This window comes from Microcebus murinus, unplaced genomic scaffold (assembly GCF_040939455.1).
Source record: "Microcebus murinus isolate Inina unplaced genomic scaffold, M.murinus_Inina_mat1.0 scaf010_hap2_Mmur4.0, whole genome shotgun sequence".
NCBI classification, from domain to species: Eukaryota; Metazoa; Chordata; class Mammalia; order Primates; family Cheirogaleidae; genus Microcebus; species Microcebus murinus.
This window is the reverse complement of record NW_027438956.1, coordinates 1-63,716: the sequence shown is the minus strand read 5'-3', so window position 1 is coordinate 63,716 and position 63,716 is coordinate 1. Positions and strand designations below refer to the sequence as shown.

Sequence of the window (63,716 nt, the reverse complement as noted above, 5' to 3'; positions counted from 1 at the left end):
CCCAGCCACCTCCGCCCAGCCCAGCCCCTTCCTGGGGGCTGCTTCTGCCCCTCCTTTGAGCAGGCACCCATTTCCCAGTGCTGTAGGAACCGTTCGTTTTTATTGTGTTGCTAGGCTGAGAGTCACCTAACACACACCTATTCAAATGGAACAGCTCGGTGGCACTTAGCGCATTCAACCACCAGCTCTCTAGTTTTAAAATGCTCTTATCATCTCAGAAAAACACTTCCTATCCAGCTAACAATTTCTTAAAAGTCTGCATCTTATTTATTTTTACTAGGTCACCCATGCACATGGTTCACAATTGAAAGATACAGAAAGTAGGAGGGTGGAAACACCCCCTTCTGAGCTCAGCTCCAAGCCACCTGGTTCCACTTCCAGGAGCAGGGTTACCCTGGGGACATTTCCAGGCTCTTGTTCTGTGGTCCAGGCCGGAGTGCAGTGGTGTGATCACAGCTCATTGCAGCCTCGGGCTCCCGGGCTCAGGCGATCCTCCTGCCCAAGCCTCCCGAGTAGCTGAGACTACAGGCGCCATCACACCTGGCTCATTTTTTAATTTTAATTTTATTTATTTTACTTTTTTTTGAGACAAAGTCTCACTCTGTTGCCTGGGCTAGAATGCCGTGGCGTCAGCCTAGCTCACAGCAACCTCAAACTCCTGAGCTCAAGCGATCCTCCTGCCTCAGCCTCCTGAGTAGCTGGGACTACAGGCACGCGCCACCATGCCCGGCTAATTTCTTTTATATATTTTTAGTTGGCCAATTAATTTCTTTCTATTTATAGTAGAGACAGGGTCTCACTCTTGCTCAGGATGGTTTCGAACTCCTGACCTCAAGCGATCCTCCCGCCTCGGCCTCCCAGAGTGCTAGAATTACAGGCCATCGCGCCGGGCCAGCTCTGCAGTTTTGATACCAAGGTTGTGCCAGTGCTGACCTTGGGCACCGTCCAGGGTGGAGCTTCCTTAGCCGAATTCTACACCAACTGTCACACCGGTCCCCCACTAGCCCGTGCGGTGGGTTTTATGATAAACTCCAGTTCACAGGCAGAGAAACTGAGCTTCAGAGAAACAACGTGACCCAAAGAGCCAGATGGGACTTGTACCGGGTCAGCCTTCGACCACGGACGTCAGGGAGCCTACGACCCCCGTCCAGGAGTGGGGAGAGTCCTGGAGACCCTGTGCCTCACCTCCAATGCAGGGTGTGTCCTGGGTTCTAATTCTCGGTGCCAGCGAGTCAGGGCGGCGGCCCTGGGCCTGAGAAGACCTGGGTGCAGGACCTGAGGGTGCTGGTGCCGTCTGGGCAGGTGTAGCTCTCCGGCTCCGCTGGAACGCCCCAGCCTCGCCCTGCCACCTGGGGGCATGGTCGAGCAGAGCAAGTGCTGAAAGGGACCCAAAGGCAACCGGTTCTGTGTGTTCTGGGCGAGCTGGGCTCCTTGAACACAATATTTGTGGGTTAGGCCCGAAGGGATTTCAGCAGTGAATAGACCCTTTCTCCCCACATTTGTGGAAAAGAAGGAAAGAGGGCGGCTCACCTGGGCCCAGGGCTGGATTGTGCCTGGCTGTGCTGCAGGATCAGTGGCAAAACGGGCCCCAGGACACCGCGAAGACAGTGGGTGCCTGGTAGGGCGCCAATCCCCAGACCGGCAGTGCCTTGGGTGCCCTGGGGCGGCCCGTGGGGCTCCCCTTGCTGACCTCCTTGCTCCGTGTCCTGGGCGGTTTCTGTAGGAGCAGGAATGTTCATGACACTCACTGAAAACCCGTGCCTGCCCCCTTCTTAGCAGGGCAGCCAGGGTGTAGCCTGTGCCGTCCAGGGACCTGAAGTGTGCGGCTTGAACTTGGTGTCAGTGACGAGTACTGAACTCTGTACTTTAAAAATGGACCTGAGCCCGGGTGGGTTGGCTCACGCCTGTAATCCTAGCACTCCAGGAGGCTGAGATAGAAGGATTGCTCAAGGTCAGGAGTTCAAAACCAGCCTGAGCAAGAGCGAGACCCTGTCTCTACTAAAAATAGAAAGAAATTAATTGGCCAACTAAAAAATATATATATAGAAAAAATGACCCGGGCATGGTGGCGCATGCCTGTAGTCCCAGCTACTCGGGAGGCTGAGGCAGGAGGATTGCTTGAGCCCAGGAGTTTGAGGTTGCTGTGAGCTAGGCTGATGCCATGGCACTCTAGCCCGGGCAACAGAGAGAGACTCTGTCTAACAACAACAACAACAAAAAAATGGACCTGAAATACTGGGCGCCATCTCCCACGGACGGCCCTTGCTGCCACTCCTCCCCTTCCCCTTCTCGGGATGAAATGTGCATCACAGCGGGGCCCCCTGACCCTGTGCAGCCCCTTCTGGAAACATCACGTGTCACCCCTGGACTCTGGCCCAGGCAGGCCCGACACCCCTGCCCTGCCCTGCCCTGCCCGAGCCACCCATTCCCACCTCCAGCCCACAGCCGAGCCACCACCTCCCCAGGGTGGCCTTCTCTGACGCCCCAGGGGAGGCGCCCCGATTCCTCGCTCATCCCTCCCTCCTTCCTCCAGGCAGCGTCCTGCAACTCGTGCTGACAGGCACGTGGTCTGCTTTTTGTCTCCCCTGTTCATGGCCTTTCTCAGTGCTGGGGACGGGGACAGGCGTGCCCAGCTGCCAGAGAAGTATTTGTTCAGTGGAGAAAAACATTCATCAGAAGGAGCGAAAAGAATGACACACGGCCAGACCCGTTACCCCCACGGGCAGCGGAAGGGGGAGAAAACACAGAGGTTTTTGTAAAACTCAGTCTATCTTTGCAGGTCATTGTAGAAAAACCCTTTTAACACATTTTTAAGAATGGTGTTTGTTTATAAACATATTTGTTAAAATTTGCAAAAGGAGGCCGGGCATGGTGGCTCACGCCTGTAATCCCAGCACTCTGGGAGGCCGAGGCGGGCGGATTGCTCGAGTTCAGGAGTTCGAAACCAGCCTGAGCAAGAGCGAGACCTCCGTCTCTACTAAAAATAGAAAGAAATTAATTGGCCAAGTAAAAAATATATATATATAGAAAAAATTAGCCCGGCATGGTGGTGCATGCCTGTAGTCCCAGCTACTCGGGAGGCTGAGGCAGGAGGATCGCTTGAGCCCAGGAGTCTGAGGTTGCTGTGAGCTAGGCTGACGCCACGGCAACAGAGTGAGACTCTGTCTCAAAAAAAAAAATTTTTTTTGCAAAAGTAAACGCAGTAACAATGAGCACACCTGCCGCCCAGACCTGCTCTCTAACCCTATTGTCTGTGACGGGAGCCAGGGTGCCTGGGAGGCATGGCTGGTTCTAGAGCTGGGTCAGCGTCTGGCACGGGAACAAACTAAAGTGTTTTTCCTGCTCTGACACCCTTGACAGTCAACACCCAGCACAGGACACTTCGTCTCTGGTCACGGATGTGTGTGGGGATTGCCCTGAGACCAGGCGATTCTGCAGCAGACAGGTGGGTCCCCCGGCTCCACTTGGTTCCGACACACTCTGGAGATGGCGTCAGAGCCCACAAGGCTGACCCCATTTCACATGCCAGTGGCGAGCACAGTCGTCCTCAGTATCTACATGGGGTTCCAGGCCCCCCAGGATGCCAACAGCCATGATGCTCAAGTCTGGGTATAAAACGGCATAACGGCATTGATTTGCATGTAACTGTGCACATTCTCCCTGTACTTGATTGATTGATTCCTTTTTTTTTTTTTTTTTTGAGACAGAGTCTCGCTTTGTTCCCCAGGCTAGAGTGAGTGCTGTGGCGTCAGCCTAGCTCACAGCAACCTCAGACTCTTGGGCTCAAGCAATCCTCCTGCCTCAGCCTCCTGAGTAGCTGGGACTACAGGCATGCGCCACCATGCCCGGCTAAGTTTTTCTATATACTTTTAGTTGGCCAATTAATTTATTTCTATTTTTTTTTTTTTTTTTTTGAGACAGAGTCTCACTTTGTTGCCCAGGCTAGAGTGAATGCCGTGGTGTCAGCCTGGCTCACAGCAACCTCAATCTCCGGGGCTCAGCGATCCTACTGCCTCAGCCTCCCGAGTAGCTGGGACTACAGGCATGCGCCACCATGCCCGGCTAATTTTTTTTTTGTATATATATTTTTAGTTGCTCAATTAATTTATTTCTATTTTTAGTAGAGATGGGGTCTCACTCTTGATCCGGCTGGTTTCAAACTCCTGACCTTGAGCAATCCTCCCGCCTCAGCCTCCCAAAGTGCTAGGATTACAGGCGTGAGCCAGCATGCCCAGCCGCGATTGATTGATTCTTATTTTTTTTGAGACAGACTTTTGCTTTGTCACCCAGGCTGGAGTGCCGTGGTGTCTTCATAGCTCCCTGCAACCTCAAACTCCTGGGCTCAAGCGACCCTCCAGCCTCAGCCTCCCGAGTACCTGGAACTACAGAGAGCCCAGCTCATTTTTTCTGCTTTTTTTTTTTTTTTTTTAGTAGAGACAGGGTCTCACTCTTGCTCAGGCTGGTTTTGTACCGCTGGCCTCTAGTGATCCGGCGTGCTGGGGTTGCCAACCCACCAGGCCTTTCCCATAGACTTTAAATTATCTCTAGATTAGTTACAATACTTAATACAATGTAAATGTTATGTAACTAATTGTTACACCGTTTCCTAAATTTGTATGTTTTCATTTTTTCTTGTTACTTTTGGGTTCTTTTTTCAAATATTTGCTATTCGTGTTTGGTTGATTCCCCGGACGTGGAGTCCGGAGGTGGGGAGGACCAACTGCCCCAGGCCGACCCCCACTTCTGACCATCCAGCTGTGAGCTAAGGTTCCGGTGACCCCTCCTTGGGTTTGACTAACTTGCTGGGGTGGCTTGTAGAACTCAGGGGCGGGGTGCACGTCACCCACGTTCACTCAAAGGGGATCAGCAGGGTTCAGATGACAGCCAGGCAGCTGAGATGTCAGGGCAGGGTTTGGGGTGCCTCCCAGCCCGAGGCACGCCCCAGCCCTGACTGGCTAGTCCCTGTTGGGTTTTTGTGGGGTTTTTTTGAGACAGGGTCTTATTGGACTAGAGGTGTGTGCCACCACACCCAGCTAATATTTTTTGTTTGTTTTCGAGTCAGAGTCTCACTCTGTTGCCCAGGCTAGAGTGAGTGTCGTGGCATCAGCCTAGCTCACAGCAACCTCAGACTCGTGGGCTCAAGCGATCCTCCTGCCTCAGCCTCCCGAGTAGCTGGGACTACAGGCATGCGCCACCATGCCCGGCTAATTTTTTTCTATGTTATTTTTAGGTGGCCAATTAATTTGTTCCTATTTATAGTAGAGATGGGAGTGTCACTCTTGCTCAGGCTGGTTTTGAACTCCTGACCTTAAGCGATCCTCCCTCTTCGGCCTCCCAGAGTGCTAGGATTACAGGCATGAGCCACCGCGCCCGGCACAGTCCTACTGTTGAAACTTTAGGTGATTTCCAGCTAAATTCCCTGAAAACTGTTCTGCTATTTCCATCCTGCGAGAAGCTGCCCGTTGTGAGAATTTTCGGCAGCCGAGGACAGAAGGTGCCACGGCAGCTGAGCAGCCAGGGAGCTGGTGTCTGGAATTTGGAACTCGTCCTGTCTGGGGGGTGCTGGGTCCCCAGGGGGCCTTGCCAGCTGGTTTCACGGTGAGGCAGACGCCCGGCTGGCTTCCGTTCCCAGGGCGCCAACCAGAGCCTGCGGGGTGCAGGGTGAGGACTGGCACACGGCGGGGGCCAGACTCTGCGTGCATCACGGGCGGGCACAGCCGGGGCAAAGCGGAGGAAGCGGATCTTGCTGTGATCTGTGCCTCGGCCCTCCAAGGGCTCTTTCCAGAGAAGGAGCAGATAATCGCTCAGGAGGGCGACAGTAAGACCTGGGCCTGGGTCTCCCTGGGGGACCCACGGCCACACCTCATCTTCTGCCTCTGCGATGCTTCCTTTTCTCATCATCACTGGTGAAAATGTGGTGGCTGCCACCCAGCCCCGGGCAGGCAGGAGCTGGGGGGACAGATGATCAGAGGAGGCCCGGGCTTTACCCAGGGCCTGGGGGTGTTTGGGCCCAGCCGTCCCAGCAGGGGGTGGGCACTGAGTCCCCGAGTCTGGGCTTGCCGGGCAGGACAAGCCAGGCACTGCTGCAGGCTTTGGTCGGTGGCCAATGCCCAGTGGGAGCCGGTGGCTCAGGCCAAGCAGCTTCAACGTCCTCAGGTGGAGAACAACGCAGAGACCTCTGGGCGTGGGCGCCTCCCTTCCCAGAGAGGAGAGAGGCTGACACCGAGTGTGGCATCAGACTGGAGCCCCCAGCACAGTGCCCACTGCCCCGCCCAGGCTCAGCCCCACGGTGGCCACGGCTCTTGACTGGGCAGGCCAGGCCGATGGCGCCCTTGCTCTGTGGCGCTCTGTGGACTTGCCGTGGGGCTGGCCAAGGCCAGTCCCCGTCCCTGGGAGCCGCCGGACAGTCCCAGGCGCTGTTCCTGGAACATTGCCGGATGTGGGGTCCCAGGGCTGCCCAGCAGGGGTCCGGGGTTGTCGTGACCTCTAAAGGTGGCCTCCCACCAGGGCCCTCCTCCCCCCTGCACACCCGTGCACCAGCCCTGCGCCCCTGAGGACAGCTCTAAGTGCCGGCAGTGCTGAGGCCGGGCCTTCCTGAACGCCCCGAGTTTCAGGCACCACTGGCTGCGCCCCCGTGGGTGGGGGCAAGTGGAGAGGAGGGAAGCAGAGGTCAAGGGCACCACGAGAGGTCAAGGACACCATGAGAGGTCAAGGACACCACGAGAGTGCATTTGAAACGTAGCTGGGTTCTAGGTTTTGACTTGCTTAGCTGTGAACTTCGGCTGAAGCACCCGAAGCACCGTACATCTCTGCGTGACACAAACTCAACTGATTGCTTCGATTTCCTTCCAGGCCTCTGTGGTCAGGAGGCAGCAGGAGCCAGAACCGGTTTTCTTCCCTCCCCTCGGCTCTTTTCCGGGTCAGGAGCACCTGCCCTGGGGGCAGGAAGTGCAGACTCTTTCCTGAGGGTGCAGAACCTGCCTCCTGTGTTCCAGCAGGAGCCGTCTGGCTACCAGGAGCAGAAAGTGCGGACACCATGAAGGTGGACCTTGCCTATCTTCCCCCACCCCCACCCCGACGGTGCCCAGACATCGCTTCTGAGGACTGAAGACCTGAAGACCAATGTAAACGCTTTATTCCAGTATCACGTGAACTGCTTTGGAAACATCGTAAAGGACCATCTTAGAGCAGATGGCCAGTGTGATTCCACCTGCAAGGGGCGTGTGTTCATGGAAAAGTTGGCTACAGGAAGCATCAAGGGACGCTGAGCCCCCTGGGAAGAGTGTTGGGGAGCTCATGAACCCCAAACAGGACACCACCCCAGTAGAGGTTGCGCTGTTAACGCCCAAACCCTGTCTGGTTTTCGTGCCAGAAGCATGGAGCTTGGAGTCCAATCATGCAGAGTCAGCCAGCACACGCTGAAAGACAGTCAAGCCACCAGCCTGGACTCTTCGAAGAGTCAGTACCACGAAATATAAAAAAAGTTGGAGAAGGCTCCAGACTAAAGTGCTCTGAGACACCATGACGGCCCCAGGAAATGCGTGACGCCCGGTGAGATGGAGACTGAAAAAATTTAAAGCAATATAACGCATATTTTGGTGACAGGTGGGGAAAATCAAATACCGACCGAGTATTAAGAGATCATCATGGCTGGGCGCGGTGGCTCACACCTGTAATCCTAGCGCCCCGGGAGGCTGAGGCGGGAGGATTGCTTGAGCTCAGGAGTTCGAGACCAGTCTGAGCAAGAGTGAGACCTTGTCTCTTCAAAAATAGAAAGAAACTCAGCTGGGCCTCATGGAGCTCACCTTTAGTCCTAGCTACTCGGGAGGCTGAGGAGGGAGGATCGCCTGAGCCCAGGAGTTTGAGGTTGCTGTGAGCTAGGCTGACGACATGGAACTGTAACCCGGGGTGACAGAGCCAGACTCTGTCTTAAAAAAAAAGAAAGAGAGAGATCATCGCACAGAGATTCTCCAGGGGGGGCCTTGGTCTTAGGAGATGCCTGTGGAAGTATCTAAGGTTGAAATGTCAAATTAGCAGACTTAATTAACTAATTAGTTAGTGGGGTGGTCGGGGAGAGAGCTCAGACACAGCAAGATAGTCACGAGTCTTGGATCCAGGTAAGGGGAACAGGAGGGTTCGTTGTGCTATTCTGCAACTCTTCTCAAGATTTGAAATTTTTCTAACTAAAAATTTCATATACCACAAAATGTTAACAGGGCTTGAATCCAGGTGACAGAATTACAGGCAATTTTTCTTTCTCTTTCCCTGTATTGATTGGGCCTGAACATGTATTAATTTTAGTCACATATAAATTTTTTCTTTTTCAAAAAAATTCCATATTTTAGCTGAAAAATGGAAGAGTTGAGTTTTTTCTAGGTGTTTGCATGCCTTGGAGAGACAAGTGAAGAGCTCCATAATGATCCCCCCAAACAATAACCAAACCCCAAACAGCCCCCAGTGGGGCTGGGGGCTCAGCCAATGAGGGTCTCCGGGCTCCCCTCCCCCACGCGCCCCAGGGATCAGAGCTGTGTGAGCCCCAGGGACCCTGTCCACAGGGTCCTGAAAACCCCCAGCTCTGGAACAAGCTGCCTGCAGAAAGGGTGGAATAAATGTTGGAGGAAACCCTCGCAGGTCCCCAAGCCCTGGGCTGCAGCCACCCACCTCCTTGTGCCCCCTTCCCCAGGGTGGCTGGCCCTGGAGGCTGCTCCAGCTGGGGTGACCCGGTCCCGGTGGGGACCCCATGCTCTCCACTCTCCTTCCTCCCCTCCCCCAGGGGCTGAGGAGCCCAACAGCCGGCCGACCGGACTGACAGGCAGGCGCAGGTGCTGCGGGAGGCGGGGCTAGCAGCCCGGGGCTTAAAGGCCCCGGCAGGGGCTCCGTGTGGGACTGGGGGTCAGATGCCTCTCCTGGATGGGCACAGGCGCGTGGGCTGCTATTCCTGGGCTCCGATAGTGGCTGTCTATTTATAGCGCCCGGGGTGGGGGGGTGCCTCCCCACACAGGCAGCAGAGGAGCCGCACTGCCGCACTGTCACCCTCCACTCGGCTGCGGCTGGCCGCCGGCACCTGCCACCCCGCCGGGGACAGAGGGGCCCGGTGCCGGCCAGGCCAGATGGGCAGCACCATGGAGCCCCCCGGGGCAGCATACCTACACCTGGGCGCCGTGACGTCCCCCGTGGGCACCGCCCGCGTGCTGCAGCTGGCCTTCGGCTGCACCACCTTCAGCCTGGTGGCGCACAGGGGCGGCTTCTCGGGCGTCCAGGGCACCTTCTGCATGGCCGCCTGGGGCTTCTGCTTCGCCCTGTCCTCGCTGGTGGTGGCCTGCGAGTTCACGCGGCTCCACGGCTGCCTGCGGCTCTCCTGGGGCAACTTCACGGCGGCCTTCGCCATGCTGGCCACCCTGCTGTGCGCCACGGCCGCGGTCGTGTACCCCCTGTACTTCACGCGGTGGCAGTGCCCGCCTGAGCCCGCCGGCTGTGCCGCCAGGGACTTCCGCCTGGCCGCCAGCGTCTTTGCGGGGCTCCTCTTCCTGGCCTACGCGACGGAGGTGGCCCTGACGCGGGCCCGGCCCGGCCAGGTGGCCAGCTACATGGCCACGGTGTCGGGGCTGCTCAAGATTGTCCAGGCCTTCGTGGCCTGCATCATCTTCGGGGCGCTGGTTCACGACAGCCGCTACGGGCGCTACGCGGCCACCCAGTGGTGCGTGGCCGTCTACAGCCTGTGCTTCCTGGCCACGGTGGCCGTGGTGGCCCTGAGCGTGATGGGCCACACGGGGGGCCTGGGCTTCCCCTTTGACCGCCTGGTGGTGGTGTACACCTTCCTGGCCGTGCTGCTGTACCTCAGCGCCGCCGTGATCTGGCCCGTCTTCTGCTTCGACCCCAAGTACGGCGAGCCCAGCCGGCCTCCCGACTGCCCGAGAGGCAGGTGCCCCTGGGACAGCCAGCTGGTGGTGGCCGTCTTCACCTACGTGAACCTGCTGCTCTACGTCGCCGACCTGGCCTACTCCCAGAGGATCCGCTTTGTGCCCACCCTGTAGCCTGGCGGTGGCAGCCCGCCCACCCGCGCTCTCTGCTGGGGCACCAGGTACTGTGAGGCTGAGCCGGGTGAACCGAGACCCCAGGGAAGAAGCAGGAGGGCAGCTGGGGGCACAGGACAGACATGGTGCCATGAAGGGACACGCTGGCTGCCCCACTTGTGGCAGAGGCAGGGCAGATGGGCGGAGCCTCCCCTCTCACCATCTCCCAGCCCTCCCTGGGCTCAGCAGCGCTAGTTGCTGGACCACGTGGGAAATCTCAAAGCTAGTGTTTGTCACCACCCATTTTGCCCCCAGTTGGAAACCCTGAGGCTAGAAGGGTTTAAGAGGCTCTGGGCACATCTGCCTGTACCTGGGGACACCATGCAGGCTGGGAAATACAAGTTGAAAAAGGAATGACCTCCAGACTTGCAACGAAGGGCTGGAAACGGACCCAGGAGAGCACCAGAGCCAAGTCACCTGAGGGAGGGGCGTCAAGGGGCAGCTCCGGAACCCGGGGAGGAGAGCCCAGCCTGGAGGCTGTCAGCCGGCACAGCAGCTGTGAAATCTGGACCGGTCTCACCCTCTCTGCGGAGCCTCCCAGTGGCCACAGCGTTGTTGGAAGCAGAGTAAGGACTGTGCCGTGTGACTCAGGGCTGCCTCCCGGGGGGTCTGCTGGCTGTAGGTGGCACAGGTAGCCTGGAAGGCCCCGAAGAGGCCAGCAGCACCGCTAGGACCATGGCGTGCCGAGGAGGAGCTGGTTCCAGCCCAGTCACAGAGCCCCCATCTGGACACCCACCCTCGGCTGTGACACAGCAGCTTCCGCTGTGGCCTGCTGGGCCACACTGGCCCAGGCAAGGGCCGGGCCAGGGGCAGCCTCTGGGTCAAAGCTGGGGCCCTGCACACCTCCGCTCAAGTGTCCAGCTGCCCGGCCACCAGGGCCATCATGCCCCTTGCTCTAGCCAGCTCCTCCTGCACAAGAGCCCGGACTGGACCAGCCCGGAGCTGCCCACCAGCCGCCCCCAAGCCCAGGGTGAGGGCAGCAGCACGGCTGGCCCTGGGGTCCTAGAGGAGGGAATAAATGTCAGCGTGGACTTGCACCCTGGCTCTGGCTGAGAAGTCTTTACTGAGGGGCTGTGGCCACTTGTACCTCCTGGCCATCCTTCCCAGGGAGGGCCAGCTGGTTTCCTCGCCCTTGGGTGGGTGGGGCCAGGGTGGGCAGAGAGGAGAGGAGGTCCGGTTCATCCTCCTCCTCCCAGGCACCCTCAGCACTCACCCCTATCTGGGCGTCTCCAGGGGTCCCAAGCGTGGGCGTGGGCAGAGGGGTTGCTGCACCTCCTATCCAGCGGACCCTATGCATGGGCTCTGCGGGGTCCCAACCAGGCCCTGTGCCGGAGCCATGCATGTGAGACAAGTGGCCTCCACCTGCTCACTGGGAGGTCACACTCTGGGCAGCCAACAAACAGGGTCTGGCCCGATGTCCTTTCCATTGAGGCGGGATGTTTTGGACTCAATGCTAGATCTTTGGTGGGGGCAGGGAGTTGCTGGGTCTGCAGGTGTCCTGTGGGCCCTGCTGGCTGAGGGATGGGGGTCAGGGACCACTTAGCCAAGTGACAAAGGAACATATGGGCCATGTGCTCCCCAACTCCCAGGGAGGCCTGGACACCAGCCTTGGGGGGATCCTGCTTTGCCCTGTGCTTCCTCTGCTGGCCCCAAATCTGTCACCCCCTCCTGCACTTCCTTCCTGTCCAGTGGCTTCTGCCCCTGGGACCCCACCCAACCTGAATCTCAAAGGTCCTGAAGAGAGAGGAACAGAGAGGGGAGGGTGCCCAGGGTGACACCCAGGTCTCGAAAGAAGCCCACCCCGGAGCCGGTGCTGTGGGGGTTTGCTCCCAGGGCCAGGGGACTGTCCATTCTGGATAAGCACGTACACAGCTCCTCCCTCAGAGGTGGGGACTGAACTCGCTGCTGTCCAGGTGGTCACTGTAGAACAGTGTCCCAGTGCCAGTGGTGGTCACCAGGTGGATCATCACCTGCCTCCAGGGCAGAAACGTGCCTGTCACTCTGAAATCCTGTGCTGCACCATCAGCCAAGACTCTACACAACAGGCCGGGCGCGGTGGCTCACGCCTGTAACCCTAGCACTCTGGGAGGCCGAGGTGGGCGGATTGCTCAAGGTCAGGAGTTCAAAACCAGCCTGAGCAAGAGCGAGACCCCATCTCTACTATAAATAGAAAGAAATTAATCGGACAGCTAAAAATATATATAGAAAAAATTAGCCGGGCATGGTGGCACATGCCTGTAGTCCCAGCCACTCGGGAGGCTGAGGCAGAAGGATTGCTCGAGCCCAGGAGATTGAGGTTGCTGTGAGCTAGGCTGACGCCACGGCACTCATTGTAGCCTGGGCAACAAAGTGAAACTGTCTCAAAAAAACAAAACAAACAAACAAAAAAACTCTACACAACAGAACAGGAAGCAGCCCACCTCTGCCCTTGGTGGCAGGTGGGCTGTCAATGACCACTTCTTACTTTGTCCTTAGTCCTGCTCCTGACGGGACCCCAGACCACCTCGAAGCCCACACGCTCTGAGCATGTCCTCGGGGGAAATGACTAGAGCCTCAGACTCCCTGAAACCCAGGGCCAAAATACTCCACAGGGTGTGTAGGGAGAGGTCAGGGATTCCCGCACAGAGGCCCTGCCTCCTCTGTTCACTAGGTGACCACCACCCCCATTTAGAGGAAGTCCAGGTGGCCGCAGTGAGAGGCGCAGCTCTGGAAGGTGCCCTGCACCTGAGACTCCGCAGACTAGAAAGCACCAGGTGGGCAAAAGGGGGTCTGGATGGCAGGGTCTGATCTAGACTATGCTGGCACCTCCCAATTTTGAGATTTTAATAATTTAAGTCTCTGGAGGGCCTTCCTAGGCCCGGACAGGCCTGCGCCAGCCAACCTCCTGGTGCAATAAATTAAAAAATGACAAAATGCAGTATCAAAACAGTGACATATTTTAAATGTTTTCACGGGCAAATTATTTTTCCACCCTGCCCCCTCCCAAAAGAAAAAGAAAAGAAAGAAAACGTCGTGAATGACGCGCCAGTGAAAGGTATTGATTCCCGCGAGCGCCGGCACGCGCGCAGGGACCCCAGCCCGAGCGCACGGCAGGGCCCCGCGTGGGGAGCTCCTCGCAGGGCCCCTCGGGCCCCCCTTCGCTCGGAGCCCTCAGCCCCCACGTGCGGGTCCCGGGGTCGGAGGGCTCGGGCGGAGATGCATGTCCGAGGGGCGCGTGTCTGGAGGGCGCGCGGGGAGACGCGGGTCCGCGGGTCGCGGGGGGCGCGCGGGGTAGTGGGGCTGGTGAGCCCTGGCGTGGGCGGGGGCGCGGATGATGCAACCGGCCCGGGCGCCGGCGCAGCTCCCGATTGGCCAGCGCCCAGCGGCCGCGCCTCCCGATTGGCTGGGGGGGCGGGGGCGGGGCTGGCTGGTGGGGTGCCGCGTGGCCGGCGTGGCGGGCGCGGCGTGGCGGGCGCAGCTGCTGGGTACCTCGCGCAGGTTAGCTGGGCTGGGCTGGGCTGGGGTCGGGGTCTGGGGCTGGCGGGCGGCGGCCGCGGGGCGGAAGGAGATGCGCCTGGGCGCCCCTGGCTCGGGCGGGGCGGGAGTCCGGATGGAGCCCACCGGCTGCCGCCCGCCAGCTCTCCCCGCTTCCCGGGGGCGCCCCGGTTCGGCGCCTGGACCCTGCCCGAGGGGTCTGACCCTCGTCTGCAGGCCTGGGGCCGCTGTGGGCGGGGCTGTTGGGCGGAAAAGGGGTGGCGCCTGGGCGAGAGGCGCGTGGCCCCCGAGGAGTGACAGCCTGGCACTGCCCACCGAACGTGTTCGAACGTGTCCCGCCTGGTCTCGTCCCGCAGCTGTCCCCACAGAGCCGTGCCAGCGCTGAGGGCTGTGGGCAGGGGGCCTCTGGACATCATGAGCGTGGGCTTCATTGGGGCTGGCCAGTTGGCCTTTGCCCTGGCCAGGGGCTTCACAGCAGCAGGTAAGCCCCGGGTCTGGGTGGGCGCTACGTGCGGTGTGGGTCACAAGGCCAGTCCTGCGGGAAGTGGCAGGTGCCATATGTTTGGGGCTGGTTAGGAGGGGACGTGGGATTTTTCTCCACTCCCCTTCTTGGGAATGTGAGGGAGGGAGGCCAGAACGGGCCCTGAGGAAGGAGCTGTGTCCCCCCACAGGTGTCCTGGCCGCCCACAAGATAACGGCCAGCTCCCCAGATATGGACCTGGCCACGGTGTCTGCTCTCAGGGTAGGAGCCGGCTGGAGGACAGGCAGGGAGGCTGAGTCTCTACAGGGCTGCCCAGGGTGGTGGTGGGGTGTGACCCTCCTGGCAGTGGAGGTCCAGGAGTGGGGGTGGGGTGGGGTGCTGCAGCCCCATCCTGGTGAGCAGGGACCTCGCTGGGGTGTCGGGCAGACCCTCCTGGCCCCACCTGTGGCTCCCGTGGGAGGCTCTCTGGGACCTGGGTGGTGGGCGTGTGTACTGCTGGTGGGAGGGGTGTTGGTGTGGAATGGGGTTCCCTGCACAGGGTTAAACTTTGAGCAGGTGTCCTCTGGGGCCACAGCCTGGAGGCCCAACAGCCCACTGGGACTGAGCACAGCTTTGGTTTGCCAGAGTGGGGGCAGCCACCCAGCTGGGCACCACCACCCACACCGGGAGGCCGGGGGTCCGAGGGGGCTGCAGTCCAGGGTGGGCTAAGCCAGGCCTGTGACACAGATGGAGTGCCCCCTTTCTGCAAAAGGGACACAATCCAGAGCAGAGAGGGTAGTTGGGGGAGGGTCAGAGCCTCTGCTGATTTCCATGCAGGGCTCGTGCCTGGAGGGAACCCGGAGGAGGAGGCTGGGGAGGGGGGACAGCCAGCCAGAGGAGCAGGCTCAGCCCACCTTGGTCCCCCCCCAACAGAAGCTGGGGGTGAACCTGACACCCCACAACAAGGAGACGGTGCAGCACAGTGACGTGCTGTTCCTGGCCGTGAAGCCACACATCATTCCCTTCATCCTGGACGAGATTGGCGCCGACATCGAGGACAGGCACATCGTGGTGTCCTGCGCGGCTGGCGTCACCATCAGCTCCATTGAGAAGGTGAGGGCCAGCGTGTGCTGCAGAGTGGGCAGGCGCCTTGGCTCTCCCGAGGCTCAGTTCTCTCTGAAAGGGGTACAGTGCCCTGGCCCACGGCAGAACTCAGCACTTTGCAGGTGGGGGACTGTGTAGACATGCCACACCTGAGGCCAGGGTGGACATAGCTGGTTTCTTTTCTTTTCTTTTTTCTTTTTTTTTTTTTTTTTGAGACAGAGTCTCACTCTGTTTCCTGGGCTAGAGTGCCGTGGTATCAGCCTCGCTCACAGCAAACTCAAACTCCTGGGCTTAAGCGATCCTCCTGCCTCAGCCTCCCGAGTAGCTGGGACTACAGGCATGCGCCATCATGCCCGGCTAATTTTTTTCTATATATTTTTAGTTGGCCAATTAATTTGTTTTTATTTTTAGTAGAGACACGGGGTCTCGCTCTTGCTCAGGCTGGTCTCGAACTCCTGACCTTGAGCAATTCGCCCGCCTCGGCCTCCCAGGACATAGCTGGTTTCTCCTGCAGAAGCTGAGGGTGTTCCAGCCGGCCCCCAAGGTCATCCGCTGCATGACCAACACCCCGGTTGTGGTGCGCGAGGGGGCCACCGTGTACGCCACGGGCACGCACGCCCAGGTGGAGGACGGCCGGCTCCTCGAGCAGCTCCTGGGCAGCGTGGGCTTCTGCACCGAGGTGGAGGAGGACCTGATCGACGCCGTCACGGGGCTCAGCGGCAGCGGCCCTGCCTACGTGAGGACCGTGGGCGGCTGGTGGCAGTGGGCACGTCCCAGGACCTCAGTGTACACCTGTTCCTGCTCCCTTGGGGAGGCTGGTGTGAGGGCTGCAAGGCTGTGGGAACCAGCGGGCGCTTTGCCCTCTTCCTCCCCCTCCTCCCTGCGCCAGGCCCCGAGGGCATTGCCCGGAGGAGAGGCCAGGACGGCGGTTCAGGGCCCTTCTCCCCACAGGCGTTCACGGCTCTGGATGCCCTGGCGGATGGTGGCGTGAAGATGGGGCTTCCAAGGCGCCTGGCGGTCCGCCTCGGGGCTCAGGCCCTACTGGTCAGTTTGTTTCCTGACCCTCCTGTGGAGGCTGCTCCTTGCAGGGCCCCGAGACTGCGCTGGGGGTGGTGGGTGGGTGGGGAGGTGCTGGGTGCCACGGTGGCTGGGGGCAGCGCCCTGCAGAGGTGGGTGGGAGCCCCACAGCTGTCGATCTCTTTCTGGCCGCAGGGGGCTGCCAAGATGTTGCTGGCCTCAGAAGAGCACCCAGGCCAGCTCAAGGACCAGGTCTGCTCTCCCGGCGGGGCCACCATCCACGCCCTGCACGTGCTGGAGAGCGGGGGCTTCCGCTCCTTGCTCATCAACGCGGTGGAGGCCTCCTGCATCCGGACACGGTGGGCCCCCCAGAGCCTGCTCCCGGCCACCAGTCCCGGTGGGGCGGAGCCCTTGGTCTTGCACGCACCCGCCCAGTCATTCACTCAGCAGATCTTTGTTGGGCTCTGGCCCGGCCCTGGTTCCCCAGGTTGCCGCTTGCAGTGCCCTCCTGCCTTCCGTGGTTCTTGGAGGAGGGGATGTTCACAGAGGTGACGGGCAGCCTCCTCTGGGCATCCCCTGTGCCCCCGCAGTTTCATTGTCATTGGGCCAGAATGACTACACTAGCCAGGGAGCTGGACCAGTGTGGTGGGCAGGCATGTTAGGGGCCCTCTGAGGGCCTGGTTGCAACACCTTCCTCCTGGCCTTGCCAGGGATTGAGTGAATGAGACGAGCGGGTACACAGCGACGTCCTGGCACCAGGGGAGCTCAGTGAGAGTTGGAAGAAAATGAAAGGGCAAGAGGGAGAGAGTTTGGTGTCTTGCCTGGGAGGCTGCAGCTGGGAGTTGCTGTCCCCAGGTCAGGGTACAGGGTGGACGGGGCATCTTCCTCATCATGTGGCCACTCTCCAGTCCAGACACCCCTGAGTCCCCCTGCCCGATGGCCACTCGAGATCTCGCCGGGCCTGCCCACCCTGCACCGGCCCTCAGGGGAGACAGGCACGGGCACAGGTCCCACAGTTGGCGAAGAGGGCTCGGGTCTGGGGGCACCGTGGGTAGGTGTGGGGACCCTGAGCCAGCATGATGTCCGGGAGGGCGTGGCAGGCAGAGGGACTGCAGGTGCAAAGGCCCGAGGTGGGAGGACAGCACAGGCACCCCCTGGCCAGCAGGCACTAGGCGCCGTGGGCTTTGCCTCCGCTTCCCTGGTGCACACTTGGGCTCCAGAAGGAGGGACCGGACCAACTCCTCACTGCCTCTCCAGGGAGCTGCAGTCCATGGCTGACCGGGAGAAGGTGTCGCCAGCCGCCATCAAGAAGACTGTCCTGGACAAGGTGAAGCTGGACTCCCCCGCGGAGGCCTCTGCGTCCCCTTCTGGCCACACCATGCTGTTCCCCCGCAGCCTGGCCCCGGCGGGCAAGAAGGACTGATGCGTCTGGGCTGCTCACCATCCTGCCTCCACTCTCTCTGCTCTCCTCACTGAAGGCTCCTGTGCTGGGGCGTCTCCAGCTAGGCCCGCAGAGCGTCCCCACAGTGGCCGGCCACCTGTGGCCCCGATCAGCTCAGGGGTCAGCCGGGGTCTGAGCAGGTGACCTGGCTCGTTTCCCACTGGAAAGCTCCACGTCTCCAAGTGTTGCCCGGCCCAGAACAGAGGACAGAGGTGGATTCTCTGACCTCCGCCTCCCTCTTCCTCTGTCCCCAAACCAAGTCAGGAGCCCCCTCCTCTGGGAGCTCAGGAGGCCCAGAGGGTCTTCGCCCATTCCTACCTCCAGTGTCAGCTGGCTCGGGCCTGGCTCTTCCCCATCCCCTGCTGCCCCTTCCCTGTCCCCACTCTGGGAGTCGCCTGTCCTTCCTGCACGGGGCCCAGAGGGTCCCAGGAACCAGGGACCACAGCTCCTCTTGGCCAGCTGCCAAGCACCTGTGATGCCATTGGACATTTGAGTTAAGGGCTCCTCAGGTAACTGATGAACTTCCTGCAGCCACCAGCGCTCAAGCCACCATCCTCTGTTCCTGGCCCAGCTGGCAGGGTGCTGCCACTCCAGCCCTCCAGGTTATATAAATTTGTTTCCAGCACTCGGTGCCCTGACTTCTTTGTTGCCACTCGTGGAGGGAGGCCTCCACCTGCACTAGAGGGTTGGATACTAGAGGCTGAGCCAGTGACCCACACCCTAGAGCCCGGAGGTCCCAAGGCAGCCGGGCTGGCCAGTGGGACTGAGAGTGTCCCTGCTTCTGGGGTGGGGTACAGCTGGGCCCCAGTCGCTAGGGGCCTGCCTGGAGGGTGGCACTGCAGGCTGGGCTTGGCGTGCTGTGCTGTGGGAGAGGCACTGGCCGCTGCATCCTCCACCCTCCCCGCCTGTCGGGCAGACGTCTCACCATGGGCTTGTGCCAGGCAGGGCCAGGTTCTTGGTGAGGCAGGGACCCTCTAGGGAGGGGTACTAGGGTTCTCCAGAGAGGAGAAACAAGACACACACACAGACATGTGTAAATATGTAGAGACTAGAGTCTAAGGAATTGGTTCACACAGTTAACAGAAGCTGGCAAGTTCAACCCAGAGGGCCAGCAGGCAGGGAGAGCAGATATTCCTCCTGTCTGAGGCCCACAGGCAGAGCAGCAGGTGTTGCAGGTGAAGCTGGAAGGATCTGCCTTCCGTCTAGTCATGCCTTCAAGTGTGGCTCACCTGCATTATGGAGGGCAATCTATACCGATTAAAATGTTAATCTAGGCCGGGCGTGGTGGCTCACGCCTATAATCCTAGCACTCTAGGAGGCCGAGGCCGGCGGATTGCTCGAGGTCAGGAGTTCGAGACCAGCTTGAGCAAGAGCGAGACCCCGTCTCCACTAAAAATAGAAAGAAATTAATTGGCCAACTAAAAATATAGATAGAAAAAATTAGCTGGGCATGGTGGCACATGCCTGTAGTCCCAGCTACTCAGGAGGCTGAGGCAGAAGGATCGCTTGAGCCCAGGAGTTTGAGGTTGCTGTGAGCTAGGCTGACGCCACGGCACTCACTCTAGCCTGGGTAACAAAGTAAGACTGTCTCAAAAAAAAAATAAAAATAAAAAAGTTAATCTAATCTAGTGTCATGCAAAACACTCTCCCAGAAACCCTCAGAATAACGTTTGACCAAATATCTGGGCACCCTGCAGCCCAGTCAAATGGACACACAAGATTAGCACCCTCCCCCTCCCCCGGGAGGCCCACCAGAGGGGAGGAGCTGCTGAGGGCTGGGTTGGCAGCAGGCCCTTTCCAAGGGCTAGGAGTGCTCTCGTTTCTCCAGGCAACCAACAGGTACTGAGTACACAGACAGTGAGATGAGGCCTCTTCCCTCCAGAGGACGCGGGAGCGTGAGGGGAGCCGGGCTGGGTGTCTGCAGTGGGCTCCCCTGCAGGTGGGGGAGGATTGGCAGGGCTCCTGAGAAGAGGTTTCCAGGAGCTGCACCACAGGGTCCCGTTTCCAGAGACCCCATGGGCCCACTGCAGAACTAGGCCTTGGTATGTATGAGAAGGGCACAGGGACACTTGGAGACAAGAATTCAGCCCTTCAAGTCAAAGGGGAGATGGCCAAGTGCAGTGGCTCACACCTGTAATCCTAGCACTGTGGGAGACTTAGATGGGAGGACCTCTTGAGCTCGGGAGTTTGATGAGACCAGCCTGGGCGACAGGGAGACCCTGTCTCTACAAAAAGTAAAAAACTTAGCAGGGTGTGTGGCGCACACCTATAGTCCCAGCTACTCAGAAGGCTGAGTGAGGCAGGAGGCTCGCTTGAGCCCAGGTATTGGAGGTTGCCGAGAGCTATGATGATGCCACTGCATTCCAGCTCAGGTGACAGTGAGACCGAGTCTCTAAAACAAAAAAACCTAAGGGGAGAGAGGAGAAACACAGACGTGAAGAAAACGTCCAGCGCTGCCAATAAGGACACGAGTGAATCCTTGTTGCTGTCGTGGTCACGAGCATCCTGGCAACTCGGCTTGTCCCGAGGGCCGCCACACCCAGACACGGAGGTGAAGCTAGGTGGTGGAGTGGACCCTGCTGTCGGGGTGGAATCCAGCAGCCCAGGTCAGCTGTGGGCATAGCCAGCCACAGCAGGGGCCCCTGCACAAGCCCCATCCAGTGTGGGTAGACGTGGGCACTGGGGAGGGCAGGGAAGTCCTCAGCATCAGCGCTGTGAGCAGCTAGAACCACCCCGTCCCCCAGCACAGTGCCTGGCAGTGCTGGGGGACCCTGGTGCAAAGATGCCCCTGGAAGAGATCGTCCCACAGGCTATGCCACCCCAGGACCAAAGCTGTCCCCTAATTGGTCCCTTCAAGTCAAGGCCAGTTTCACTGTTTGAGCACCTACTCTGTAAGAGGAGGGGCACGGTGCTCCCAGAGATGCTCCTGGCCTGGGGATACTAGGGAAGCCAGCAGGTGAGTCAGGTGTTTAAAGTGGGGCAGAGATACGTCATGGGCCCCGGAGGAAGCAGGGGGGTCGGGGGCCGGGCAGGCCTTGCAGGGAGGCATTTGTGCCAACCCGTGAAGAATGAGTTGGACTTCAGCAGGCAGGCCCGTGAGCCTCCTGCCATGCTTCCTGATTAAGCAAAAGACTGCAGGTGGGGACTGGGGCAGAGCCGGAGTGAGCCCGGAGCCTTTGATGTGAGTGCAGAGGTGGACACCCAGGAGGCCGCCGAGAGAGTGAGGACAGGCCCGACGGGGGCCAGCTATGTTCTGTGTGGGTCCAGAGCAGGTCGAGGGGGGAGGTGGCTCTGAGAGCCAGGGACCTATGAACGCCTGCTGGGAAGTGTCAACGTTGCCATGCAGAGATGCCACCGCAGGGGCCCTGCTGGCCAAGGGTCAGCTGGATGGTGCCTTCCTGGCTTTGCCATCCCTGCCACCCAGTCCTGAAAGCCACCCACTAAAATGAAGCAGAGCTTGGAGGGCGTCCTCCTGCACCTTGGCCCAACAGACTGGGTGAGTCCTGGTGGAAAAGCTGGCTCCTTCTGCTTGGTCCAGCTGTGCCTCAGTTTCCTGATTGGAACTGCCTGGACTGGAGCCTGCCCTGCTGGGGCCCTTACCATGCCCACTTCTGCCATTCTTTTCCTGCACCAGGCTGACCCCTGTCCCTACCACTTGTGCCGACCAGACTCAGGCTCCAAAACAAATGGGTCAGCAGCCTCTGGCCAGGCAGGGAAGGGAAACATCCACCCTGGGATGGGCCCATCTGTGTGCCTTGAGACCAGGGAGAGCAGAGCTGGTCCCCGTTTGGGAGTGGCTGCCAGCCAAGTCCCACGTACCCTGGGTCTGCCAGCAGCATCAGGTGGGACCTGCTGGTCTCCAGGAGACAACAGGGTCCTAAGGTCAATTCCATGGAGGGTGCAGCTCGGGGCTGGGTGGACGCTGGGAAGGTGCCTGTGGGAGGGCAGTGTCCGGCTGCATCAGGAAACGAGGTGCTGGAGGTGCAGGGAAGTCCAGACCCGAGAGCCAGGCCCGGGTGGCTGCCCCTGGAAAGCAGCTCTTGAAGCTGGGGGTGGAGATGACTGTGTGGAGTGAGGATGCTCTAAAACCTACAGACCCCTCAACAGAATAGCCTTTAGCCTCTATTGTGGCCTCGTGGGCTTTGGCCCAAGCAAGGCTGCAGCACTATTTCCAGGGACAAGTGTCCCGGACTCTGTGTGGGGAGCCACCCAGGAGACTCTAGGACAGGTGAGACTTGTATGCCACGGCCAGCTCTGCCCCTTACCAGCTGCAGACCCTCTTGGCAGTTCGAGCCGTTCCAATGCCATACCTCCTCTCCCCACATGTGCAAACCCACCCCCCATCCGCTGTCTGCAGGTGGTCAGCACCCTACCCACCCTGAAGATGATTCTAGGGTAGGGGACAGCCAGGGAGCCTCCTGGAGCGTCCTCCTGCTGGTCCCAGGCATCACTGTGACTGCCCAGCAAGGGGAGGAGCAAGACTCCTTCCCAAGGGTGGCAGAAAGCACGGCGGTAAAGATGATTCTGGAATTGGCCTCCCAGTGGGCTCCGATGTGTAAATGAAGGCCAGACTTGGTCCTGTGAGGAGTGTGGAGTCGGGTGCAGGAACACAAGCGGGGATTAGCCCAGTAAGCGTCCACCCTGGCGGCTGCCCTCAGCCCCAGGACCAACTTCCCATGTCTCCTGGTGGCACTGTGGACCCAGCTCCAGCTGTGTGGCACCGAGGACAGGGAGGTGCAAGTCAACAGCTGGGTCCTGACGTGACTCTGGTTGGCCTGCCAGGCCCCTGGTGAGTAGACTCACAGCCCAGCAAAGCAGGACTTTTTTGGGGGGGGAGACAAAATCTCTGTTACCCGGGCTAGAGTGCCATGGTGTCAGCCTAGCTCACAGCAACCTCAAACTCCTGGGCTCAAGTGATCCTCCTGCCTCAGCCTCCCAAGTAGCTGGGACTACAGGCATGGGTCCCCCATGCCCGGCTAATTTTCTCTAAATATTTTTAGTTGGCCAATTAATCTCTATTTTTTTTAGCAGAGACGGGGGTCTCACTCTTGCTCAGGCTGGTTTCGAACTCTCAACCTTGATTGATCCACCTGCTTCAGCCTCCCAGAGTGCTAGGATTACAGGCGTGAGCCACCGCAGTCCAGCCAGGACTTCTTCGAACTCAGCCGACACTCTCCCTCCAGCCAGCACCCAGTGGTGAGGGGCACGAGGGGGGAGAGGCAGAAAGCAGGACAGCACGCTTGGCCTCAGAGCAATCTTTGCTGTTTTTTGTACATTAAAAGTTGAGGGGGCCGGGCGTGGTGGCTCACTTCTGTAATCCCAGCACTCTGAGAGTGCCAAGGTGGGAGGATTGCCTGAGCTCAGGAGTTTGAGACCAGCCTGAGCAAGAGTAAGACCCTGTCTCTACCAAAAATAGAAATATTAGGTGGGCATCATGATGCGCACCTGTAGTCCCAGAAGGCTGAGGCAGGAGGGTCACTTGAGCCCAGGAGTTGGAGGCTGCAGTGAGCTATGATGACACCACCCCACTGCTTTCCAGCCCAGGTGACAGAGCAAGGCCCTGTCTCAAAAAAAATGGCTGGGTGTGGTGGCTCATGCCTGTAATCCTAGCACTGTGGGAGGCCGAGGCGGGCGGATTGCTCGAGGTCAGGAGTTCGAAACCAGCCTGAGAGAGACCCCCATCTCTACTAAAAATAGAAAGAAATTAATTGACCATCTAAAATATATATATACAAAAAATTAGCCGGGCAAGGTGGTGCATGCCTGTAGTCCCAGCTACTCGGGAGGCTGAGGCAGGAGGATCGCTTGAGCCCAGGAGTTTGAGGTTGCTGTGAGCTAGGCTGATGCCACGGCACTCACTCTAGCCTGGGCATCAAAGTTAGACTCTGTCTCAAAAAAAAAAAAGTTGAGGACTTTAGAAGTCATGGGACCAGCGTATTAAGCTCCTCTATTCTGTGAGGCTCCGCTACACCCAGTGCAGGGATGGGGGAGATAGAGATCTCTCTCTCGCTATCTAGTCCTGCCAGGAGCCCAGAACGGCCAGAACCACACACAGCCCTCCTGAGCACACGGGACACGTGCTGTGGGACTCAGAAGTGACTGGCAGGGGCTGGCAAGGGACCCTCTGATGCCTTTGCCCCGGGGCCTTTGGGGCTGGCCTCTGTCGTGTCTTGGTCGTTCGTGCACAGGCGCTGAATCCCGTGAGGACCCTCGGCCTGTCCCTGCCTCTCCATCTGTCACCTCACCAGCCTGGCGGGTGGGCCACCCTTCCTGGCTCTACACCTGGGAAGGGAAGAGGGGTGAGTAGGAAGTCCGGAAACTGCAAGTGGAAAGTGGACGGCTCCAGGCTCTCTCCTCTCCCCGGGAGTTGTCCACCGCAGCGAGGGCCCGCGCGGACGGCGCAGAGGCAGACGTGGGCCCGGAGCCGCGCTCCAGATGCGGAAGAAACAGGACCGGAACGGTGCGTTCGCGCCGCCCCCCGCCGCCCCGGCGAGCTCTCGTGCGGGCCGCGGCAGAGGGCGCGCCACGAGGCCCGCGGCGCCCTGGGAGACCGGGCGCTAAGCGGGACTCGGCGCTGCAGCCTCGAACGCCCGCGGCCCGCGGGACCCCCGCGCCCGGGCCCCTAGGCCTTGGTCGTGGCCTTTGGACGGCGAGGACCCCGCGCCCTCGTGGCCCGGGCGCTGCGTCCTCGGGCCAGGCCCGCGAGAGCCCACCCGGGCGCGGGGCGCGTCGCCAGGGGAGACGGCGCCGGGACGCGCAGGCGCAGTACGACGCGCTCGCCCCGCCCCCGGCCGCCGCCGCCGCCGCCCCGCCTTCCCCTTTAAGCGCCCGCCGGCCGCGTCGCCGCTTCATGAATGGAGCCCACGTGACCAAACATCATGTGACGTCTGTGGAGCGGCGGCGGCGGCGGCGGATCCCGAGCCTGGTCCGGCCCGGCCTTCCCAGCGCGCTCGGCCCGGCCCGCCAGGCGGCCAGCCCCCCGAAGCCCCGGGCCCGGACCCCTCGCGCCGGCCCCCGCCCCGCGCGGCCTCGGAGCGCGCGGCCTCGTCCCGCCGACCTCGGCCGGCCGGGCCCGCAGTGTGGTAAGTGCGGGCGGGGGGCGGCGGGCCGAGGGGCGGGGGCCGGGCTCCTCCCGCGGCGCCGAGGGCGGCGGGGTCCTGGCTCTGGGTCCGCGCGCACCTGCCGGCGGCCGGTGCCTCGCTTTCCCCGCCGGCCGGGAGCCAGCTCCGGCCCTGCCGCCTGGGTGCAGGGGTGGGCCGCGGGCGGCGGCGGCGCGCGGGCCGGGCGTGTGCGGAGCCGACTCGCGGAGGCCCGGGCGTCCTGGGGGAGGGGCGGCCGGGGCGGCGGGAGGAAAGGGTGGGGTCGAGCGGGGCGCCCCGGGGTCCGCGCGGGGGCCGGGCCCGGCGCCGCGGATTCCTCAGGTGGCCGCGTCGGCGCTGCCCGCGCGCTGGGGTCCTTGGCGCGGCCGAGGAGGGGGCAGGCGGCGCGCGGGGGGCGGCCGGGAAGACCCCGCTCGCGCCGGCTCGGCCGGGCCACTCGCGTGCCAGGGCCCCGGGGAGACTTGCTGAGTCATCAGCATGAGGTCACTCGATGCTCGAGCTGGTGCCGGGGGGGAAAGGCGCGAGGGCCTCGGGGACTGAAGGGCCGGCGGGCGGGCGCGCGCGCGCGTGGGGCTGTGGCGGAGGGGCAGGGCCCCGGGCCCGGGGCGCCAGTGCAAGTTTGGGCCGCGCGCGCGCCACTTGAGCCAGAGTGCGGCAGGAGGAAGTGGAGGGGGCTCGTGGCGGGTTTTCTCCCGGGGCCGAAGGTGAAGCATGTCTGCGCCCTCCCAGGCAGCTGGTCCCGGTCGCGGTCTGGGGCGGTTTCCCAAACTGGGAAATAGTTCCCTGAGTGAAAGGAGGGGAGGAGCTTAGGTGGGCCGTGCTGGCCGGGCGGGGAAGTAGGCTTTCCCTGAGACGGGCCTGGCTGGGCCGGCCAGGCAAGGAGGCAGTGGGGGAAAGTCCTGCTGGGTGACAGTGGGCAGGGCGAGGCGGAAGCAGCGGGACTTAGCAGGGAGAATCACTTCTTGGCCTGTTGGCTAAGGTCAAGTGTAGAGAGCAGGGGAGCAGCCCTCCCTCTCTGCCCAGCTGCCTTGGTCTCTGGGTTGAGGCTGCAGGTGGTGGGAGCTTTGAGGGTGCAGCCGATGGGCTGGTGTGGACGACACCGGGTGGCAGAATGCAGCTCCCAGTCATCCCCAAATTGTCCCCACCTGAGGTGGTGTCTTTTTGCGAAGTTAGCTAAGAGAGTGTCATTCTGCTGGGTGTCTGGCCCAGGACTCTAAGGAAATGACAACCTGAAGATGGTGTGGCCAGAGCCACCTTCCTGGGGCATATGGGTGATTCCTGGGAGGGGTTTGTAACTAGGTTAGGCTGACCCTGTGGTTTGCCCTCAGGATGGCTCCCCCAGCTCGCACGCTCTCACTAGCCCCTGGGCTTGTAGATGCCAGATGTTTTAGCACTTCAGCTGACCTCTGGGCTGGAATTTTATGCCCTTGGAATATGCAGTGTCCTGGGGAGGTGTTTCCTTAAGCCTTCTCAGTCATTTAGGCCTCAGTGGAAATGAAGTTTTAGATTCTTTTCAAAGAGTGACTTTTGGTATCTGAAGGCTCCTGGAGGAGGTGGGTGTGGAGGGCAGGCAAGAGTGAGACCCACCTGCCCCCGGCAGGGTGCCAGAGTGTCAAAGCCACACCTAGCCTGGAGTCTGGCTGCTGGGGTCTGCAGACCAGGACAAAGGAGCAAAGCAGGCAGGCAGGCTGGCCTCCTGCCTAGTGTCCATGCCCCAGCACAAGGGGATGGAGCTGCCCAAATCTCCTTCCCTTCCTTCTCTAAGCCCGAGTGCCTCCTCCATGAGGTGGGCTCTGCCTCGGGGGTAGAAGAGGGTGAAGAATGACAGGGCCCCGGCCCTCAGTACCAGGAGGTGGGCTGAGGTGGGAGGCCACCTTCTTGATGCAGCTTGTGGGATCCCCTTCCTTTGACTTCAGGAGGTGCCCTGGGCTTCCCTCCCAGCCATCCTCGTCTCTGCCTGGGCAGTGTGAATCCCTGGGTTGCAGAGGCCAGGCCAGGAGGCTGGAGGCCCTGGCTTGCTTAGCCATACCCCTCCCCCACCACACACCCACGCACACACACCTTTGATTAGGAGGCGACTGGCTGCACTTGTGCTGAGTTCAGGCCTTCTGCGCAGGGCGAAATCTGTCGAGGAGGCACTTTTCAGCTCCCAGCCGCCTCACTCGGCACTTTTCTGTGTGATCTCTTCAGGAAGTCACCATTATATCATTGTGCATAGCAGTTGGGTGGGGGGATTATGGAGGGGAGGGAGCCAGAGCCAGAGGAGGTCCCTCCACCCAGCCTTGTTGTGCTCAAGGCTGGGGAGCCCCTCGGCGGTTGGCTTTGAGGGCTGGCTCTTGCAGCAGGCATGGGGCCAGCTTGCAGGAAAGACACCTCCAGAGGACCTTCTCACCTCCAGCTTGGGTCTTCCTCTTCCTTTGATCTGGAAGAATCTGGTGGCTGGAGCCTTGGGGTATTGTGTCTGAGGCTCCTGGTGGTCTGGCAGTGGGGAGATGTCTCTGGCTTCCTTCCCTACTCTTTGCCCATAGCCCACCTCCTGGTACAAGGCTGGGTGAGGTGGAGTCTCTACCTGGTGGGAACATAGGCTTCCACCTGGCCAGCCCACACTTCAGCGCAGCTGATGAGGGACAACCCTCCACCCTAGGCCAGAATTGCTTGAAGTCCTCAGCTCCTCAGGAGGGGACTGCAGTGTGTCTTGTCTTCCAGCCACTTTCCTGCCTGCCTCTAACCTGGAAAGGAGGGGAGGAGTCTTTGCCCTATGGTCTAGTGGGGACTGGACTGAGCCTATAGACCCAGATGGGTTTCTGGGAGGAGGTGTCCTTACAGGGCTTCAGAAAGCAGAATGTGAGGTTGGGGGCTGGAGGGGTAACTGAGCGGGTGGCAGTTGGCTGGCTGGGCTGGCCTCCCAGCCCTTTTGTTTTTGTTCCTTGGCCCTGTGGGCACGGAGCTGGACAGGGCCAGAGCACAGTCAGTGACCAGAGGGGCTGACCACCCCTGCCTCCAGCTGAGCAGGCCCAGGGGCTAGTTGTGGGCCCTTGTGAAACACCCTGGGAGGGGTGGGGCAGGGTGCAAGATGCTGCAACCCAGTGTGGCAGGATGGTTACTCCATCAGTGGAGGAGGTGGACAGAGAGGGCTGGAGGGGCCTCGGGCCAGACTCCTCCTAGCTGGATTGCCTGCTACTTCCAAGGTGGGGAACTCCCCGGCCAATCCTGCCAACAGAGCCAAAGCTAGCGGGGCAACCCACTCCCCGCTCTTCAAAGTTAGCAGAACTGCCACCTCACATCTTCCTCTTTGGCTGAGTCCCTGGTGGGGACAGTCCCCCTGAGACTCTGAGGGAGTGGGGGCTTTGTCCCAGGCTGGCTTAGGGGAGGCAGCTAAAGGAGGTAGGATGCTGGAATATGCGTGCACAGGGTCCCTGCTGTTGGCCAGCCTGTAGGGCTTGGCCCTCCTGGGGTGCTGTTGGCTGGCGGGCTGGGAGTGCCAGTGCCCGGTGAGGGAGGTGGCGCTGTGCTGAGTCAGCGTGACTCGCCAGGAACAGCCGTGCTCTGGGGCAGCACTGGGGTTATTTTTAAAGCTCCCGGCTTCCTTCTAGGCTTGCCCCTCCCGCATCTCATTCCTCCTAATCTCTCCCCCAGCCCCTTTGTCTTGTTCTGCCTCCCTTCCAGCCTTCAGTTCCCCTTCCCCCATCTGGCCTTCCTGACGTCCCACCTGGTTCCCTAGTGGCAGAGTGGGCAGGGAGAAACTCAGCTTGGGAGAGGCAAGGCCAAGGGCTGTCCTCCGGTCAGGTATTAGGGGCTGGGCACCTGGGCAGCAGGCTCCTGCGGGTGTGTGTGTGTGTGAACTGGGGTGGTCTCTGGGGTCCTGACCTTTGCTCTGTGTCTTGCAGGAGTGCCTGCTTGCTGTGCCCCCGGGTTATGACGACCCCCAATAAAGGAAACAAGGCCTTGAAGGTGAGCAGCAGGGAAGGGTGTCCTGGGCTCAGTGGCATGGGGAGGCGTCCCTGCTTGGCCGTGACCTGTGTGCTTTGCTACCCCTAGGTGAAGCGGGAGCCGGGTGAGAATGGCACCAGCCTGACGGACGAGGAGCTGGTGACCATGTCGGTGCGGGAGCTGAACCAGCACCTGCGGGGCCTGTCCAAGGAGGAGATCATCCAACTGAAGCAGCGCAGGCGCACGCTCAAGAACCGCGGCTACGCCGCCAGCTGCCGTGTGAAGCGGGTGACCCAGAAGGAGGAGCTGGAGAAGCAGAAGGCGGAGCTGCAGCAGGAGGTGGAGAAGCTGGCCTCCGAGAACGCCAGCATGAAGCTGGAGCTCGACGCCCTGCGCTCCAAGTACGAGGCCCTGCAGAACTTCGCCAGGACCGTGGCCCGCAGCCCTGTGGCACCGGCCCGGGGCCCCCTTGCTGCTGGCCTGGGGCCCCTTGTCCCTGGCAAGGTGGCCGCCACCAGTGTCATCACAATAGTAAAGTCCAAGACGGACGCCCGGTCGTAGGGATGCGCGGCGTGTTTGCCCAGGCGGGTCTTCGAGGGGCCACTAGGCGCATGGTGAATTCGGCAGCCCCATCTCTCTTTCCCTTCACTTCTCTTCTCTTTCCTTCCCTTCTCCCCTCCCACCCTCGCCCTTCCCCCTCCTTCATTCCCTGCAAAGCACAACCTGCACCCCAGGGGCACTGGGCTGAGCCCCTTTGATCTAGTTGTCGTCATGTGTTTTGTACGTTGGGATTGGTCAGTTTGGCGGTGACGTGGGGTCGCCCCTAACCCCTTTGTACCAAGGCCATGCAGGCTTGGAGCCCAGAGTGGCACTGTGAGAATGGAGGAGCAAGTGCTCGCACAACTGAGCAAGCCCCCGGCCTTTCGTGTCCCTGAGTGGGGAGGGCTCCTGTCTGCCCTCCACGCTCGGGTGGCTGCTGGGCTGAGAGGGGGCAGGCAGCTCAGCCCAGCCGAAAGAGATGGGCTCTGCTCTGAAGAGTAGGGTGTCTGTGAGTTCCCTGAGTGGGTGTGCCACCAGCCTGGGTGCAGCTGGTGCTGGGGGTGTGTGGGGCTCGGGGCCAGGGGCCACGGCACTTGAGCCTGACCCGTTGTGCTGAACGAGACCAAATCACTGGTTGTGAGCTTACGTGAAGGGTGTGTCCCGTGTGTCCTGCGATGGGTCCCGTGTCACTGTTTACATGACCTATTTGTGTGGTTATATAGCCCTTTATTTAAAAGAGAGAAGTTCCTTTTACGAAGTTATTAAATTATATGTTTAAAAGCTAAAGGAAGAAAAGAGCTGCAGAGTATTTATAAAACTGTCTTTTAAAAAAAAAAAAAAAGAACAAGCAAGAAGAACATTTGACCATATAAATGGAAAAGGGAAGAAAGTATATTAGAAACTTTGCTAGTTTAAAAAAAGAAAAAAAAAACAAAAAAAATCCCTTTCTTGTAAACTTATGGACAACTCTTTGTGGCTGTTGGAGTTTAGTTTTTATATACACAGAGTTATCAAACGTTATTTATAAAACTTAGTTTAAAAAAAGACAAAAAAAAGCCAAGCCGTGAGCCGACCAGAGGCCGTCCTCTTTGATATCTTTTGCAATTGTACCGAAAGTGACTTACTCCTTCGCCCTTCCTGCTTCCGTCTCTTGCCGGTGCCGTGGTGTTGTCCGTGCCTGGTGAGGTTTTGTGCAGCCGTGAAGTGCTGGTGCTTCTGGTGACCTTTGACCTGTGAGTGTCACTTCTTGTGTCTGTTTTTCTGTGTTTGTTTTTTGGATTTAGTTGTATTTTTGCTTCTGCTGGCTTGCCAGACCCGGGCTGGGCTGGGGTGCCCGGCGCTGCCTGCTACGTGGGAGGTCGGGGAGCTGTGCCCCCAGCCCCAGGAAGTCAGACGTGGGGCTCTGCCCCTCCCACCTATGCTGAGCCTTGACGTAGTGTGTGTCTAGGGCTTGGGCTGGTCCAGTGGCAGAGAAGGTGAAATTAGGGGGCCACTTGGGGGCCCCCATGCTGCTTCCACACCCATCACCTCTGGCCTCGGGTGGTGGCGTTGCAGGGACCAAGGAGTCACTGTGGGTGCCCAGGGGGCCCTGGCCAAGCTTTCCCCGCCGTCTTCCTCTGGCCTCAGCTTTGTTCCCGTAGGCTTCATGTGGGGCCTCAGCCAAGGAACCCCAGGGGCCTGCTTATCCCTGAACTGTTTCCATGCTGCAAGGTGGTGCTTCCCAGGTAGAGTGGTGGGGGACTCCCCTGAGGCGGCCCCTTCTTCCTTGTCCCTGACTTGCTCTGAGGGCCTGGGGGCATCTTCACCAGTGCAGACAAGGGCTACGATCTCCAGGGCCCAGTCTTGGCCCCTTTCTCTACTTGTCCACGCTGGCAGCTCTTGGCTTTGGGCCCTTCTTCCACCTCCCTTTGGTATCTGTGTCTTCCAGGGATCAGCTGCTGGCTTTTGGAGGTACTTCTTTCTGGAGGCTGAGCCCACCTCTCTGTCCCAGAGCCTGCTGACCTTCCAGGCTTGGCTCAGGAAGCTCCTTGTAGGCGTGTGATGGGGAGGGGGTTGCCCACCTACCCGCAAGAGGCTACAGTTCTGTCTCTGGCCACGGGAGCCTTGGCCTTTTCAGCAGGGGTTGCTGGAGTCGTCTTTGGGGGCCATGGACCCCTGAAAAGCACAGAAGTGTGACCTGGTAAGACAAAAAACTGCGGCCTGAACAGGGTTTATCATCATGGGCAGCAGGATTTTTATCTAAGAGTTTGACCCAGTGTGCCTGTGAAGTGGGCACCGGGCATGCCATTGACTCTTGTCATATGGATGGGCTTCGCTGCTACTGGTGTGCGGACACACTGCTGCTTGTACCTGGCTCAGCCTGCAGATGGAAATGCAGCTGTTGCCTCTGAGTCACTTAATGACTTCCCCTCCCTCCCCTCAATCTGGTTTTGTCTAACTGGAATCCAGGTGTGAGTTGCTGATGTTGGTTGCGGCATCAGTGAGTTGGAATCATCAGTGAAGAAAGGTCGTGACCGGTGGTGGAGTGGGAAGGACAGGCCCTCCCTGTTCTTGTGTGGCCCCCACTTTTGTCCTGGCTCGGGGTTGTCATCCATTTCTGAGCACCTGTGCCAGGCTGCAGACCCAGAAAGCAGGAGGAGGAAGTAGGTGAGGAAGAAGAGGAGGGTTTGAGGATAGGTACAGAAGTTGCAGGTCCTTGGTTTGGTTTACAAAAGAAGCTTATGGACTTTAGGCCATGCTTCCTTTCAAGAGTTTTGGTTTTGGAGCAGCTGTTCTTTGGGTCTGGGGGAGTGTTCCCATTCCCTGTCCAGCCAGCCCTGCAGGGCCACTCCACCCCCTTCCCCTTGATTTCTTTAGAGTAGATCCTGTGTCCACATGTGATCGTTGTCTTTCTGATCTTTGTTAATTCCATTTTCCTACTGTACGGAAGTTGTGTTCTTCTTTCTTCTCAACTTTTCTGACACAGCGAATCGAGGGCTTTGGCCAAGGCCAGGTCTCTCAAAATTGTCCGCTAAGTAAACCATAATGCGTATCTTCCCTCCCACCTTGACTTTGCCACAACTCTCCCTTATCCCAACTTGGACACTCAGATTTCAGAGAAAAACCCAGCAGGAACAGGTCAGCTCTTCCTGGGGAGCATAGCCCCAGGGAGACCTCCCCATGGCTCCTGACTGCTACTCAGACAGCTCTGCTATTAGCGTGGGTGCTCCATGGTGGCTGTGTCCTGTGCTGAGGTTTCTGCCAGAGGGCAGGCCCCCTGTAGGCTTCTGCTCCTGCTGCACGCTTGGGGTCTGTGTGTGCACTTGACATTCAGCAGCAGCCTCAGTGGTGGTCAGTGCCTGGCCCCACGGCTCTGGTTGGCTGCAGCCTGATTGGGGACAATGATTAGGTCTCATTATGTTCCTGCCACCTCCATCTCTGGAGTGGCCACTTGGCCAAAGTTCCCATCCACATATGGGAAGCTGGAGCCACAGCCTACTGCACCGTTTCCGCTCTGGGATCTTGTGAGTTACTTTTTTAGGCTGTGGTTTGGTGAAAGGAACCAACACATTAACGATTTTTTTTCCCCAGAAGCCACTGAATAATTCTTTTTGGCATGTTTTTTGCCTTCCTGTTGAGCAGAGGCCATAATCAGTGCCACACAGTGGTAGGGGTGTACCCAGGAGACTCTGATGGCCTGTGCTGGCATGTGCTGTGCCTGCTGGCCAGTGGCACACATTTCCACCCCTCCCCTAGAGCAGCAGCTTTGATGCCGTGGGTGTCCCTTGAGTCTGATCTGGATGGAGTGTGAGAGAGCGTGTCCCCGATAAACTGTGAGACCTCCCTGTTTTCAGTGACCCCAGTTGGGCATTGGCCCCTTCAGCAACCTTGTGTCCCAGCCCCACCCTTATTCCCATCCCCTCAGTCTGCTAGTCCCTGAAGCCTTTAACCAAATGGGAGTGGTACAGAAAGCCTTCTCCTGGTATTTTAGGGCAACAGGACAAGGGCTACCCGTGTGTCCAGCTGCCCCGTGCTCTCCTGGCGCTGAGAGGTGGGTCCAAGCAGTTACCAGCCTCTGCCTGCCCTGCCTAGGGCTGGAGCCAGGGCAATTTGGTGTGCGTGGAGGACTCTGGGATCTGGTGGGGTCGGGTGGGCTGGGGTGGGCTGGGGTGGTTAAAGATCAGAGGAGGGGATGCGAGGTGGGGCCGGAGGCCCCGCACCTGGTGTAGGGCGGTCAGGGGCCTGACCTGGGGCTGGGCGGTGGCCTCAGTGCCCTACCCCTGCCCTGCGCAGTATTTATTGCTAAATTATTGTCCAGGAGGGGCAGCACTGGGCCTGGCCCCCCGGGTATTTATTGCTGTACATAGTGTATGTTTGTGATATATAAGGTTTTCTTTATTTTGTATATGATCAATAAACACCTTTTAAAGAGACTGGCAGGTGCTTCTTTGGGCGGCGGGGCGGGGCGGGGCGGGGCCGGCGCGCGCATGCGCCCGCGCGCGGCCTGCTGGGCGAGGCGGAAGCGGAAGCGCGGGTCTCCCCGGGGAGCGATGGCAGCCGGGGGTCTGAGCCGCTCGGAGCGCAAGGCGGCGGAGCGGGTCCGGAGGCTGCGGGAGGAGCAGCAGCGGGAGCGCCTCCGCCAGGTACGCCCCGCGCGGCCGCCCGCCCGCGACCCGCCGCCGCCGCCGCTCACCGCCCGCCCGCCCGCAGGTGTCGCGCATCCTGAGGAAGGCGGCGGCGGAGCGCAGCGCCGAGGAGGGCCGGCTGCTGGCCGAGAGCGAGGACCTGGTGACGGAGCTGCAGGGCCGGAGCCGGCGGCGCGAGGGCCTGAAGCGGCGGCTACAGGAGGCGAGTCCCGCGGGGCGCGGCTGGGCGCCCTGCGTCCGGGGTGGGCGCCCGGCCGGAGGGGAGGTGACCAGCCCCGGCGTCTCGGCAGGTGTGCGACGACCCCGAGGAGCTGCGCAGGAAAGTCCGGGAGCTGGCCGGCGCCGTCCGCAACGCCAAATACCTGGTCGTCTACACTGGCGCGGGGATCAGCACGGTAGGGAGGGAGCCGTGGACGCCTGCCCGCACTCCCTCAAGTCCCGGGCGGGCCCGGACCGCCGGGCTGCCTGTCCAGGGGCGGGCGTGGGGCGCCCCCTTCTGGGGGACCGGCCCAGGACGGAGTACTGTGCCGGAGTTGGGTAACGAAGGAATCGCAAAAATCTTGCCTTTAGGTTTTTCCCTTTCTTAGAGAAACACGAAATGACTCAACTCAAAATTTAACTGATATAAACACTTTAGAAATGGCTGAGCTGTATATCACAGCGACTTAGAGGCAGAAAGAGAACAGGAATACAAATGAGATGTAGAAGGTGGCTGCCTGCAGGCTCCTCCTCACTCGAAATCGGGCCTGCCAGTCAATTGACCCCAGATTAGGTGGGCAGAACTCAGCCCAGAGCTGTCTACTGATTCCCCATTCATTGTGTTCTGTCCATTTGAAGGAAGATAAGAAGGAAGTGAGACTGTAGGAATCCGAATGCACCAGGTAAAGGAGAGAATTGCATCGTGTTTTTCCGTTTTATGTTTTGTTTTTTATAGAGACAGGGTCCCCATCTGTGGCCCAGGCTGGAGTGCAGTGACGCCATCATGGCTCACTGCAGCCTGGAATTCCTGGGCTCACGTGATCTATCCTCCTGGCTCAGCCTCCCTGCATTATTTTGACACGTTTCACTGGGAAAGTATCCTGGGCTGTGGGACATCAGTGTCTTTGAGAGTGGGACTGGCACACTGTCCATCTAATCTGATGGGCAAGTGTGGAGTCTTAGGCATGTGTAGGCCCAGCAGAGCAGAACACCAGCAGAGCTGAACACCAAGTGATCTCCGTATTCAGGAAACCCTTAGGTGACGGTAATCAGGCATGTGAGCAAATACCCACGTAAGGCTGACTATACTGGGGTCTCGGAAACAGAAATCCAGACACACGCTGTGTTGTCTCAGAGCCAGGAAACCCACAGGGAGGGTGGGGGATTTGTGGGAGGTGGCCTTGAAGGAATGGTGATGTATACAGCCGAAGGTGGGGGCCAGGCACTCCAAAGAAAGGTAACAAACAGCAGAGGCGCGAGAGCAACAGTGTATAAGGTGAGTTTGCTGCTCCAATTCGTAGCTACCTGGAGCTCTAGCCTTCGGGTCTCTTCCCTCCACAGCCAGATGTGCAGATCCAGTCTCACAGTTACATAACAGCAGCAGTGTCACTTCTTACAGAGCTTCCAGGGGCAGCTAACAGCCCCTTGCCACTAATCAGTTTGATTTGAATGTTACTATTCGAGGTTGCCCTATTGAATGTGACAGTTAGAACCGTGATAAAGGTGGGCATTTTTCTGAGTTTCGGCAGCAGTGAAGGGACAGGACTTCCCCAGAAGGGAACACAAGACTGATCCTGGCGTGCCTTCTGTTTTTTTCCTCTCGGCATCGGTTTGTTTCACCGGATGGGAAACTTGGCAAATTAGATGTTTATCTCATCTGGAGTGGTTGTCTTACCTTTGTTAAGATTGAGTGGGAGGCAGTGCGTTTTGGCAATCCCGTGAATCTGTCTCTTGCTTCAGTGGTGTTTGGATGGAACAGACCCTGGGGGCTTCCTTAAAAAAATTTAAAAAAAAACAAGATTGAGCGGGAATTACTCAGAGCATTGGGATGTAAGAATTTGGACAAAGCAGTGCCCCAACCTGGAGGTTCACCCTTTGCTAAACATTTGAGCACTGGGCCAGGTCCTGGGGACATGCATGGACCTGACTAGCCCCCCACAGTGTGAGGGACACATGTAGTCACAGAGCCCAGCTCTGCTGAGTGCTAGAGAGGCTCCTGGAGGGGGGCAGGGCACTGCTGAGCCTGGACAGCCGAGTCAGGCCAGGTGGGAAGGGGAGTCCAGGCAGAATGAAGGAGCCCTGCTGGGGGACGCTCCTTCTGGGGTCGGGCAGCTCAGCCTGTGGAAGGAAGAAGCCGGTCTGTGGGCCAGCCAGTAGTGTGGCGGGAGAAACTGGCTCTCTGTTTTGGGGAATTTAGCCAGTACCTACAGTGATGCCTTTTTACTTGGCTTGCCTTTTTTCCGAACATGCAGGCAGCCTCTATCCCAGATTACCGGGGCCCTAATGGTGTCTGGACGTTGCTTCGGAAAGGGAGGAGTGTCAGGTGAGCAGGCCAAGTGCAGCCTTCCTGAGCAGGTGGGGAGGGACCATGTGGGTCTGAGTGTGCAGCCGTCCTTATCCCCACGTTCCCTCCCACCCGCAGTGCTGCCGACCTGAGTGAGGCTGAGCCAACCCTCACACACATGAGCATCGCCCGTTTGCACGAGCAGAGGCTGGTAAGACCCCAGTGTGGCTGGCACACTTGCCTAGGCTCAGGGCCTGGAGCGCCGCCTTAGTACCCAAGTAGAATACTGTCTCTCCGCTCTGCCTGCTGGGTGACCCCCGAGATGAGCACCCATCGAGCAGGCTGGACTCCTGGTTTGGTCCTCCCATGCTTCCTGTCAGGAAAAAAGGGCAGCTCTTCCTCCAAACCAGTCTGTCCAGGGAAGCAGATCTTCCTCCAAACAAGTCTGTCCAGGGCCAGCCTCCGGCCCAGAGCAGCTGGTGGCCTTTCCCCTCATACACCTCAGGAGCCACAGGGCAGGCCAGTAGGAAATCTCTGGAGACCCTCCGCAGAACACCTTCAACCAAGAGGGGAGGGGGTAGATCTGCCTGGGCCTTCAGGGACCTGAAGCACATTGACCCAAGGGAGCACAAGCCTGGGGCAGAAGTGCCCCTCACAGAGCCCTGCGCCGCAGGCCAGCTTCACAGGGCCAGTTCCAACGCTTGCCCTCCCAGCAGCTGCAAGTGTGGCAGGGCTGAGGGGAGGACAGCCCCCCCCCCCCAGTCCTGGTGGTCAGGCCTGCTGTGTGCTTTACCCTCCCAGGCTTTCTGCAGGGTTCTGGTCTCGGCAGCTGTGACTGGGCTGTGCTCAGAGTGGTCTCACTGCCTCCCTGACCACCTTGCTGATGGCTGGCCTGTCCTGCTGTCCCTGTCCAGGTGCAGCACGTGGTGTCTCAGAACTGTGATGGGCTCCACCTGCGGAGTGGGCTGCCACGCACGGCCATCTCGGAGCTCCACGGGAACATGTACATTGAAGTGAGCAGTCCTGCGGGGACCCCGGGCCTGGCGGGCAGGCGGGTCCACTCATCGTGCCCTCTCGCCCTCAGGTCTGCACCTCCTGCGTCCCCAACAGGGAATACGTGCGGGTATTTGATGTGACGGAGCGCACTGCCCTCCACAGACACCAGACGGGCCGGGCCTGCCACAAGTGCGGGACCCAGCTGCGGGACACCATTGTGCACTTCGGGGAGAGGGGGACGTTGGGGCAGCCCCTGAACTGGGAGGCAGCAACTGAGGCTGCCAGCAAAGCAGACACAATCCTGTGTTTAGGGTCCAGCTTGAAGGTACGGGCTGATGACATTGTGAATGTGCAGAGTGAGCAGGTTTCTGCCCCTGCCTTCCCAGAGCTGTCCAGCTCAGTGTCAGGCCCAGCCTTCTGTGACCACGTTCTCTGTGTGCGTGTGCTGTGTCTGTCCGTTTCTGCAGGTTCTAAAGAAATATCCACGCCTCTGGTGCATGACCAAGCCCCCTAGCCGGCGGCCCAAACTCTACATTGTGAACTTGCAGGTAACTCGGCTGCCCAGAGCCGTGTCCTAAGACCTGGGCCTTAGGACAAGGAGCCAGAGAGACGCCCTGCACGCACCACGGAGGCCTGAGACCAGCCCATGGGGGTTGCATGGGGAAGGCTGACCAAGCCTACAGAGGCCAAGGCTGACCAGGTGTTACCCTCACTCACCTTTCCTCGTCCACAGTGGACCCCAAAGGACGACTGGGCTGCCCTGAAGCTTCACGGGAAGTGTGATGACGTCATGCGGCTCCTTATGGACGAGCTGGGCCTGGAGATCCCCCTCTACAGCAGGTGAGTGGGCCCAGCACATCACCCCACTTCCCTGCACCTCTGTGTGGTGGGCCTTGTCTGTCTTCTCTTGTGAGCTGAGCGTGGAGGAAGCTCCGGGGTGTTCCCAGCAGCACCTGAGGTGTGACTAATCGCAGTGGTCTCCAGAGGCGAGACTCTGTGTGCGCACACTCCTGCCTGGGCCGACGTGGCGTGCAGAAGCCCCGTGGGGAGAGGGGCTCTGCCCGCTGACCTCGCGGAGAAGCCTGGTGGGAAGGTGGCTGGAGAGGACCGGCAGCTTTGGTCAGACAGAATCTCAGTGCACTTGGTTTTGGGATTTGGCATATTTTGGGGAAGCTTAAACAAACTGTGCCGTAATGCAGAATTTGTGATAATTTAGTCTTGGTGTGTGTATTGAGTAAAAAGTTTACACTTTCTTTCTCTGTGAATTTTCAGGGTCTTATAGGGGAAATCAGTAACTTCTTTTAATCAAAGGGTTCAAGAAATTAAGGATCCCTTCACCTTCTGGGCCTGGCAATTCTTGTATGTTATGTTTGTGGTGTTCTGTAATGTGGGCCTATCGTGTACTGTATTTTTTTTTTTTACATTAACTTAGCTCATTTTCTTTATCAGTGCTTATCTGTATCCTAAGTTATGATATGTGGTTCTGCATCTCAGTCAGACACATGGTTTCTTCATGGTGTCGTCTGTAGGCCGTGCCTCCCTAGTCAGCTGGGAAGGGGAGAGGGTCTGACCCACCTGCCCCCGGCCGTTCGAGTGAAAGGTGGGGCCCAGAGTTATTAGTGGCTCGACCCTGGACACAGCGGTGCCCCTGGGGCCACCGCCGCCCCACCCTGTTTGTGCGTGGCCACTCACTGGCGGACCAGGGCTCTGAGTGCCGAGGAGACCAAGCCGGTGAGGGTGCTGACCTTTCAGTTACTGCCCAAGGAGATGACCTCTCCTGCAGCTGTTGTGCAGCTGGGTGACAGTGGAGCCGCCAACCAGAGCCCAGCCACGGTTAAGGCATGGGAGGGTAGCGGGGAGGCAGGGGACCTCAGACAGCTTTCCCGTGCTAGGGCGGGTTGTGACTGCGAGAGGCTCCCGGCCTTGCCTGACACAGCTTTCCCTTTTTGGTAGGTGGCAGGATCCCATCTTCTCCCTGGCAACTCCCCTGCGCGCTGGCGAAGAAGGCAGCCACAGTCGGAAGTCGCTGTGCAGAAGCAGAGAGGAAGCCCCGCCCGGGGACTGTGGTGCCCCACTTAGCTCAGCCCCCATCCTTGGAGGCTGGTTTGGCAGGGGCTGCACCAAACGCACAAAAAGGAAGAAAGTGACGTAGCCTGGTGCTTGATGAAGAACAGTTGGCACTTTGCAGATGGACAGAACGCTTATTCAGGGGCCAGTGTCACCGTGAAGGCTGGGTTGTCCCCAGGGGGTCCAGCAAGAAGACCTCTTGGGGTGACATTTTCACCGTGACATGTGTAACCATCTGTCCGTCCTTGTGGGGAGCCCCCTTGCACTGCTGTGGTCGTCCCTGATACAGCCTCATCCGGGACACCTGCCCCTCGGCCTCTAATGAGAGGTGGCAGTGACGCCATTCGGCGGAGCTCGGGTTATTTCGGACCTGGCTGGCAGAGAGGAAGTCACGACTGCCTTACCTCACTGGCCAGGCTAGTCTCAGGGCCTCATCCTATTTCTACTACTTCTTACTAAAAAGTGTAACTTTGTAGAAGCCTTTTTCTGTATTGGGTATGCGGCAGAGGGGTGCTTCCGAGCTTTGCGCTAAGCAGACCTTTTTATTCCTATTAAACATCTCTGCACCGTCTTCCCGTATTACTTGGCTCGTTCAGGTGGGCGGGCTCGCTGGGCGCCGGTCCCAGGCTGGGCAGGCAGCGTGGGCCTTGCTAAAAAAGTCTCTTAGCTGGGGCGACACCCCATGAAGGTGGGTGAAGGTGAGGGCTCACTGAGCAGGATACCACGGGCCCACCTCGCGCGCTGCTGTCCCGCCCTACCTGCTGACAGGTGTGAGCAGGAGGGGCGGGGGGCGGGGCCTGCTGGCGGCGGAGGGTGAAAGGGCACTGAGTCCACCCCCCGCGGTGTTGCGGCCGGGGCGGGGCCTGTGGGCGGCGCAGGGTGAAAGCCGCCGAGCCCATCCCGTGGTGCTGCCCCGCCTCCCTGCTGCCAGGTGTGGAGCCAGGTGTGAGCTGGAGGGGGGCCGGGGCGGGGCCTGTGGGCGGCGCAGGGTGAAAGCCGCTGAGCCCACCCCGCGGTGCTGCCCCGCCTCCCTCCACTGGGTCTAAGCAGGGGCGGGGCCTGCGGGCGGGGCCCGGGCCGGGGGTGCCCTCCATTGGCCGCCAGGGGGGCGGGGCTCCGGCAGGGCGGTGCACGCCGTTGGCCGCGCGCGGCGGGGCGGGGCGGGGCCTTCGCGGGCAGGGGCGGGGCGGCGCACGCCATTGGCCGCGCGCGGCGGGTGAGGCCCGCGTGACGGCGGCGGCGCGTGCGCGGGGCGGGGCGGCGGCCGGGCGCTCGGAGTCGCCGGGGGCTGCCTGCCGGGCCGCGCCGCCGCTGCGTGGCCATGATCCGGAACGGGCGCGGGGCTGCGGGCGGCGCGGAGCAGCCGGGCCCCGGGGGCAGGCGCCCCGTGCGGGTGTGGTGCGACGGCTGGTGAGCGCGGGCGGGCGGGGCGCCGGGGCCGGTGTCCTTCCGGGGCTGCGCCGGCGGTTGCGGGGACCGGCCCGCGCCTGGGTGGCGTAGCGCGCCCGGCCCGGCGGGGCTGGCGCCCGGGGCAGAGGCCCAGCGCGGCCTGCCGGTTAGCCCGGGGGGGGGGCTCGGGAACGGGAGTGTCCTGGCCGCCGCGCTTCCCGCGGGCTCCCGGGCCCGCCGCAGCCGGGCTGGGTCGGGGCGGAACGCCGGCGGTCTCTCCGGCCAGGCCGGCGGGGCGACGTTTTAAGGCAGGTTTGGGGCTGTCAGCAAGTACAGGGAAGACTGACCTTTGCTGGTAACTCGCTGCCTGTGGTGCTTTCACGTGCTTTACTCCGGGGGAGCGGGGAGAGACAGCCCCTACCTGGGTGGCGCAGGGCTTGCGAGGAGGCCAGGCAGGCCCTGTGCTTCTCTGTGCCTCAGTCACCTCAGGGAGAAGGAGCGGCTTCGTGTCAGTGGACTCTGACCTTGGCCCTGGCTGCGCTCCCGTGCCCCGTGGGCTGTAGGCTACAGTGACTGGATCCAGTGCCACCCTCGTTCTGTGCTCCGCTCCGCTTGGCCCAGCCTCTGACCCCTGCTCCCCCGCAGCCTGTCCAGTGGGCACCCCGCTGTCTGCCAAGGCCCCAGGCACTGTGGGGGGGGGGTGGTGAGTGGCCAGTCTGGGAGGAGGCAGGGGCCACTGAGTAGAACAGCTCTGTCCATGTGTGGGGCTGCCCCAGGTCACCTGGTCCCCCTACTCCCTGGAGAGCAGGGACGGCTTCATTTACTCAGAAGCAGAAGCAAGGGCCACGTCTACAGGGAGGTTTAGGGGTGTTCTGGGCACAGGAGGCAGCCCCAGGGCCTGGTGGTACAAGGGGCAGTATAGCCTTGGGCTTGGACGTTCACCAGACCGGATTTGAGGATAAAAGCTTAGAACCAGGTGACAATGAAGTGGTTATTCACCAGAGAGCTAAGCTTCTTTTCAGAGGCCACGGGGGCGTGGGAAACGGGGTTTTCAAAGCCAGTTATTCCCAGGCCCTTGTCCTTTGGTTGGATTTTTTGTTTCATGTTGGCCCCAGGGACTGTCCCCTTGTCTCAGGGTAGTGCAGACTCCAACCCTGCCCCCAGGATTAACTTTAAAGTTTGGAGCAACTCTGCCCACAGCAGTTTGTGTTTGCAGCAGGGAGACTTGAGAGCGGAGTGCAATCCGCAGTGTGGGATGAGCCTGTTCCGTGCACCTGCTGGCCCTCCAGACCCAGCAGGCCTTGTCCCTGAGCCCACCACGCTTGCTAGATCTGACACTGGCAATGCCCCACACTTGGGCCCAGGAACCGGCAATGTGGGAGCTGAGCACCTACTGTCCTTCTGAAAGCCCAGCTGGGTTACAGGGAGCCGTTCCCAGCGGCAGCTTCTCTGGGGGCTTCCTAAGGAGTCCTGGGTTGAAGCAAAACTGTGCCACCACCCTCCAGCCCCACACAGGGCCACCTGGTCTCCACCCTCCTCAGCATACAGACCAGCCATTGTGTCTGTCTCCACAGCTATGACATGGTGCATTATGGCCACTCCAACCAACTGCGCCAGGCACGGGCCATGGGCGACTACCTCATTGTGGGTGTGCACACTGATGGTAAGGTGGGGGGCCGCCTTGTGCGCCCCCCCCACTGCCCCCATAGCCCACCTGGGGGCCACACCTGTTGACCAAAATCCTGAGGACCCTGGGAGCGGGCAGGTCAGGCTCCACCCACGCCCACCCGAGCATGGTCTGAGGATCCCTTTCCCGTCTCGCACCTGCTGTCCTGAGCTGGAGGAGGGGGCTGGTGGAGTCCGTGGTTGTGCCCCCCACTTCCCACCACCCCTGACCTGGCTCTGCAGGCCTCAGGAATGGAGTGCCGCTCATCAGAGGGAGCCCCTGACTCTGCTCCCCATTGGATGAGGGGGATGTCCAGCTGTGCAGCAGCAGGTCTCCGGGACCTGTGCTGGCCGCTCGGGCAGAGTTGTCCTGCCCTTGTGGGCTGTGGGCCTCGTGAGAGACATGCTGCCCCCCAAAAGCTCTCACATGTGGTCACAGCTTGGTGCTGGGACGGGGTTCCTGCAGAAGAGGTTGGGTAAGCCGGTGTCACTGTCTTGTCCTCTTCCTTCTCTTTGGCCCTAGAGGAGATCTCCAAGCACAAGGGGCCCCCGGTGTTCACCCAGGAGGAGAGGTACAAGATGGTGCAGGCCATCAAGTGGGTGGACGAGGTGGTGCCTGCAGCTCCCTACGTCACCACGCTGGAGACGCTGGACAAGTACAACTGCGACTTCTGTGTTCACGGCAGTGAGTGGCAGGAGCTGGGGCCCGGGGGACCTGGGGAAGCCAGGTGGGCTCGGGAGCAGACGTGACCTCCGAGCCCTTTGGTCCTTCCCCAGAGACAGGCACATGTATGCTAGGGCTTGCTGGGGACCTAGAGGGTCCTGGGCACTTGAGGTTTTCATGGCTTTGAGTTAAGAATCCTTGTTCTTGTGCACATCACTGCTTAGATGACATCACCCTCACTGTAGACGGCCGGGACACCTACGAGGAGGTGAAGCAGGCTGGGCGGTACAGGTGAGTCTGAACGCGGCCCTGGCGTCTGTGCGCAGGGCTTGGGGTTCCCTCCCAGCTTTCTTTGCTGGTTCCCAGTGGCCCATGAGGGCAGCGTCCGGGCCTCGGACCAGTGTTTCTCATGGCCAGGACTGAGAGTTGGAGGGAGGGTCCCCACTTGTGAAGCTCCAGGGCTCCAGAGCAGTGCTGCACGGTGGTGACATTTGAGATTGGGGTGTCCTGCTGTAGCCAAAGGCCTCGAGCAACCCTTGATCACTAGGAATGTGGCTGGTGCCACAGGGAGCTGGCTTTTTATCCTAATTAACTTAAAGAACCTCGTGGCCAGTGGCTCCTGCAGGGGATGGTGTAGCCTGGAGAGCCCTTGGTAGGCAGAGCACAGCTGAGCAGCACCTGGGCACGAGGGCAGCTGGGGCAGGTGGCAGAAAGGAGACCAGAGCCACCACCCCAGTCTAGCCTGGCCACCCCACACTGCACACGTAGCGTCTCTTCTATGCTCCTGTCAATCCTTCAGTCATGGACCAGGCGCGGTGGCTCACGCCTGTAATTCTAGCTCTCTGGGAGGCCCAGGCGGGCGGATCGCTCCAGGTCAGGAGTTGGAGACCAGCCTGAACAAGAGTGAGACCCCGTCTCTACTATAAATAGAAAGAAATTAATTGGCCAACTAATATATATAGAAAAAATTAGCCGGGCATGGTGGCGCATGCCTGTAGTCCCAGCTACCCGGGAGGCTGAGGCAGAAGGATTGCTTGAGCCCAGGAAATTGAGGTTGCTGTGAGCTAGGCTGACGCCACGGCACTCACTCTAGCCTGGGCAACAGAGTGAGACTCTGTCTCAAAAAAAAAAAAAAAAAAAAATCCTTCAGTCACGGAAAGCACAGCGGCCCCCCCCACGTCCTGGTCCAGGTTTTCTGCCGTGGCCAAGAACAGAGCAGCCATGGGTTTTACCCCAAGCAAGGCTGCCAGTGTCCCTAGCTTGTGTTAGTTGAAGGCTGAGCCTCACAAGCGTGCCCCAGTCCGAGTCCGCCTCTGTCCCCCAGGGAATGCAAGCGCACACAGGGAGTGTCCACCACGGACCTCGTGGGCCGCATGCTGCTGGTGACCAAGGCCCATCACAGCAGCCAGGTGAGCGGGGCGCTGAGTCCCTGAGGTCCTGGGTGGAGGGTGCTGTGGGGACGGAGGCAGAGAGCCCCTCTCTGTCCACTCAGGGCCATCGTGCCCACCCCTCCCTTCCCCTTCCTGCTCCTGGCCTGGCCACGTCTGAAGGGCAAGGCCCCTCAGCCCCGCTCTGCCTTCCGTGCAGGAGATGTCCTCCGAGTACCGGGAGTATGCGGACAGTTTCGGCAAGGTGAGCGCGGCCCGTGCTGCCCGCCCCAGGCACGCAGCTGGTGCTTGGCTGCCGTGGGGCCCTCTTCCCCAGCCGCCCTGGCCACCGCTTGGGGAAAGGCCAGCCCAGAGCCTCAGCCTCCGCCCTCCCTTCCTGGCGATGACCAGGTACTGACTGCCAGGCTCGGCCAGCTGGTGGACGCCGGGAGGGAGGGCAGGCAAGAGCCGGCTCTGGCTGGCCAGTCGCAGCGGCCACTGCTTGGAGGCAGAACAAGGACTGCCCGTGGACAGGTGGCCTCTAACCAAGCGGCCTGGCCCTTTCTCCCTTTGTAGCCCCCTCACCCGCCACCTGCCGGGAACACGCTTTCCTCAGAAGGCTCCTCCCAGGTGACCAGTCAGCGGCCTCAGGGTGCTGGGTGCCCCCAGGGCTGTGTCTGCCGGCCACAGGGCTCCTCGCCTCCTCCCAGTGGTCCCTCGCCGGGCTGAGGTCACGTTGCCGTGGTGCCTGCTTTGGCCACGGGCCGGTGCCACAGTCCTGCCTGTTGCCTGGCCTGGCAGTAATGTGTCCCCTGCCCCTTCCCGGGACGGCGAGGGCTGCTGGGCTGCTGGCAGGCTGTGTGGGGGCTGTGCAGCCCTGGCCTGCAGTGCAGCTGCCGCAGCTCCCAGGGCAAGTGGACGGGTGGGCACAGGCAGCCCAGGCTCAGGAGCGGCCCTGGGGCAGGGGCCAGGTGAGGCCTGGCGGGCCTCTGCCGCTGACCAGCTCGTCTCTGGCTTACAGTGCCCTGGGGGGCGGAACCCTTGGACGGGGGTGTCCCAGTTTCTGCAGACGTCGCAGAAGATCATCCAGTTTGCTTCTGGGAAGGAGCCGCAGCCAGGGGAGACGGTCATCTACGTGGCTGGCGCCTTCGACTTGTTCCGTATCCTCCGGCCTCTGCTGCTCCACACCCACACCGCGTGGGGCAGGACCTCGGCACCTCAGGGCTCCCCGGCTGGGATACAGGGGAGCAGCCGTCAGCAGGGAGCAGGGTGGCGAGGCTGGTGGGCGTGAGCTGTCCTAGAAGCCCGAGTCCCCGGGTCCTGCAGGCTCTGTCCCCCACCCCGTCCCCGACATTGCTTCTTAACCTGGCACAGACATCGGGCACGTGGACTTCCTGGAGAAGGTGCACAGGCTGGCAGACAGGCCCTACATCATTGCCGGCTTGCACTTTGATCAGGTCACTGTCCCGTGCCACTCACTCCCCTGGCGGCCTGGGCGGCTAGTGGGCTGTGGAGGCCCTGAGGGGGCTCCTGCGGTGGTGCCGGCACCGGCGGTCTCTGGAGGAACGAGGCCCCAGGTGCCTGGCGAAAACAAAGGAGACCCTGGGGCATGAGCTTGCGCTGTTAGGATCCAGGGTTGTCCTGCCCAGGGTGTCCCCAGGAGGGTGGTCACCTTTCCCGACTTCCCGCAAGGGGCAGCTAAGAGCTAAGAGCGTCCCCGCTTACCGAGGTCCCTGCGCTGAACCCCCTCGCTCTGCCCTAGGAGGTGAATCACTACAAGGGGAAGAACTACCCCATCATGAACCTGCATGAGCGGACCCTGAGCGTGTTGGCCTGCAGGGTGAGCGTGCCCACGGCCGCCCCGGAGGGGGTGTGGGGGTGTCCCGCGGCGACTCCAGGCCCTCCCTGAGCCAGGGCACAGTGCTGCCTGGCAGCCCCTGCTTGGTCAGGCGGGAGGGGGTGGTTGGGCCTCCCTGAGGAGCCTGCCAGCCCCGATGTTCTGCCTGTGTCCCTGCTCACGTACCCCTGCAGGCCTCAGCCCTGCGTCTGGGGCCATCTCCCTCCACCCTCTGGCCCTGGCTTGGCAGGAACAGGGACCAAGCAAGACGCTGTGCTCACTGTCCCCACAGTATGTGTCGGAAGTGGTGATCGGGGCCCCCTACGCGGTCACGGCAGAGCTCCTGAGCCACTTCAAGGTGAGGCTGTGTGTGGGCTGGGAGTATCGTGCTGCTGCCCCCAGGAGGTGCCTGGGCTGCGGAGGGGCAGGGCCAGCCCTCCCAGGCCTGGGGTCTGCACCGGGCCATGGACAGTGGTGGGGGTGCCCTGGGGAGGGCGCCTGACCCCCACTCCTCCTTCAGGTGGACCTGGTGTGTCACGGGAAGACAGAGATCGTGCCTGACAAGGATGGCTCTGACCCGTACCAGGTGGGTCATGCTGGCCCTCGCTGGGCGCAGGGGCTGCCATCTGGCACTTCCCAGGCATGTACAGCCTCTTCCTCATGCCTGCCTGGGGAGTGGCGCAGTGACCACTGCGCTCCACCTGCTTCATGGGGTGAGGCAGCAGGAGCTGTCGCACCCACAGGCCCCGAGTGCTGGTCTCCCTTGGGTGGGGAGGCTGGGCTAGTCTCTGCGAGGTCGGGGGGGGGGGACCTCATCTCCCTCCTCTGCGCCTTCAGGAGCCCAAGAGAAGGGGCATCTTCTGTCAGATCGACAGCGGCAGTGACCTCACCACGGATCTCATTGTCCAGAGGATTATCAAGAACAGGTGAGGCCAGGTACCGTGGCGCACACCTGTAGTCCCCGCACCCTGGGAGGCTGAGGCGGGAGGATCCCTTGAGCCTAGGAGTTGGAGGCTGCCGTGAGCTATGATGACACCACTGCACTCCAGCCCAGGAGACAGCAAGACTGTGTCAAAAAAAAAAAAGTGAATGGGGGTTGCTCGTGTGACACATTGTTCAGCTCACCCCAGCCTGGCCCCCCAGGTTAGAGTACGAGGCGCGAAACCAGAAGAAAGAAGCCAAGGAGCTGGCCTTCCTGGAGGCCATGAGGCAGCAGGAGGCACAGCCCTCAGCGGAGAACGACGGCAGCTTCTGACCCGGGGACAGTTGTGGAGAGCCCCCCGCCGGCCCTCCCTCCCTGCTCTGCTTCTGTGTATTAGGGTTTGGCTCTCACGGTTCTTAAGGAAGCCACAGTGCCATTTCTCTAACTGTCCTGGCTAGGGGGACACTTGGGTTGGCAGGGACCAGGCCTCCCACCTGCCTGCAAGGTGCCTGTCTGCTGCAGGTGCTCAGCCTTTACCGCTAAGCTGCTCAGAGAGGGCGTCTAGCAGAGGCGAGCAGCCCAGCAAGCAGGATGGGCAGTGGCAGCCTGCACGTCTGTGTGCTTCTGTCCCCTGTCCTGCCGCCTGCCCACCCAGCTCTGGCGGGAGGCCCAGTGAGAGCGCTTCAGGGAGCAGTGACCCAGGGGTGCCCCCTTCTCAGGGTGCAACCCATGCCACCTCCCAAGTGGGTGCCCTCTCCCCCATGGCTTGTCCCAGCGCCAGAAGCCCTGCTCCCCGGCCAGCTCTGCCACTCTCCACACAGGCTGCTCAGTTCTGCACCTCACTGGCCGATGTAACTCTCTGGAACAACCTAATAAAGCCTGATGGGCAGAGCTGTGTCCGGCACCCGGCCCTGCTGGGAAGGACCAGGGACCCACCCACCCTGCACCCCTGCTCCTACCACGCACCCAGCAGGGAGGAAGACGATGGGCAGCCCGGTGGCCAGTGGGCCCCCAGACCCCAGCCCTATGCCGCCTCAGGCTGCCCCCGATAGCAGGGCACACAAGAAGAGGGAGGGGCAGAGCCCAGTTGGCAGATGGGGGGCTTGCCCCTGCAGCCCCTCTCTGGAGCCACCAAATCTCCACCTCCTGCAGCCAAGTCAGAGCCCCTTGGAGCCGTAGGAGCCTGCAGAACGCTCAGGGCAGCCACCTGGTGTCTGGGGAGGCGACAGATGGGCTGGTCTTGGAGTGTTCACAGTGAGGGCGACTGCAACAGTGATTTTGTTCAGTCCAAACCGCTTCCCTCCTGGATGGCTTCTGCCCTGAGCCTGCTGAGCCATGGGGGGCCGGCACCCCTGCAGCTCAGCCCCACGGGCCTTTCCTGCCCTTCCCTTTCAATTCAGCTGTCTTCAGGTCTGCCTCATCTGCTGTGCTGGGGCCATGTGCATCCCAGCCCCAGCCCCACTGGGCCCCACCTTCAGGAGCAGGTGGTGTTGTCACTGTCACACTCAGACCCCTGGGCTGGGGGCTCCCCTGTAGACCTACCGATGAGGAGGATGGATGGAGCTTCCTGGCCACTGGACCAGGGGGAGGGTGGAGGTGGGACTTGGGGCTGTCCCCTCAGCAGCAGGTGGGGCCCAGGTTAGTGCCCCAGAGACCTGTCCATGGCGGTGAGGTGAGAACCCACCCATGGCCCTGGGCAGTAGGTGGTCAGGTTCAGCCACAGGTACACCACAGGTTCGGGGTTCCTTCCCTGCAGCCTTGCATGGAGCCCGGCCAGAGGCTCTGTTCACGCCCTGGAGGAGACTAAAGTCAGCTTCTGAGGTTTGGCTTGGAGACCTGAGAGACCCTAAGTGTGGGGTGGGAACCTCCCTGCTAAATTCGCAGGAGTGTTGTAGGGGGAGAGCGGGCCAGGGCTCCCGCAGGCGGAACCAGGGTTGTCCCCAGCTGGGTCTGGTGGCCCAGGCCACCCTGGTGTGGTCTTGTCTTCTCCATGACTCCCTCCCCTGCCGCACCTCCAGTGAGCCTCACTCCTGGGCCGGCTTTACTTATTTATTCATTCAGCCATAGACTGTGGGTGGGGTGGCATAGGAGAGTAGTAGTTGGGGCTTCATCCCGTGCCTGAAAGGGACTGGGGACCCCCCACAGGGACAGTCACGTCGCGGGTGTGGGCAGCTGGGGGCCGGGCGAGGTTCCTGGCGTCAGGTGGGGGCTCAGGCCCCGCGGCAGTCAGCTGCGCGCAGCGACAGGAAGACGTCCGCCTTGCACTGGAAGGTCCCGCGTCCGTCGGGGAGTCGCTCGCAGCTCCGCAGGTTCGGGGCGACCTCCTTGACACACACGGCCTGGGGTGGGCGGGAGGAAACTAAGGGGGCCGCCTGCGTCCCCACCCCGATACCCCCAGCCGAGCCCCGTCCTCGCCCGCGCCCCAAGCTGCACTCACGAGGCTCTGCAGGTTGGGGCGCAGCTCCGGGACGGTGGCAGCTGCGGCCGGGGATGTGCCCGCGACGGAGGGCTCGGAGCGCCGGGCGTACGGGGACCTGCGGAAGCCGGACAGCAGCCCCGCGGCGCGGCCCACCGAGTAGTAGCTGGGCCCGGCCGCCTGCTTGTACCACGCGCGGCCGGGCGGCGCCAGCAGCAGGCACAGCGCCAGGGCGGCGGCCGCCAGCGTCGCGGGCCGGGCCATGGGGACGCGGGCGAGGGGCGTCGGGGCTTGGAACAGCCGGCGCCCGGGCCGCGCCTTTTATCTTGGGTGCGGCGGGGCGGGGCGGGGCGGAGATGCGGGGGTGGAGGGCAGGTGGGGGTGCGCGGAGGACCTGTCCTGCTCTCCATCCCAGGGAAGAAGCTGCGCCCCGTCAGCGCCCGCAGGCGCAGGAGAGGCTGGAACTGCCGAGGGCTCTGGCGCCTGTGGGAGCGCGGCGCTCCCTCCCGCTCCTCGCCACGCCCAGCCGGGGAGCAGGGTGAGCGGGCGTGAGCCCCCAGCCAACCCGAGGGGGCACCAGCCCTAGGAGTCTCCCCGCCCCCCGGGTTGCCCAGCGGTCCTGAGGCTGGAGGGAGAGCCCAGGGAGCAACTTCTCCCGCCATAAAGGGGAACAGACCTCAGGGCCCAGGGGGGCTTCTTCATAAGTCCACAGGTGGGTATGGGGCCATGGTGTTTTGTGGCCATGGGGAGGTGACCTGCCAACAGGGCTGCAACCAGCCGGGTCCTCTAGGAGGTTCTGTGAGGCCAGGCCCCAACGTCAGGCAAACCAGACCAGGAGGCCACAGTCTGGAGGCCCTTGGCCTGGGATATGGAAGTCCCAGCCTTGCCCAGCTCTGCCCTGGGGGCGGGTGGCCTGGGAGGCCCTTGGTGAGTGTGCACCTTGACCCTTCTTTCCATTCACAACACTCTGGTCACAAAGGGAAGGAGATGCTGCCCAGCTGGAGGTCAGGTACCTCCAGCCAAGGCCCTGGAGGAGAACAGGACATAGTCCTGGAAACAGGGAAATGGAGCTATGGAGGGCATGGGGCATGGGGGTGCTCCTGGGAGACAGAGTGGGGAGGCCCAGGAGCTTCTGTGCCCACCTGGGGAGGGTGGCTGAGGTGGGCATGAGGCTCCAGGGCTGGGGGACCCCTGGTCCACATGGCCTTCGGGCAGCCATGGGTCCAGCTCCAGAGGAACAGAGGACCCTGCTGGAACCCAGAAACCCCAGAATTTAAGGAATCCAAGTGGCTGGGAAGCCAGAGGGAGGCTGTGTGGCCACACCATAGTTAAGAGGTGAGCCTGGCGCCTCAAAGCACACAGTCCTTGTGCACTTCCTGCCACATGGGGAGGTTCCAGATATAGGACGAGGTTTGACATACTCCCCGTGGAAAGGTTCCTCAGGAGCGTGCAGAGCACTCGAGGGAGGGGAGGCGGCAGGAATAGGCCAGAATGAACATGACGCCCAGACCGTGGGGTGGCTGACCCCAGTAAGTCCTTGGACCCCCAGTCAGGGAAAGCCCAGGAAGCTCCAAATCCGCAGATCTCACGCCCTCTCTGCAGCCCTGCCCAGGACCTGACCTGGCCACACCCATCTCCTGTGATGGGTGGTCTGGTCTTCCCTTCCAAGCTGTGGGCCCCCTGGACTCCAGGGGGCAGGTGCCAGTGCCTAGATCCAGAGTCGCTGTGGGTGGACAAGTGGCTTCATAGTCTGCCCTGCACTGGCCAGATGTAACTGCTTGCAGAGCTGGCAGGAGCCAGCCCTCCCCTGGGGTGACACTGGATCTCATGCTTCCCGAACATCCTGGTCACAATGCATCTTCCTTTAGGTGCTGTTGCCCCTGGCACCTGTTTCTGGGCAAGGGCAGGTGGCCTCTGGTTTCCATGAGGGCCCTCTCCTTTGGGCACGCTGACAAAGCTTGAAGCTCACAGCCAACTCAAGTGCCTGGGAGGCTCCGCCCATCCTAGGTGATGCCTGGTCTCTTTCCCGAGGTGCTGTGAGTAGACGGACAATGAGTGTAGAAGTGGCTGCAGTGGCACGGGGCACTGACCCCCAGGGCTCCTGGGGACACAGCCACAGCAGTCTGCATCCAGAAACTGCCGGAGATTCCCAGGGCTGGGGCTGCTAGGCCCCCTGTGGCCGCCCCCCCCAGGAGTTGTGGGGAACAGAGGTGCCCAAAGGAGCCTCCCAAGGCCGTTCTCCCCTCAGACACATCCTGATGAAAGGACAGATCGGTACCTACACTGGGGGAGGCCCAGCCCAACTAGGATCTGCCTTCAGTGCAAGTGAGGGATAAGGGACAGAGAGAACAGATGGCTCTGGCAGCCTCGGGCACCCCGTCTCCTCAGCATGCCCAGAGCCTGCTCAGGGACAGCTGCCTCCTGCCAGGAGGGACCAGGCGCAGCGGCTGCCAGCTGTGCCCAGCCAGGGTCCCACAGAGCTGGCCTGGAGGGTCCTAGGGCCCCAGCTGGGCTTCCATCAGGCTGCAAGAGGGCACAGACACACCCCAGGGCCTTTGCCCAGACAGGCCCTGCCCCAGGCCCCACTGTCTGGTCCTCCCAGAGTTGTGACTCAGGATTTGAGGCATCGAGATGTTTATTCATGAGTTTTCATATAAACACACACCCAGAGGCCTCCGGCAGGGTTCCAGTAGTTTAATGAGTTTTACTTATTGGATAAAAGTATCAACATTATGATGGAAAAACAGATGCAGCTCCAGTCCTTTTTCCAACCCTGTCACAGGTTCCCTGGGGGCCCATCCCCAGCAGAGACCACAGCCACCGGTCTCATCAAGAAGACCAGGTCTCGGGATGCCACGTGGGGTGAGGGGCTGAGTGCAGGTGGGGCGCAGGGGCAGGAGCCCTCACTCCTTGAACTTCCACTCCTGGCGGCACATGGGGCAGTGCTGCTGGGCCTGCTGCGCGTGCAGCCACTTGAGGATGCAGTGCATGTGGAAGCAGTGCGAGCACTGGCCCCACACCAGCGGGCAGTCGTCGCCGGGCACCTTACCTGCGGGACAGGGGGGGACAGCTGAGGGAGGGCTGGCCACTTGGGGCCAGGCTGGGCATATAGAGCATGTGACAAGCTAGGCAGGGATGGAGGCACAGGGACCCCAAGATAGCAGATGGGGTACCAGAGTCTCTTTTGTTTCAGAGGACGCAGAAACCCAGGCGGTTACCCGCTCGGTTACCCAGCCAGCCTGCCTCCAGGCAAACACGCCGCACCAAGGGCTTTGAGAGATGAGGCCTCACCCCGGGTGCCACAGCGGTCATCTCCCCTCAGCCAGGCAAGTGATGCTCAGGCGGAGCCCAGGGGCCTCCTCTGAGTTGGCATCAGGGAGGAGCAGCTCTGGCCTGGCCCACTGGATGTCCCCGTGTCATCCCACCTGCAGACCCTCGATCTGTGATGCTGTGGTCGAGGCACCAAGGAGACACCCAACTGGGTCGTTAGTTAGTCTCTTGATCAAGGGCAGGAGGGGTGAGGCCCTGGGGACACAGTGGTTTCTATGCACCAGTTCTGATGGGCACTGCCTTCCATCTTGTTCCTGTCTGTAGCCTGTCCCACCTCCAAGGCCAGGGTGCAGGCTGCAGGCACTGGTCCCTGTGTCTAGAAATACTCTCCCTGTGCCTTGGAGAGGGCCCGGTGCAGAAAAGGACACTCTGTATCACCCATGATCAAGAGAAACTAGCGTCCCTGATTTCCAAGAGCCTAGAAAACTCCATGGAACAGCTGGTGCCAGCAGAGCACAGCAACTCCCCCTGGACCCAGCCCCGACATCGGGGTTCTCATACCTGCCTCCGGCCCCTTCTAGGACCCCTCTACCTGCCAGGGCCTTTCCAGCCTCAGCAGAACTGTGTGTGAAGTCACATATTTCAAATTAGAGCTGAAGCCTGAGAGCCCACCACCGAGTAGGACCTGTCTAGACGTGGGAGGGCTGTAGCACCCTGTCTACCCGTGGGAGGGCTGATTTGGATGGAGCTGCTGCTTCCTTCTAGTGACCCTCCCAACAAGCAGCCTGCCCGGCTGCCTGGTGGGTGTGTGACTACCCCGAGCATGACTCACGCAAGGACCTACTGGTGTCTTGATATTTTAATTAAAATACCTCTCAACAAGACTGCTTTACTCCCAAAGCCCTGTGGGATGTGGAGATTTATTATTTATTGCCCTCAGGTTCCCAGTCTTTGCAGCACTTAGTCACTCTGGATTTTTCACAGGGGTTCAATTTTCCCAAGAGAAATCTGACACATTGGACTTGTCAAACACTTTGCACATTAAAATGGGCTCACTGTAACTTAACCACCACAAATTAGACTAGATTCCCCACTCTCTACAGCCAATGGGCCCCACATCAACAAAACCTGAGCACACAGCGCGTGCGGAGACGCTGAATGCCAATGGGTGCAGGGCCCCATCTGGATGCCCAGCTGGCATGGCGCGGGCTGGGCTGAGGCTGTGGTGGGCCCGACCTCATGGTCAGGCAAGGCTGGCAGCTCTGGACCCCACCAGTGCCATTTTCATACACGGGCTCCACTGCCTCCCTACGTGAGGCCAGACCAAGCACAGGCACATGGCCATTGCTAAAAATGTTTTTGAGGACTTTCTCGAAGTTAACAACCTGTTGCTCTGGAAGTTGAGTGTGCTTGCCCTCATGTTCCTACAGTCTTTGTTGTACCCTTAAAAGCAATTTAAAAGAGATTAAACAAAGGCAGACCTCATTGGTTTAGTTATTAATCTCTTTAGCTATTAAGTAAAACTTAATCAGATAGAGTCAATCAATGACTTCCTAAGATTATATTGTGCCCCTCTGATTGAATCAGGATTCAATTCAGCCTTGGATTAAGGCTCATGCCTATAATCCTACTACTCTGGGAAGCCAAGGCAGGTAGATCACTCAAGGTCAGGAGTTCGAAACCAGCCTGAGCAAGAAGAGCCAGACCCTGTCTCTACTAAAAATAGAAAGAAAATCAATTGGCCAACTAAAATATGTAGAAAGAATTAGCCAAGCATGGTGGTGCATGCCTGTAGTCCCAGCTACTAGGGAGGCTGAGGCAGAAGGATGGCTAGAGCCCATGAGTTTGAGGTTGCTGTGGGCTAGGCTGACGCCATGGCACTCTAGCCCAGGCAAAGAGTGAGACTCTGTCTCAAAAAAATAAATAAAAATAAATAAATAAAAGAGATTAAGCAAAGGCAGACCTCACTAGTTTAGTTATTAATCTCTTTATTTATTTATTTGAGACAGAGTCTCACTTTGTTGCCCAGGCTAGAGTGAGTGCCATGGCATCAGCCTAGCTCACAGCAACCTCAAACTCCTGGGCTCAAGCAATCCTCCTGCCTCAGCCTCCTGAGTAGCTGGGACTACAGGCATGCACCACCATGCCTGGCTAATTTTTGGTGTATATATATATTAGTTGGCCAATTAATTTCTATTTATAGTAGAGATGGGGTCTCGCTCTTGCTCAGGCTGGTTTCCAACTCCTGACCTGGAGCAATCCGCACCACCTCGGCCTCCCAGAGTGCTAGGATTAGAGGCGTGAGCCACCCTGCCGGGCCAATCTCTTTAGCTATTAAGTAAAACTTAATCAGGTAGAGTCAATCAATGACTTCCTAAGATTATATTGTGCCCCTCTGATTGAATCAGTATGGATTAACTTCTGAGTGATGAGATTTCTTTTCAGCTAGGATAGATGTAAAAATTAAGCCTAGAATAAAAAGTATTTTTATGCATATACTACATTTTAAAATTTAAAAAATTTAAAAATTATTTTTTAAAAAAGTATTTGTGCTACAATTCAAATGATTTGAATTTCACTGTAGAAGTAAACCCCTATTATTATCCTGGGTATTTACCCAGCCACACAGAAACAGACCTTGTTTACTCCCAGCAGTAAAGAAGAGTGTCTCAGGCTGGGCGAGGTGGCTCCAGCCTGTAATCCTAGCCTGGGCAACAAAGCGAGACTCTGTCTCACAAAAAAAAAAAGAGTATCTCAGTCCTCCCCATGCCCCACTGTCCTCTTGGGAATGGCTCTTGTCCTCCCTGGGCAAAGCCCTGACACTTGCTCTGCTTTATGTTCATTGTGGGGGTATTACTAAAAGCCAAAATCACTGGTGCAAAATCTGCTTTTACCCTAAATGTAATCAACCATTTTCACTTCACAGAATATATGGGGATACAGGAACAATGCAAAAGACACCACAAAGAAAAAAATCTGACAAAATCTGAAGAGGGGGCATTCTACAACATGACATTCCAGTTTTTTATGAGTCAAATGCCTGGGAAAAAACTGAAATGGGGCAAAAGGAGGGACTGTTCTAGATCAACAAGCTGAGAGACGGGAAAATGACAAAACCACCTAACCATGAAAAGCCATTTGGTTTTGCTCACAACTTTTTAGGGGAAAAAAAAAGAAAAGAAAAAGCCATTTGGTGAACAAGTACTGAGTGACTGTCGTGTTGTCAGATCTTACAATAGCTGTGGGCAAAAAAGACACATCTGGCTGAGCATGGTAGCTCACGCCTGTAATCTTAGCACTCTGGGAGGCTGACTTGGGAGGATCATTTGAGCTCAGGAGTTTAAGACCAGCCTGAGCAAGGGCAACTCCCCAACTCCACTAAAAAAATAGAAAAAAATTAGCTGGACAACTAAAAAATATATATACATGTATAAAAAAAATGAGCCAGGCATGCCTGTGGTCCCAGCTACTCGGGAGGCTGAGGCAGGAGAATCGCTTGAGCCCAGGAGTTTGAGGTTGCTGTGAGCTAGGCTGATGCCAGGGCAGGCTAGCAACAGAGTGAGACTCTGTCTCAAAATTTGGAAATTTGCAAACAAAATAGAATGGTTTAAGAGCACCTTCTTGCCCAGCACTTTTCAGGACACTGAATGACGTCTTAACGTATTTGTCCTTGTGCCAAGTATTTTAAAGTAAATTATAAACATGACGTCTCACCACACACTTCAGCCATATGTGGGGTTTTTTTTTGGTCAACTTTTCTTCAGAAAAATTAAACTAAAACCCAAGGATTTCGTGCAGGTATTTATCAGGAGCTGACAAAGCTGGGCCCAGAGGCAGGCTCAGAGAGCACAGGGGGAGACACTTACAGTCGGGACAGCAGCCATTAAATGCCATCCTGCAGATGCCGCAGTTCTCATCATTGGCCACCCAGAGCCAAGTGGCCACGCCGTTCCAGCACTTGATCTTCACCTTCATGTCAGCGGAGCCTGCGGGCTGAGGGGAAGAGGGTTACCTGCTAAATTTAGTCTGCAGACCTACACCACCTAGGCATCAAAGTAGCCCAGAGGACGAGCGTTGCAGAACAGCTACTGGAGAACAATCTGCTTGTCCCTTCAGTCACCGAGAGAAAAAGGCCCAGCCCTGGCTGCTCACGGGCAGGGAGATCACATTTGGGAGCGCAGGGCGCTCTCCCGAGTTTGGTTTTGCCAGTCACTGAAGATCACTTCAAAAATCCCAAGTAATACCTTAAGTCCATGAAAAGGAGCACTGGTTTTCGTTAACACATTGCAAAAAATATGCCACACGATATTTTAAAGACATTTTTAAAAGTGCTGGGCAAGAAGGTACTAACTTCGGGGTTCTCAGGTGGAGGCCCAAGCTCCCGCGCACTACGTTTTCATCTCCCGGGAAAACAAAGCCCAAAACAAATGAGCCGCCCGTGCGCGCCCGGATGCGACCTGCCTCGGGCCGCGCCGACGGAGTCCGCCCCCACCAGGCCGGTTCCCACCTGGGTCGGCGGCCGCGGCGCGGGACTGAGGTGACAACCCCAGTCCGCTCCGGGAACCCGCTCGCAGCGCCCCTCGCCCGAGGCCGGCCCGCGACCGCAGGGCGGGGCGGAGGGCCGCCAGGCCCCGCCCCCAACGGCCGCCGTCCCACCCCTGCGCCCTCACACCTTCGCCAACCTAATCACGCGCCGCCCCGCCCGCCCTTCCGTTGGCAGCGCCGGCGTCCGCGCGGGAAGGTATAAAAACGACCACAGCGGCAGCCGGCATGCTCAGTTGCGCCCGCCGAGCCCAGCGCACGAGCGCGCACGCGCCTCCCCGCCCCGTGCGTGCAGCCGCCCGCCAGCGACCAATCCGCAGCCGCTCCGAGGCTAAGGCTCCGGAAGGGCCCGCGCGGCGCAGGAAGTGACGCGCCGGCGTGCTGACGCGCGGGCTGGAGCCGAGGCCCGATTCCGCGCCCGCCATGGCCGACAAAATGGACATGTCTCTGGACGACATCATTAAAATGAACCGGAGCCAGCGAGGCGGTCGCGGCGGGGGCCGGGGCCGCGGTCGGGCCGGCTCCCAGGGCGGCCGCGGTGGCGGAGCGCAGGCCGCCGCGCGAGTGAATCGAGGCGGCGGGGCCATCCGGAACCGGCCGGCCATCGCCCGCGGCGCGGCCGGCGGCGGCGGCAGAAACCGACCGGCGCCCTACAGCAGGGTGAGTGGGGAGGCTGGCCGGCGCCGCGGGAGGGCGGAAAGGCGAGCCGGGGCCGAGGGCCGCCCGCGGAGGCCCGGCCCGGCGGACTGAGGGGGCCGCTGGAGCAGGCCTCCCCCAGGCCCGGCGGGTGCGAGCGGGCGCCGAGCGGGTGGTGGGCGGGGGCGAGGTCGTGCGGTCGGGGCCTGGCCTGGGAGGCGGAGACCCTTTCCGGCTCTTTGTGTTGTCTGGGCGCAGTGGCCTCATGGTGGCGGGAGTTGAGGGGATGCTGGGCGCGGCCGCATTAGCGGCGGGAAGTTAGTCAAAGAGAACTGAGAAGTTGCGCGGCCGCGGTGGGACCGTGGGACCGTGGGGCTTCAGGCTGAGGGATTGCATTGCCGCACGAGGGTTGGCGGTCCCATCTCTCGACGTCCTCCAGGCTCCGACGAGGGAGGGTCTGGGGTAGCTGTGAGCGCAAGGGAGAGCCCTGGACTGAATCTCACTGGTCTGTTTCTGTTTTTGTTTGCCGTTGTTTCTTTCAGCCAAAACAACTTCCTGACAAGTGGCAGCACGATCTTTTTGACAGCGGCTTCGGGGGTGGTGCCGGTGTGGAGACGGGTGGGAAACTGTTGGTATCGAATCTGGATTTTGGCGTCTCAGATGCTGATATTCAGGTAAGAGCAGGGAACTTCTCAGCGAGCTATGCACAGAATGGATCATATTGTTTGGGATGTGGCCCTGAATCCCCTCCCTGCTGCACAAGGGTTAGCCACTTTTCCCCTCTGAGGGGCTGCAGGGCAGACGCAGTGCCAGTGTAGAGCAGAGGTCTGCTGGGGTTGCAAGTCTGACAGGTAGGCCAGTCCACTGGAAGACAGGACCCTAGTGTAGCCTGGAGAGCTACTGCTCTTTGAAAGATGTTCTGTGAGTGAAAGTCCTCTGCAGGGCTTCTGATTTCTCACAGGGACAGAGATTGGTCACATGTGAGTGGTTCCTGTGTGTTACTGTTGGACCTAGGCCACTTACTTTTTTGATTTTGTGCCTATTTTAGCAAGCTAATGTGAGAAGAATCTTCTCAGCATAACTGATACAGCCAACGTACCCGTGCGCTCTTCTGGCTCTGTTTGCCCTGAGTACTGCGTCACAGACTTAGTGCCCTGCAATCTTACCATTCCGTAGTACCCCACGTCTTGTCAGTAGCATAGTTCTCAAACCTATCTTTGGTTGAGCTTTTTTTTTTCTCTTTTCTTTTTTTTTTTTTCTTTGTTTTTGGACCCCAAAGGCATTTAAACTTGTTTTCCGGTTAAGAGATGGCTTTTTGGGAATCAGTCTTGGAGATGGCTGGGTCAGGGTGCTAGGCCTTCCTGGGTTTAATTCCCCAGAGCCCAGCCACTTGGCTTTGCCTTGGGAGGACAGAGGAGGGCCAGTGAGCATTCACAGTGTCTCAACACTTTTTTTAAGGTGGTTTCTGGCATCCACTGGAAACCGCTTTTGGTGAACTCCACTTCCCGCTGTGTGCCTGCGGCCGGAGTAGCCCCACACTCTGGGTTCCCTCTCCAACTCCCAGCCTGCCTGAGGTCAGGGCAGTTTCCATGGCAGCGCTTGACTTCAGACTTTGCGGCAGGCTTGAGTAGGAGGAGAGGGAAAGGTGAGCCAGAATCCGCCTTGGGGGAGGGGATGGGGTCAGGGCTCCTGAATCAGCAGGCCCTTCTAGCTGCTCTGGTCTGCCAGGCAGCTTCCCTTGGTCTTGATCTTGGCCACTGCTGTTTCTTGGAACAGCCCTTGGGTGTATTGTAAATTTTCCTTTATTTAAGAGGATAGCGACTTAATTTTGTGCCCTTTGTGACTTCCTTTACCTGCGTCATGGTATGGATGGCAGGAGCCCTCAGACCCAGGTGCTCTTGGAAGTTGCTGTCCCTCCTGCCCCATCCCTTCCCTCCATTCCCATCACCACTCCCTGCCTCCCAGGGAAGCACCCCAAAGCAGCTCACATTCCCAGGGACTGTCCCTGGGCTGCCAGAAGGAAAACAGCTTTGTTGCTTTCCTAACAGCTGCTCTTTCTGACTCCCAGGAGCTCTTTGCCGAGTTTGGAACGCTGAAGAAGGCAGCTGTGCACTACGATCGCTCTGGCCGCAGTTTAGGAACAGCAGATGTGCATTTTGAACGGAAGGCAGATGCCTTGAAGGCAATGAAACAGTACAATGGTGTCCCTTTGGATGGTGAGTCTGGGGCTGGAGCCAGGCTGACTGGGGGCTGTGGCATTTGGGCCAGCACCTGCCCGTGTAGGGATATGGCCCAGCCCCTGGCTGAGGACACTTTGCATTTGCCCCTTTGTCTCTCTCTTCCATTCTGCCACCTCTCATGCTGCCCCACACATCTGGACCAACCTCTTGTGAACCCCCATCCAGCAAGCTACATCCCTCCCCTCCTTCAGCTCCTTCCGGAAGACTCACTTCTGTGAAGCCTTCTCAGAACCGCCATAGTACACCTCTGAGTGCGGGGCTGTAGTCGTAAAGACAAAGGTACCGGTTCTTCTTCCGTCAGGTCACCCACACCTGTCCACCCATGAGCACCCTGGACACCTGAGCAAACAGCCCACCTAGCCTGGACTGAGAAGGAGTGAGGAGTGTTGGTGGGGTTGTTGTCATTGCCATTTTGTTCTCCCACCAGTATCTCTAGGCCATTTCCCTTGTCGGGGGCATTTGAGACGCACAAAGGCCCTTTCCAGAGTTTGCATGGAGACCAGGGTGTGGTACCACTTAGATGGATTTCAGAACCTCTGATTGGAATGTGTCTTCTTGTATCCTTTGCCACAGGCCGCCCTATGAATATTCAGCTCGTTACATCACAGATTGATACACAGCGGAGACCTGCGCAGAGGTGATTTCCGGGGCGGGATGAATGGCATGTGGCGTGGCTGCATCATCCGGGGCCTTCCTAGGTGTGTGAACAAGTGTCATTTGCCTTGCTAGTGTAAACAGAGGCGGCATGACTAGAAACCGTGGCTCCGGAGGTTTTGGTGGTGGTGGCACCCGGAGAGGCACCCGTGGAGGCACCCGGGGAAGAGGCAGAGGCACGGGCAGAAACTCAAAGCAGCAACTTTCTGCAGAGGAGTTGGATGCCCAGCTGGACGCCTACAATGCAAGAGTAAGTCCAGGGCTGGGGAAAGGGGGGGTGGCCCAGCTAGGGACCAGCCAGAGATGGAGCTGGGGAGCAGGACCCCCCTTGAGCAAGAGCCTGTTTTCCTGTGTTTCAGATGGACACCAGTTAAACAGACCCACAAATCCACGTGTGGACCAGGACCCAGACGTCTCGTCGCGCTCCCTGGTGGGGGGTGGGGTGGGCGGCTGGGACTGTGTGGCCGATGATGGATTTGTTTCTTTTGTGTTTTAAAAATAGGATTTAAAAACTCATGTAAAGGTTTTCTTTCTTTTTTTTTTTTTTTTTTTTTTTTTTAATTCTGAAGCAGACCTGTTTTGTACCGAGTTATTTTTGGGATAAATTTTACTGGTTGCTGTTGTGGAGAAGGTGGTGTTTTCACCTTTTCCATAATAAAATAGAAATGTGTGTAGAATTGGAGCTGTTTGATTCATCTCACTGTTGCAGTTCTCACTTGATCCAGAAGTTTGGTGTCTGTCCAGGCAGGAGGGAAGTGGAGGGGACCTGGAGGGAGCGTGTTGGGAGTAGTCCCGTATGTGGCATTTGGCATTGCCTGGCACAAGCATGGGGTTGGAGTCAGTCAGTGCTCCTGGAGGACCTTGGCTACCTTCTTTCCTGTCCCCTTTCCCACCTAACTCCTAATGCCTTACTCTCTAACTCAATAGGTGGGAGGACACCAGGGCAGTGGTGGCGCTTTGCCGGAGCTGCTTGTTCACTGTGCCTGCGCCTCAAGGTGAGGGACAGGGGGTAGGGTGGGGCTACCCTGTGTGCGATCCAGCAATTTCCCACGACCAGAAAATCCCTGAGCTGTTCCTTTTCTTTCTTGTACTCAGGTTCTCAGAAAAACTTGGATTTAGCTGTTCTGATTTTATAGTGTAACTCCTTGGTTTTTGTTTATTTTTTTAATGTTGTCTGAGAGCAAAGCTTAAGGGTACTCTTTTTCTTTTTGAGACAGGGTCTTGCTCTGGCAGCCAGGCTAGAGTGCAGTGACACTACCATAGCTCACTGCAGCCTCCAACTCCTGGGCTGAAGTCTCCTGCCTCAGCCTCCCCAGTAGCTGGGACTACAGGCACATGCCACCACACCTGGTTAATTTGGGTTTTTTGTTGTTGTTGTTTTGTTTTTTGTTTTTTTTTAGTAAAGACAGGGTCTTGGCTATATTGCCCAGGCTGGCCTTGAAATTGTGGCCTAAAGCGATCTTCCCTCCTCAGCCTCCCAAAGTGCTGGGATTACAGGCATGAGCCACCGTGCCTGGTTGGTGGTCTCTTAATTGTGTTTGAGTAAAATAGCTAGTGGAAGCTGTGAGGATCTAAGAGTAGGGTGAGAGGGGGAGTCTTGTACCACCTGATGCTAGGTGGGGATGGGGAGAAGGGAGCTTTGGGCTCTCATCCCCCTGTGTCTTAAAAGCTAGAATGCCAGGCTGAGATGCTAGGAAGACCAGGGGTCAGGTGACGGGAGTGGACAGACTGAGCCAGGAGTTCACTCAATGCTGCTGAAGCCATTCCCTGCATGTTGGGCAGCTCTTGCTGGGCACACGCTCCAGGCCGCATTGCTTCCATGTTTGGGAAGAGACTGACTGAGTCATGGCGAGGAGCATGACTAAGGAGTGGCCTTTAACTGTCAGTGACAGAGGTATCGCTACAGACCAGTGGCTTGTTTTGTGCCAGCCGAGGCCACAGGCTGGAGACATGGATGAGCAGTGTGTCTAATGTCAGTTGTCCAAGGAGCCTAGTCTCCAGGGAGGATCATCAGATGACAGCTTTAGTTGCTGTGACAGTGAGAGAAGACTGTGATGGGGGGGGGGTGTTGTCCACCCAGTTGGAATCAAGACTGTCCTGAGGAGGTGCCTTTGGCTGGGCCCCGTGTGTTGGAGCAGGACCTGAGCAGGCACGTGCCCACTGGGAGGCCGCTTACTAGAGCATGTGAGCGGACTTGCTCCCCAGTGCCCTGAAAGCTGAAGAGAACATCTGGTGGACGGGGAGTTCAGGCTGAGCGAGAGGTGGTGATGTTGAGACCGACTAGCCTGGCAGGGTGGGAGCTGGTAGCTTAACAGGAAGTGGAAGGAAGAATGGCCAGGATTTCGGGCCTGTTGGCACCCATGGGGTGAGGGGCATGGGAGTGAAGCATCATGAGGCCTTTGGACTGGGGGTGGAGGGTGAGGATAGAAATAAGATGTCACCACAGGAGCGAAGGCCAGCATTTGCCTGGGGGAGGCAGTGCAGGTGCTGCCAAGTGGTCAGAGGAGGGTAGTGGGGCATTTGGCCTTTGTAACTGGTGTGATGGGGGCAGCCGGGGCTGGGCGCCACCTGGGCTCCCCGTGGGCAGCGAATAGGAGAGCTGGGCCAAGCCTCTTAGTCGTATTAAGCCTTCGCTGCTTTATTTGTGTAGCACAGGAAACCTTATTTTACTTCAAGGGCTAGAGGACCATTTAACTTCTTGTTCAAACTGGGATGCTTTTGAGAGGAAGGAGGAAGGGGAGACTCTTCTAGTGATTGCACAGAGGATAAGTGGAGACCAAGGGCGCCTTGGCCAGCCAGACCCTC

The 63,716-nt window shown here is 59.5% G+C and overlaps 8 protein-coding genes across 22 annotated transcripts; 6 read left to right on the top strand and 2 right to left on the bottom strand.

Annotated features, from left to right (window-relative positions):
* The first annotated feature begins 8,904 nt into the window (after positions 1–8,904).
* MYADML2 (myeloid associated differentiation marker like 2) lies at positions 8,905–11,103 on the top strand. The gene has a single exon (XM_012789408.2). The coding sequence runs from the start codon at positions 9,111–9,113 to the stop codon at positions 10,032–10,034; it is 924 nt and encodes a 307-aa protein (XP_012644862.1). The 5' UTR covers positions 8,905–9,110; the 3' UTR covers positions 10,035–11,103.
* Positions 11,104–13,471: 2,368 nt separating this feature from the next.
* On the top strand, positions 13,472–18,194 carry PYCR1 (pyrroline-5-carboxylate reductase 1). Its single transcript, XM_012789407.3, has 8 exons — positions 13,472–13,550; positions 13,904–14,028; positions 14,219–14,289; positions 14,941–15,120; positions 15,626–15,847; positions 16,063–16,155; positions 16,324–16,487; positions 17,386–18,194. Exons 2-8 carry the CDS (start codon positions 13,962–13,964, stop codon positions 17,549–17,551), a joined length of 963 nt encoding a protein of 320 aa, XP_012644861.1. The 5' UTR covers positions 13,472–13,550; positions 13,904–13,961; the 3' UTR covers positions 17,552–18,194.
* A 6,233-nt stretch (positions 18,195–24,427) lies between these two features.
* On the top strand, positions 24,428–32,522 carry MAFG (MAF bZIP transcription factor G). 3 transcript variants are annotated; one of them, XM_012789409.2, is made up of 3 exons: positions 24,428–24,651; positions 28,557–28,620; positions 28,708–32,522. In XM_012789409.2, exons 2-3 carry the CDS (start codon positions 28,585–28,587, stop codon positions 29,158–29,160), a joined length of 489 nt encoding a protein of 162 aa, XP_012644863.1. In that variant the 5' UTR covers positions 24,428–24,651; positions 28,557–28,584; the 3' UTR covers positions 29,161–32,522. The 3 variants fall into 3 exon arrangements, with proteins under 3 accessions (XP_012644863.1, XP_012644865.1, XP_012644864.1); XM_012789411.2 differs by lacking the exon at positions 24,428–24,651 and adding an exon at positions 27,765–27,857; XM_012789410.3 differs by lacking the exon at positions 24,428–24,651 and adding an exon at positions 28,044–28,455.
* Positions 32,523–33,612: 1,090 nt separating this feature from the next.
* Positions 33,613–39,880, top strand: SIRT7 (sirtuin 7). Of its 2 annotated transcripts, XM_012789413.2 has the most exons (10): positions 33,613–33,761; positions 33,829–33,966; positions 34,055–34,159; positions 36,215–36,285; positions 36,385–36,457; positions 37,161–37,259; positions 37,331–37,567; positions 37,710–37,790; positions 37,976–38,082; positions 39,196–39,880. In XM_012789413.2, exons 1-10 carry the CDS (start codon positions 33,669–33,671, stop codon positions 39,392–39,394), a joined length of 1,203 nt encoding a protein of 400 aa, XP_012644867.1. In that variant the 5' UTR covers positions 33,613–33,668; the 3' UTR covers positions 39,395–39,880. The 2 variants fall into 2 exon arrangements, with proteins under 2 accessions (XP_012644867.1, XP_075855945.1); XM_075999830.1 differs by lacking the exon at positions 33,829–33,966.
* A 657-nt stretch (positions 39,881–40,537) lies between these two features.
* Positions 40,538–48,044, top strand: PCYT2 (phosphate cytidylyltransferase 2, ethanolamine). Of its 11 annotated transcripts, none has more exons than XM_075999820.1 (14): positions 40,539–40,719; positions 42,273–42,361; positions 42,887–43,048; positions 43,252–43,318; positions 44,352–44,436; positions 44,615–44,659; positions 44,971–45,024; positions 45,416–45,554; positions 45,769–45,971; positions 46,157–46,234; positions 46,482–46,589; positions 46,752–46,817; positions 47,069–47,157; positions 47,375–48,044. In XM_075999820.1, exons 1-14 carry the CDS (start codon positions 40,631–40,633, stop codon positions 47,484–47,486), a joined length of 1,386 nt encoding a protein of 461 aa, XP_075855935.1. In that variant the 5' UTR covers positions 40,539–40,630; the 3' UTR covers positions 47,487–48,044. The 11 variants fall into 11 exon arrangements, with proteins under 11 accessions (XP_075855938.1, XP_075855935.1, XP_075855942.1 ...); XM_012789414.3 differs by having other exon boundaries at positions 40,540–40,719; positions 45,769–45,851; XM_075999821.1 differs by having other exon boundaries at positions 40,540–40,719; positions 46,524–46,589.
* Positions 48,045–49,187: 1,143 nt separating this feature from the next.
* NPB (neuropeptide B) lies at positions 49,188–49,929 on the bottom strand. 2 transcript variants are annotated; one of them, XM_075999829.1, is made up of 2 exons: positions 49,591–49,929; positions 49,188–49,477 (listed from the first exon to the last, which is right to left on the bottom strand). In XM_075999829.1, the coding sequence occupies exons 1-2, from the start codon at positions 49,831–49,833 to the stop codon at positions 49,364–49,366; spliced, it is 357 nt and encodes a 118-aa protein (XP_075855944.1). In that variant the 5' UTR covers positions 49,834–49,929; the 3' UTR covers positions 49,188–49,363. The 2 variants fall into 2 exon arrangements, with proteins under 2 accessions (XP_075855944.1, XP_012644877.2); XM_012789423.2 differs by having other exon boundaries at positions 49,188–49,492; positions 49,591–49,919.
* Positions 49,930–52,248: 2,319 nt separating this feature from the next.
* Positions 52,249–57,504, bottom strand: ANAPC11 (anaphase promoting complex subunit 11). Its single transcript, XM_012789425.3, has 3 exons — positions 57,347–57,504; positions 56,706–56,832; positions 52,249–52,618 (listed from the first exon to the last, which is right to left on the bottom strand). The coding sequence occupies exons 2-3, from the start codon at positions 56,812–56,814 to the stop codon at positions 52,473–52,475; spliced, it is 255 nt and encodes an 84-aa protein (XP_012644879.1). The 5' UTR covers positions 56,815–56,832; positions 57,347–57,504; the 3' UTR covers positions 52,249–52,472.
* A 220-nt stretch (positions 57,505–57,724) lies between these two features.
* Positions 57,725–61,427, top strand: ALYREF (Aly/REF export factor). Its single transcript, XM_012789424.3, has 6 exons — positions 57,725–58,041; positions 58,560–58,691; positions 60,086–60,233; positions 60,831–60,894; positions 60,987–61,161; positions 61,271–61,427. Exons 1-6 carry the CDS (start codon positions 57,805–57,807, stop codon positions 61,283–61,285), a joined length of 771 nt encoding a protein of 256 aa, XP_012644878.1. The 5' UTR covers positions 57,725–57,804; the 3' UTR covers positions 61,286–61,427.
* The last annotated feature ends 2,289 nt before the right edge of the window (positions 61,428–63,716 follow it).

Coding starts and splice junctions, on each gene's coding strand:
- NPB (XM_012789423.2), bottom strand. CDS start 49,833: ATGGCCCGGCCCGCGACGCTGGCGGCCGCCGCCCTGGCGCTGTGCCTG. Junction 49,493..49,590: donor GCCCCAACCTGCAGAGCCTC/GTGAGTGCAGCT, acceptor CGCCCACCCCAG/GCCGTGTGTGTCAAGGAGGT.
- MAFG (XM_012789409.2), top strand. CDS start 28,585: ATGACGACCCCCAATAAAGGAAACAAGGCCTTGAAG. Junction 28,621..28,707: donor AAGGAAACAAGGCCTTGAAG/GTGAGCAGCAGG, acceptor TGCTACCCCTAG/GTGAAGCGGGAGCCGGGTGA.
- ANAPC11 (XM_012789425.3), bottom strand. CDS start 56,814: ATGAAGGTGAAGATCAAGTGCTGGAACGGCGTGGCCACTTGGCTCTGG. Junction 52,619..56,705: donor TAATGGCTGCTGTCCCGACT/GTAAGTGTCTCC, acceptor CCTGTCCCGCAG/GTAAGGTGCCCGGCGACGAC.
- MYADML2 (XM_012789408.2), top strand. CDS start 9,111: ATGGGCAGCACCATGGAGCCCCCCGGGGCAGCATACCTACACCTGGGC.
- ALYREF (XM_012789424.3), top strand. CDS start 57,805: ATGGCCGACAAAATGGACATGTCTCTGGACGACATCATTAAAATGAAC. Junction 58,042..58,559: donor GACCGGCGCCCTACAGCAGG/GTGAGTGGGGAG, acceptor TGTTTCTTTCAG/CCAAAACAACTTCCTGACAA. Junction 60,895..60,986: donor CAGCGGAGACCTGCGCAGAG/GTGATTTCCGGG, acceptor TTGCCTTGCTAG/TGTAAACAGAGGCGGCATGA.
- PCYT2 (XM_075999820.1), top strand. CDS start 40,631: ATGATCCGGAACGGGCGCGGGGCTGCGGGCGGCGCGGAGCAGCCGGGC. Junction 44,437..44,614: donor AGGCCCATCACAGCAGCCAG/GTGAGCGGGGCG, acceptor CCTTCCGTGCAG/GAGATGTCCTCCGAGTACCG. Junction 45,972..46,156: donor CTGGAGGAACGAGGCCCCAG/GTGCCTGGCGAA, acceptor GCTCTGCCCTAG/GAGGTGAATCACTACAAGGG.
- SIRT7 (XM_012789413.2), top strand. CDS start 33,669: ATGGCAGCCGGGGGTCTGAGCCGCTCGGAGCGCAAGGCGGCGGAGCGG. Junction 33,762..33,828: donor AGCGGGAGCGCCTCCGCCAG/GTACGCCCCGCG, acceptor GCCCGCCCGCAG/GTGTCGCGCATCCTGAGGAA. Junction 36,458..37,160: donor GTTTGCACGAGCAGAGGCTG/GTAAGACCCCAG, acceptor GTCCCTGTCCAG/GTGCAGCACGTGGTGTCTCA.
- PYCR1 (XM_012789407.3), top strand. CDS start 13,962: ATGAGCGTGGGCTTCATTGGGGCTGGCCAGTTGGCCTTTGCCCTGGCC. Junction 14,029..14,218: donor CAGGGGCTTCACAGCAGCAG/GTAAGCCCCGGG, acceptor GTCCCCCCACAG/GTGTCCTGGCCGCCCACAAG. Junction 16,156..16,323: donor TCGGGGCTCAGGCCCTACTG/GTCAGTTTGTTT, acceptor TTCTGGCCGCAG/GGGGCTGCCAAGATGTTGCT.